This window comes from Garra rufa, chromosome 17 (genome assembly GCF_049309525.1).
Source record: "Garra rufa chromosome 17, GarRuf1.0, whole genome shotgun sequence".
Classification (NCBI taxonomy): domain Eukaryota; kingdom Metazoa; phylum Chordata; class Actinopteri; order Cypriniformes; family Cyprinidae; genus Garra; species Garra rufa.
The window spans coordinates 35,932,836-36,004,924 of record NC_133377.1 but is presented as its reverse complement, the minus strand read 5'-3'; the positions used below and the strand labels follow the sequence as shown (position 1 = coordinate 36,004,924).

General features: G+C 36.7%; 1 protein-coding gene across 1 annotated transcript; it reads right to left on the bottom strand.

The window, feature by feature from the left end:
• Positions 1–19,775: 19,775 nt before the first annotated feature.
• On the bottom strand, positions 19,776–64,928 carry LOC141289393 (potassium channel subfamily K member 9-like). The gene is made up of 2 exons (XM_073821495.1): positions 64,799–64,928; positions 19,776–21,694 (listed from the first exon to the last, which is right to left on the bottom strand). Exons 1-2 carry the CDS (start codon positions 64,926–64,928, stop codon positions 20,775–20,777), a joined length of 1,050 nt encoding a protein of 349 aa, XP_073677596.1. The 3' UTR covers positions 19,776–20,774.
• Positions 64,929–72,089: the final 7,161 nt, after the last annotated feature.

Below are 72,089 nucleotides of genomic sequence, written 5' to 3'. Positions count from 1 at the left end.
AGCTGCCAAGGTGTTGCTAAGTGATTTCTATGGTGTTCTGGGGGCCTGCAAGATCACTAAGGTGATCTCAGGGATTGCCATAGTGTTATGTGCTTGCTAGGGTGATCTGGATGGTCACTAAGGTGTTCTGGGTGGTTGCCAGGTTGTTGCTAAGGTGATCATCAGGTCACCAGCGTGTCCTCTGTGGCTGCAAATGTTGCCCAGGTATTCTGGGTGGGTGACCGTATTTTGCTAAATGGTTGCTATGGTGTTCTGGTTGTCACTATAGTGATCTGGCGAGGTTTCCAGTGTTGCTATGTGGTTATCAGGGTGTTCTAGGTGAATGCAAGAGTGTTGCTATGTGGTTGCTAGGGTGTTCTACGTGGATGCCAGGGTGTTCTGTGCGGTTGCCAAGGGGCTGTTCAGTAGTTTCTAGGATATTGTAGGTGACTGTGTTAGTGCTGCTAAGTAATGATCTGGGTGGCTGAAAGGTTTTGCTAAGTGGTTGCTAATGTGTTCTGGGTGGTTAGTTGGGTGTTGCTAAGTGGTCACTAGGGTGATTGCCAGAGTACTGCTATAAGGTTGCTAGGGTGACCTAGAACATTCTGGGTGGTTGCCAAGGCATTGCTAAAGTGTTCTGAGAGGCTGCGGCGGTATTGGTCAATGTTCTTGGTGGCTGCCCAGGTCGCTATGTGGTTGCCAGGGTTGTGAAGCTGTTCTGGATGGCTGACAGGGTACTGCTAAATGGTTGCAAGGGTGTTCTGGGTGTCACTAAGGTGATCTGGGAGATTGCCAAAGTGTTGCTATTTTGTCACCAGGGTGTTCTGGGTTCACTCCCCAGGTGTTGCTATGCCGTTGCCAGGGTGCTGTACAGTAGTTGCTAAGGTGTTGTTGGTGATTGCCGGGGTGTTGCTAAGGTGTTCTGAATGACTTCCAGGGTGTTGCTAAGGTGTTCTGGGTTTCTGCAGGTGGTCACTAAAGTGATTTGAGTGATTGCCAGAGTGTTGCTATGTGGTTGCTAGGGTGGCCTGGGGGTCACTGGGGTGTTCTGGGTGGTTGCCAGGATGTTGCTAAAGTGTTCTTAGTGGCTGCAATAGTGCTGGTAAATGTTTGTCAGGGTGCTGTTCAGTAGTTGCTAGGATGTTCCTGATGGCTGTCCAGGGTGTTGCTAAGGTGTTCCATGTGTCTGCAAGTGGTCATTTGGTCGATTGCCAGAATGTTGCTATGTGGTTGCTAGGGTGTTTTAGGTGGATACCAGATTGCTTGTAAGTGGTTGTTAGTGTGTTCTGTGTGGTTTCCAAGGGGTTCTCCAGTAGTTCTAGGTGACTGCGTCTGTGTTGCTAAGTGATGATCTGGGTGGCTCCTAGGGTTTTGCTAAGTGGTTGCTGATGTTTTCTGGGTGGCTACTTGGGTGTTGCTAAGTGGTCGCTAGGGTGATCGTGGGATAAGTGATTTTCATTCCTCTGGCGCGGACAGGACGACAGCGCGTAAGTGACTACTTAAATTCTGTATTTTAAATAGGCGGTTGTTGCATTTGTTGCTGCTAGATAAACACGCCCTTGTTTTCTATTTATTGACTTATTCGTTTCTACTTGCATTTTGTTGCTGCTAGAGAGTATTTGTTCGTTTCTGTTTATTTGTTTCCTGGTGATTTCGTTCTAAATAGTAGTTTTGATTGCTCTTATTCAATTTGAAATACTGAGCCGACGGCCAAGGGAAGCTTTTGTTTGTGATATCGCTCCCTTCCTGAGCGCGCTTAAAAGTGCAAAGTGTGTGACTTTTTCGTTTCGGTTTGACCCGGTTGCATACGATCCATTTGGGACTGACTCAGCCGAGTGGGCGTCCCCAGCTGCTATCACTAAAGTATTGATTGGTGGTGTATTTAACTGTGTTGTATCAGCCTCCTCGCGTGACGACCGATGAGAGTAAAGACCTGCGACTTTTCCTGCGCGACTTATCCGAGCAACGAAACCGACAACGCACATACGTAATCCTTTCCTTTATTTCACTCTTCTTTCTGTCCTCCTCTATCATGTGTTTCCAATTCATTCCGGTGCTCTCCACACACCGCACTAACAGCACACACACACACACGTCGACGCAATATTTCTAACCTGCGTTCTATCGACACCTCTTCCACTGAACCTTTCTCTTTCACGGTTGGTCTTTGGAACTGTCAGTCAGCTGTCAACAAAGCTGACTTCATTTCGGCATTTTCTTTGCAATCTGGCCTGAGCATCCTAGGTTTGACTGAGACCTGGATACCTCCAGAAGACTCTGCAAACCCAGCCGCTCTATCTAATAAATTCTCCTTCTCTCACACCCCTCGTCAGACTGGAAGGGGTGGGGGTACGGGACTTCTTATTTCTGACAACTGGAAATACTCAACCCATTCTCCTCTATGCAACTATAACTCATTTGAATCACATACAATCACTATCATATCTCCTATCAAAATCCATGTTATGGTAATTTACCGCCCACCTAGTCAACTTGGCTTCTTCTTAGAAGAGCTGGATGGGCTGCTTTCCTAGCTTAATTTGATCTAAAACGCATCATCTCTACATACACTCATAAATTTGGCAATCAACTTGATCTCATTTACACACAAAATTGTATTTCAGATAACATTGTAGTCAAACCCCTACACATCTCTGACCACTTCTTCATTACCCTTAACCTACATCTTGCTACTTGTGCTCCCCCAACACCTCTACCTGTTACTTTTAGACGAAACCTACGCTCTCTCTCACCCTCCCACCTTTCTTCCTTTGTATCTTCCTCCCTTCCCTCTCCAACCCACTTCTCATCCCTGGATACTAATGCAGCAACCGACACCTTGTGCTCCACTCTAACCTCTTGTCTAGACGATATATGCCCTCTCTCCTCCAGGTCTCTGCTCTCATCCTTCTCTTCCCAAGTACATACTGCCAAATCTTCATACTTCCACAACAAGATCAACAATGCTCCGGATGCACGCAACCTTTTCAAAACTTTTAATTCACTGCTTTTCCCCCCTCCACCACCTCCCACCACTTCTATAACAGCTGATGATTTCGCCACATTCTTCACATACAAAACTACATCTATCAGTAATAAGTTCTCAGCTCCACACATACAGGAACTACAGTTGACCACACCCACGACTGGAACTCCCCTCTTCTCCTTCTGTCCTTACTCTGAGGCAGAAGTAGCCAAACTACTCCTCTCCAGCCATCCGACGACATGTCTTTTAGATCCTATCCCCTCACACCTTCTCCAAGAAATCTCTCCCACAATCCTAATGGCGCTCACACACATCATCAACACATCTCTTCTCACAGGCACTTTCCCCACTACGTTTAAGCAGGCCCGGGTAACCCCACTGCTCAAAAAACCTACACTGAACACTTCACTCATCGACAACTACAGACCTGTCTCTCTCCTTCCATTCATAGCAAAGACACTGGAAAGAGCCGTTTTCAACCAGCTTTCTTTATTTCTCTCACAGAACAATCTATTGGATGCTAACCAGTCAGGTTTCAGGAGTGGCCATTCAACTGAGACTGCGCTACTGTCTGTCACTGAAGCCTTGCGGACTGCTAAAGCTGATTCCAAATCATCAGTACTCATTTTGCTGGATCTATCTGCAGCTTTTGACACGGTGAATCATCAGATCCTCCTGTCCACCCTCTCAATGCTGGGCATCACAGGGACTTCACTTCGCTGGTTCGAATCCTACCTCTCTGGTAGGTCTTTCAGAGTGGCCTGGGGAGGGGAGGTATCCAAAACTCATCAACTGGTCACTGGGGTTCCTCAGGGATCAGTTCTTGGACCCCTCCTCTTCTCCATATACACTACATCTCTGGGCCCCATCATACAGGCACATGGCTTCTCCTACCATTGCTATGCTGATGACACACAGCTCTATCTTTCACTCAAACCAGATGATCCATTGGTAGCTGCGCGGATCTCAGGCTGCCTGGCGGATATCTCTGCATGGATGAAGGAACACCATCTACAGCTCAACCTAGCAAAGACTGAACTCCTCATCTTTCCTGCCACTCCATCTTCACAACATGACTTCTCCATCCAGTTAGGTTCATCAACAATTACCCCATCGACTTCAGCCAGAAATCTGGGTGTAATCTTTGACGACCAATTGACCTTTAAAGATCACATTGCTAAAACGACTAGATCTTGCAGGTTTGCATTGCACAACATCAGAAAGATCAGGCCCTTCCTAACAGAGTATGCTACACAACTCCTTGTCCAGGCCCTGATCATTTCCAGGCTGGACTACTGCAATGCTCTTTTAGCCGGTCTTCCAGCATGTACAATCAGACCTCTACAAATGATTCAGAATGCAGCAGCACGACTGGTCTTCAATGAGCCCAAAAAGGCCCATGTCACACCTCTCTTCATATCTCTGCACTGGCTACCGGTTACAGCACGCATCAAATTCAAGGCACTGATGCTGGCATATAGGACAGTCACCAGCTCATCACCTGCTTACCTCCATTCACTACTACGAATCTACACTCCCTCCAGATGTCTGAGATCCTCTAGTGAAAGACGCCTCATTGTACCACCACAGAGAGGTATGAAATCACTTTCCAGAACATTCTCGTTCAACGTTCCTGCCTGGTGGAATGATCTTCCCACCCCTATCCGGAATTCAGTCTCCTTACCAGCTTTCAAGCGACTGCTGAAAACCCATCTTTTTCGCCACTATGTGACTATATATAAAAAAAATAAAAAAAATTCTCCTCTCTTTCTTGATCTTCCCCTTCTAGCCTGCACTCTTCTAACAACGCCTGATATATGGTATTTTTGAGCACTTCCTATGTTGATCTGCCTCCTTAGGATGAATCACTTGTTGTATTCCCACTTGTTAGTCGCTTTGGATAAAAGCGTCTGCTAAATGAATAAATGTAAATGTAAATGTAAATGTGATTGCCAGAGGGTTGCCAGGGTTTTGCCAAGTTGTTCCTTACTTTCCCAAGTATATTGAGATTTGCCCGTTTTGTCATCCACCAGATAATAAATGAGCTTGATCTGAGAAGAGACGAGACAAAAATGTGAATGTTTAGTATAATTCTAAGCTGTCGTTCTATGCCTACATTGTGACAATTTGTGACAATTTGTCCAATTTTCTTTTATCACCAGGTGCAACGTGCAATTTTGTGTCTCAGATCTCACACAGGTTGTTCTCGCAGCTTTCTCAAGATGTTTCCAGCCATCCTAATAGAGAAAAATAAGATTTTCCTGTCAGCTGCCTGGTGGAGTTTATTGTACGTGTCTCTGCCTGAAGTTGTTTCTCCTGAAATGTCAAACACCTGTAGTGCAAAGAGAAAAAGAGGGTATTACTGCAAAAAACGAGAATCTCACCGGGTTCGTGACGGTTGGCTCTGCGGTTCTCCAGACAGACCCACGATGGACAAAAGTGCTCACATTTACTCGCAGTCTCCCATGGAGGGGTCACTGACCACCATTTATTTGAGGGAATTTAGACGCCCACTGTTTCACAGTGCTTTCACCTGCTTCAATCCTAAAGCACAACAACCATAAGGAGGAACAAATAATAACAGCATATTTACTTTGGGGTAAATTATTACTTTAATCCACCCCACATAAATAGTTTAGCACATCGATTTTGTTAGGAGAGAAAGTCGTAAACACAGATATAAATGACTGACCAAATATTAAAGTTGTTTGTTTTTTAGAGATTCAATCATCTTTGCTTTCACAGCAGCATATTTGCATGGTTTTTATGCAAATATAATTTATATAACATAATATAACATAATGGGAATCTGGTGCAAAAGGATATTCTGTGAAATGAAAGAACAGCCTGTACTCTTGGCTAGAATAAGACCCAAGTCAATTTTGATGGAGGTGGATTCATTTTGTCCCAGAATGCCCTAGTGCATTAGCTAAATTTTTTATTACTCCTGATTAAAACTTAAATAGCTTATGCAACTTATGAAAGTAATGTATGTATGTTGGTGTATATACATACACACACACACCTTATAACTTCTTGTGTTTTTTTTTCTTTTTGCACAATTTACTTTTAAATGATATTATAGTTTAAAAATTCATATAGATACATACCAAAAACGTTCTACTTTTTTTCCTTAAATCACAGCTTTTCAGTTTGATCTCTGACTTTCGACTCTTGCTCTATGTACGTATGCATTATGCAACACATGCATGTGTACATAAGCTTGCCTAATATCTCTCTCTCTCAGCACCTGCATATTAGACAGGCCGTTCATATCGGTGATATATAAAGAGAGAGGTTAGCTCTGCTCCTCGGGTGGCTTGGCTGGGTGCTGAAGCTCTTTTGAGCTGCGTTTAAATTACAGGCTGGATCCAGCGCCAGAGATCCAGCCTCCCTCCACCACTGCTCTTATGCTGTCGCTCTCCCCCGGCCTCAAACAGCAGCCTGACAGCTTAATTAGCGAGGAGCCGCGGGAGATGAATAGGGCCGCGGAACATTCGCTTCCACCTACTCGATAAAGGCCGGCATCCAGCTGTAGACCCACGAAACACAGGGGACGCTGATGTCATAGAGGCTGCTGAACTGCAACCTGACGGAGAACCAAGAACAAGAGTGAAAAGAATATCTATTTTCTAGAGCATTAGCTAATGTACTGTGTTACCAATGACAGCGCTGTGATTAGCATAAGAAATTAGCTCTGTGGAAAAACATACTGTGCTGAAGATTCTGGAGCATAAAGCTAAGTCAACATGCATCAAAACTGACTCTATATACTTTTTTTTAAGTTCACTTAAGTTTCTACGTTCTTAAGTCTGAACTGTGAGATGAGCAATATCACATGAGTATCTGTGAGATATGGCTATTTATACAACAGTTCTTTCTGGTCCTCGAATCTGATTGGCTAAGAGTGCGATATTAAAAATCCAAATTTACTGATTTTGTGTAACGGATTGTAGGTTTTCGGGTGAGAAAGTACTTGTTTATAGTTTAAATATGCAGTTTGTCAATAAAGATAACGTCTATTTGAAAATGTATTTTTGCTTTGGTGTTTTTGGACATGCAAGCTCTCGATGGTCAGTGGCCATTCAACACTCATGAATCTGCCCGACAGCACCTCACCTTGGCCAGATCTTCTGGAATTTACGGTGGCTCAGATGTCTCTGTATTGGTTAAACATGAGATGTAAATCATTTTGGGTAAATCTAATCTTTGGTCTCATTAAATATGTTGTTTTTGCAAACTCTCATGTTTATGTAAATTCAAAGTTGTATATGAGTAAACTGCCTTTGTACTTTTTAACAGAATTGCCTAGCAACTTTTTTGATAGCTGTTTTTGTTAATAAATAATATTTTATCTAAACAATATTTAATAATAGTGTTTAGTATTAGAAACAATGCGTGTTTGTGATGGTGACTTTAGTTAAATTGTTCCACCATTAGATGGCAACAAGAGACTTTTTATGAGTGAGTCAGCAGTAAAGAAGAAACTTTGGTAAAGACTTTTACACTAAAAATAACTTCTGCTTAAAGCCTTTATAACATTTCAGTTTCACCATTTGTAAATTTTATGGGAAAGTCTTCCAGGCTCATCCACGTCTATTTTTTGCTGTACAAAACAGCTCGTTTTGCTCCTTGATATTGCAAATTGTTGTGTCTCACTATATTATTTTTATTCTTAATTAGGAACACAGTGGTTTGTAGTGCAAACAGTTTTATAATTTACTGTTATTTTGCTTTTTTCCAGATTGACTAGGACTAGATTACAAGTAATTTTTTTTTACCTTTACTCAATCATTTAGCAATCGGTTTGATTGACAGCAGTGGTTTCGTTCCGATCGACCTCCGTTAACCTTGTCTAAAAGGTGCTCAAAGTTCATCGGTCTATGGCGGACATGTTTTTTGAGATACGCAAATGTCCTTATAAATACTTGTGGCACTTTGGACCAAGACCGTTCGTACCAATTTTCATGTAAATAGGACAAACGGTTGCGTAGTTGTGGCCATTTAAATAAAACCTCAGATTCAGCTTTTACTGTTGTTGTGAGTCTCATTACGTTCAAAAGTTATAGCCATTTTTGTAACAAATTTAACGTTTTGGCATCCTGGAGATTCAAAAGTTCAATCTTTTTTTGATAATTATTGATATTCACTCTCCAGAGAATCTTAATGCACTGCTTTGGTTCAGATCGGGCGAAAAACCTAGGACTAGTTCGCTAAAGTATGTATTTTACATTTGCTCAATCATTTAACACTTTGCCTGACAGCAGTGGTTCTAGAGGAAAATTTGTTCGCAATGAGGAGGTCTATCGTATAATATGAATGTCGTGCATATGCGTGAACAAAAACGTGCAATTCACAATAATTTATGCCTGTGAAAAATGCAATATTGCCCCCCAGTGGCTGATTTTTTTTCCCAATTTCTCACAGACCTTTAGAGCCGTGAGTCAAACAGGCCCACCGAGTTTTGTTCTGATCGACCTCTGGTAACCTTGTCTAACAGGTACTCAAAGTTCATCGGCCTATGGCAGCCATGTTTTTTTAGATAAGCATATGTCCTTATAACTACTTGTGGCACTTTGGACCAAGACCATGCGTACTGATTTTCATGTAAATAGGACAAACGGTTGCGTAGTTGCGTTTTTAAATGTTTTCCCTCTCATAGCTCCGTGACTTTTCATGTAACCTCAGATTCAGCTTTTACATATGTGTTGTGAGTTTAGCGAAGATATCTTATTACATTGAGGTCTATGATATGATATAAATACCGTGCATATATGTGACCCTGGACCACAAAACCAGTCATAAGGTTAAATTTGACAAAACCGAGATATATACATCAATAAATAAGCTTTCTATTGATGTATGGTTTGTTATGATAGGACAATATTTGGCCGAGATACATCTATTTGAAAATCTGGAATCTGAGTGTGCAAGAAAATCTAAATACTGAGAAAATCACCTTTAAAGTTCTCCAAATTAAGTTCTTAACAATGCATATTACTAATCAAAAATTACATTTTGATATATTTATAGTAGGAATTTTACAAAAAATCTTCATGAAACATGATCTTTACTTAATTTCCTAATGATTTTTGGCATAAAAGAAAAATCAATAATTTTGACCCATACAAATATACCCCAGCGACTTAAGACTGGTTTTGTGGTCCAGGGTCACATATATGAAAAAAACATGCAATATACAATAATTTACGCCCAGTGAAAAATGTGATAATGTCGCTGACATTAATGTTCGCTGATGTGAGTTTAGCGAAGATATTGCATTATTCAAAAGTTATAGCCGTTTTAGTAAACATTTTTGAACACTTTGGCATCCTGTAGAGTCGACAAATTCAACCTTTTTTTTGATAATTATTGATATTCACTCTCCAGAGAATCTTTCTGCACTGCTTTGGTTCCGATCGGCCAAAAACCTAGGACAAGTTCGCAAAACTATGTATTGTACGTTTTCTCAATCATTTAACAAACAGTTTGACTGACAGCAGTGGTTCCAGAGGCAAAGTTGTATGGAATGAGGAGGTCTATCGTATGAAACGAATATCGTGCATACGTATGAAAAAATGTGCAATACACAAAAATTTACGCCAGTGAAAAAATGCAAAATACCAAAAAATTTTGCTTGGGTGCCTGACGAATCAGAGACGTGTGTTTTGTCTGGCGTGAGACAAGGATTCCAACGACATGAGACGAGATGAATGGTTTAGGAGTTATGAGTGATTTCTTACTTTTGATCGCTGTAGCCTTGGCGATCTTGTAGACGGTGTGAGTACTAACATCCCTCCAAGTTTCAGGTCTGTACGACTTACGATTTGTTCTACCTAATCAGTTTTACATGGAGATTGCTGATCCTTGGCCAAGGTTACGCGCTTGAACACCTAATAACGCATACGTAAGGTAAAATGACTGTAGAGAGCATGTCAAGTAGGCACACAACGGCAAAAAAATTGGACATATCCCTGGTCACCCAGATCTATTTTATTAAAGTTTCACTGCACTGAAATATGCATGATGAAATATACATGTGCTAAGAAAAACTCAGAGCTTGTACTTACTGCCACAGCTGTAGTAGCTCCCATACGCACTGCCTGTCTGGAACAAACGCAGTCTGTTCTCACTCACTAAAACACAGGCAAACACTTTTTATTGGCAGAAAATTACAGATTCATATTCTTCCACTCAAGATGCGAGTGTGGTTTCCACAAATAGGCTTGCGGTGAAATTCACAGGCACATTCAGCTCCTTCTCTTTCTCTCTCTTAAAGTCTTGCTCCCTCACTAGTCTTCATTTAGTTTTCACACATTGAGAAGGTGATGTTGCCTCTGTTAGCTCAACTGTGTATAAGCCAGGTTTGCTCTCACTTACATCACACTACAGTAGATCTATTCTACACTAAGTAACTTTCATCTCTGCACAGCCTACTGTATGTATTTAAGGCCCGTTCACACCAAGAGCGATAATTATATTAGCATCCACACAAATGCACAATAACGTGTTTATTATACATCCTGCCGCTTTAAATGCCCGCACTCGTTACAGCAGGATGGATTCTGATTGGCTGTCAATGTTTTTATCCTTCATGGTTTGGAAAATGTTGAAAAAAGTGATTCCAACGATATCGTTCTTCTGTCGCGATTTTTATATATTTTTAAAATAATATATTTAGCATTCGTTTTTATCCTTGGTGTGAACGTGCCTTGCTCGGAGTAAGTAAAAAAAATCATTAATGCAAAGCAGATTCTGTGCAAAGGTAATTTAAGGTCCGTGTTTTCACAGATTATTTATCAAAGCACCCTAGCCAGGTTTTTTAGCAGGATATACAGTGTTAATGATAAACATTCACTTTTGAGCAAATAAAATGCATCAATGTGTCAAGGTTCGTACGTGGTAATAAGAAACAGGTGTATAAATTACCTTCTCTGCTGATAATCGTACACCTGCAGAACTTCTAGCATTGCGAAAAGTCATTTATCCTCTGCAATTTGGTTTCAAGAAGTCTTCTGTGATGACAAATGAACACCTGCAAGCAAACATTAGCATGTTTCTTTGTACTGTACGTCATCTGAGCATCAGAAAGCCTAATGGAAGAGGTTTATGGTTGGAAGTCGGAGATGCAGGTCGGACTATCCCACATTTGATTTTGAGTTTGTGGCATTAGGCAACTTTATACCATGGGTTAAACGTTGTTTTACATTTACATAATAATTAAAGTGTTTTAGCATTAAGTATAAGCCTACTGTTGGGATAGCTTTAGCATTTTGACCACAGATTATGAGGACTTCTTTAGAGTTTTTGTGACAGTTACCTCAGATTTTGGTGTCACGGTTTGGTCAATTACCCGGATATGTGGTAAATATTGGCAATACTCCAATGCAAACAACAGCATGGATTTTAAGTTTAATGTACTACTGAAAACGTTGTTCTGCTGATTTATGCTGTCTAACCCACAGAAAAAAAAATGTGTGGAAGCTGCTAAATCATATAGAAAAGAACTTAGTAAGCAGGAAAGGGCGCAATATTAAGACAAACTAAAGTTAATCGGTGGTAAAGATACATACGAGCAGTATTAATTAAGTTATTAGCCTAATATTTCACATACCTGACCGAAAATAACGAGAACAAACACGAATGTTGTCAAGATTCTTGCCCTGGAAATCCTGGTTCAGTTTGGCTAACCACAAATGCCTTTTGTTTTGCACTTTAAATGACTATAAGTTAACAATTTCAGGTGTGAAACTGATGTATTAGTCGTAATAAAAAGACAAACCTACTAACGGCAAAAAAAGTCTTAAAATAACCTAGGTTTTGCTCATTTTAGTTGGTTTAAGATGGTTTAGCTCAGGTTCAGCCTGGTTAAGATGGTCTGGTCTAGCCGGTTTCCCAGTTTTATACGTCACATTTCTAGTAAATGTGCAGTTAATTCTCATATTGTATTTTCAGGAAGTTTTGGAATATTTGTCTTCTCCCCAAATATGAACTAGGCTACTGAAAAACTACTGAAACAAAGTAATTTAATTAGATCAATAACAGTTTTAGCAATTTTCTTTGTAAAAGGAAAAAAGTTGATCATATTGATTTCAAAGTTAAGGATTCAGTAGTTTGAATACACATTGAACCAAAAACTATCTTAGTTGATAATTCAGTATACTTTATTTTTGACGAAACATCCCATGTTTTGGTTGTGACAGTAATGCTTTGGTAGCGACCACATCACATTACAAATGTTAAACTCGCATACTAAAACACTACTAATACATACTAAAATACTAAAAATAATTGCATAACTGTACTAAACTTTTGTTTATTCCCCCCAAATAAAGAATTATGTGTTCTCTTTTGTCACTACTGAAACAATAACGTTTCAATCATGGCTGTCTCAGTAACACCCAAAAAAAAAACAAAGATGTCACTACTGAAACTTGACCAAATGTTTTGGTAGAGACAATTTGTTCTGAACAGTTACATATACATATAAAAGCTAAATGTTATGGAGTAACTACCAAAAAGTGTGCTTAATTACAGAAAAAAAAAGGTGTTCGGTAGTGGCGTTCCCTAAAGTTACACTAATTTTCCAGACTTTTGAAAAGAAAATCTAAAAAAAATACTTTGAACTTCACTTAAAAAAAAAAAAAAAACTTTTAAAAACAAAAATGGAAAAAAAATTATTTGAATATTTTCTTAAGTTGAAATTTAGGTGTTAGAGTTGGGGACAGCCACATTCCTATTGAAAGTACCCACTAAATGGTGATTTTATATATATATTAAGCTTACTAATATTTTAAATACTATTGTGGGTTTCAAAGCGTTCTATTACCTAAATGCTTTTTAAATGTGTTTTTTGATTGAGCAGTTTGCACCAATTCTGTAGAATACCCCATATAGGCCTAAACTAAGATTTGTCTCATAAAATGTAATACTTTAGCAATTAAATATAATTATCTTTTCTGCCATGACTTGACTTTACACAAAGTCGTGTGATCTGTAGATATGCCGTTTTGGTCAGTTGATCGAAATGTTCTGTTTACTCTGAGGGTACATAACCACAGCAGAACGACTGTATACAGCAATAAACGTCGCAGCGTTTGATTTATTCGCCATAGTTAAAGTTTAAAAGGCATCTTGAGGAATTCTACTGATTTTTCTGTACGGCACACAAAGGACTCGTACACTGCTTTCGACAGCTGCCGGAGAGATCCTGATGTGAGAGATAAGGTGGGAGGAATTGTGTGGTGTGATAGCGCTTTGATTTACCAGCGATTATAGCAGCACCTCTCACCTCCCATCATGCACTGAGAAAGCGTCTAATTTTGGGCCCAGAGAGAACGCACGCTCCGCACACTTACTGGCAGCACATATGGGAAATACAAGAAACTGGAAAAAGAAAAAAAGACTTCGGCAACATGGTTATTTGCAAACAGTAGCTGTTAAAAAGTCATGCACACAGATGTGAATACTGAGTGTGTTAGTGCAAGTGTAAAGAGGTTATTACAGCAAATAAAACCATAAAAATACATTTTTGTTACTTGAAATAAACACTACCTGAAAATAGGATTTAAAAAAAAAATCATTACCATCTTTCCATTTTCATTGTTTAACGTAACTAAAACTGTTCTACTCGATGTACCAAAACGACAACCTAAAATTGAAATAAAAATGAATAAAAACTGTATAGAAATTAAAAAGCCAAACACAATAAAATTAAACCTTAAAAATGTCAAACTAATTAAAAAAAAAAAAAAAAGGAAAACTTTTTCAAATGATACTAAAATATCACTATTTTCAGTATATAAAACAAGTGTGCAAATATACTTTGTCACCATCACCAATAAAACCAATGGATGTGTTGAAAATCATCATGTGATACAGAAACTCGGCAAGAAAGGATGGAAGTTGACATTTTTTAATTCAATTTTTTAATTCACCCCAGTCATGTGACGAGGTCAGCCGGCCACACTATGTCATGCACACACAACAAATAAGACAAACAAACGAATTTAAATGCTCATTGCAAGCTTTCCCAATAAAGGCAAAAACATTAAACAAGTATGTTGTTCTGACAGTCCAGAGTTTGAATCCGTATCCTGATGGATCCCCTTCTTAAATCGGACAGGGTCACACAGATTGTTTGATGCAGCGGGATCCTAAAAGATCCCTTGATAACGCATTCTATTGCAGAAAGAGATTATTGTAGAAATGAATACAGAGCAACATGTGGTGATTATTGTGAATAATCATATTTAAGCGGCAGCGTGATTCACACTGCTGTGGGTGGACAGACAGATTTAATAGTGCAATATTCCTGTAGCATTAAGATAAAAATATAGTAGCTGAGAGTAAACAAATGAGAAAGAGATGGTCAAAACAACCATGCTTTTCTGCTGAGAGATGACATAAAAATACAAATGCAAAACTGCGATAGACAATCCAAAATGAAAATTTGCTTAAAATGTACTCACCCTCAGGCCATTCAAGATCTAGGTGAGTTTGCTTCTTCATCAAAACAGATTTGGAGATATTAAGCATTACATCACTTGCTCACCAATGGATCTTCTGCAGTGAATGGGTGCCGTCAGAATGAGAGTGCGAACAGCTGATAAAAACATCACAATAATTCACACAACTTCAGTACATCAATTAACATATTGTTAAGTGAAAATCTACATTTTGTAATAACTTCATTAAGAACCAAACCACAAGTTCTCTATTCTTATGGAAGCCTGTTTAATTGCGTAATTGCGACATTTTATTTAACAGTTCTGACTTTTTTCTCAGAATTGCGTGATACAAACTGGTAATTCTGACTTTCTCAGCACTGAGATAAACTTGCAATTCTGACTTTTTCTCAGAACTGAGAGATATGCAGTTCTGACTTTTTTCTCAGAATTGAGTCATACAAACTCATAATTCTGACTTTTTCTCAGAACTTAGAGATATAAACTCACAATTCTGACTTTTTCTCAGAATTGAGTCATACAAACTCATAATTCTGACCTTTTCTCAGAACTTAGAGATATAAACTAGAAATTCTGACTTTTTCTCAGAACTGTGAGATATAAACTCACAATTCTGACTTTTTCTCAGAACTTAGAGATATAAACTAGAAATTCTGACTTTTTCTCAGAACTGTGAGATATAAACTCACAATTCTGACTTTTTCTCAGAACTTAGAGATATAAACTAGAAATTCTGACTTTTTCTCAGAACTGTGAGATATAAACTCACAATTCTGACTTTTTCTCAGAACTTAGAGATATAAACTAGAAATTCTGACTTTTTCACAGAACTGTGAGATATAAACTCACAATTCTGACTTTTTCCTCAGAACTTTAAAATATAAACTCACAATTCTGACTTTTTTTTCAGAATTGCATGACAAACTTGCAATTCAGACTTTTTCTCAGAACTGTGAAATATAAACTTCAATTCTGACCATTTGTTTTCTCAGAACTTTAATATAAACTTACAATTCTGACTTTTTTTTCTCAGAATTGCGTGATACCTGACTTTTTCTCAGGACTGTGAGATATAAACTTGCAATTCTGACTTTTTCTAAGAACTGTGAAATCTAAACTTCAATTGACTTTTTTTTCTCAGAACTGAGATATCAACTTAAAATCTGACTTTTTCTCAGAACTTTGAGATAAACTTAAAGTTCTGAGGAAAAAGTCAGAATTGTAAGATATAAACTCGCAATTCTGACTTTTTTCCTCAGAACTTTGAAATATAAATTCACAATTCTGACTTTTTCTCAGAACTTTAAGATAAACTTGCAATTCTGACTTTCTCAGATTGTGATATAAACTCGCAATTCTGACTTTTTTTTCCCCAAACTGAGATATAAACTGGCAATTCATACTTTTTTCTCAGAGTTGTGAGACATAAATTTGCAATTACGAGTTCAGTTATGAGGAGAAAAAAGACTGATGTTCTTAGAATTTGAGTGAGTTTATATCTCACATTTCCAACTTAACACGCTATTTTGAGTTTATATCACACAATTATGAGAAAAAGTCAGAATTACGAGACACAATTTGCAATTGCAAGTCTTGACTTCATTTCTCAGAATTGCAAGTTTACATCTTGCAATTCTGACTGTATAACTTGCAATTGCGATCACACGATTCTGAGAAAAAAAAGAAAGACAGTTTATATTTCACAATTCTGACTTAATTTCTCAAAATTGGGAGTTTATGTGACAATACTGAGAAAAAAGTCCGAATTGCGAAATGCAAATGCACAATTGTGAGAAAAAAAAGTCTGAATTATGAGATAAAAAGCTGCAATTAACTTTTTAATTTTTTATTCCGTGTCGGAAATGGGCTTACATTTTTATTATTGTTTCCTCCAGTGAGAGAACAACAGGGGATGAACTTTTCCACTGTAGGAAGTGCTTTTATGAAATATGGACTCAAATTTTAGCCAAAAGTGATGGTTTAAAGTTAAAACATCTTGATGGATTCGTTTCTAACGAACACAGCTTTTTGCTACACAAGACATTAATTGATGGACTGGAGTCGTGTGAATTACTTGTAGATTATTGTGATGTTTTTATCAGCGCTCATTCTGACGGCACCCATTCACTCCAGAGGATCTATTGGTGAGCAAGTGATATAATGCAAAATTTCTCCAAATCTGTTCAAATTTTCCATTTTTGGGTCAACTATTCCTTTAGTTCCTGTTTAATATAACTGTTGTTAAATGATATCTCTCTTGTAAATTATTTAAAGTGAACTGATATGCATTTTGATACACATGATTTGTCAGTGTCCCTCCACAGCAGTGGAACTAATGCCAGTCATAAGCTTATTACATTTCATCTAGTCCATACATACAAGCTCATCTGTCTGAGTAATTATCATCAGGCTATTACATATAGAATGCAAGTACAGTTTATGGACGTAAAATACATGTTATTCTGTCCTGACCCCAGGAGCCATCATGTACATACATGGGTTAAAGTGAAAACCAATAGAAACGGGCAAATAAAGCTATAATTGTTGTGCTAGTGAAACAACGGACGCATTTCAGACAGTGTTCACGCTAAAATATATGCTTGTGCATCGTTTGGGCGGCGGCGGCGGCATTCGTGAGGATTAGTTGCTTTGGTTTTATTTGATGTAATGTTTTCCATGTGTTGCTTTGATAACAAAGTCTTTTAATTTGTTTGCTTCTATATCTGAATATGAATTTGAGTATGTGCCTTAATGAAATACAAACTCCACATTTGAAAGATACCCCTTCAAGGCACATACAGTATGCTGAATGCTGTAAAAATGGGAATACATCTGAGTTTAAAATATGCCTTTGTAATTTGTCAAGGATATAACTACTTACAATATATTCACTGTACAATATTAGAAAATGGTAGCGATTTACATAAATTTACATGAGCGCTGCAACATATGCTGTGAAATCCACAATGTCAGACGTCAAGTTGATTGGTATTAGAAGGGTGAGCTGTTTGAGCCTGAAACCGCTTCCCGCTGCCAGACTCGGAAATTGACTAAAAGAGTGCATGGGAGCGCTGGAGTCCCTCGGGAATGTCTCTCATTAATTAGTCTTGTCTGAAACTGAATTACTTTAGCGGGCACTTTGGGCTTTGCATACCTCAGTGATCCACATCAAGACAATTATTCAAGATTATTTTTTAAGAAAACACCGGCAAGGGTCTGGTCTGAACGTCACTTACCACCTAAAATGTTTGGGTAATTTAAGCAACTGATTCATTGTGTCTCATCTGGTCAACTGCATATGAATCTTTGATTTTAGATGAAAACTTCACCACTCTAAATTCTTCTGATTTGATCAACAGAACTGAAATGTGACCCTGGACCACAAAACCAGTCATAAGCAGCACGGGTATACCTGTAGCAATAGCCAAAAATACATTGGATGGGTCAAATTATCGATTTTTCTTTGATGCCCAAAATCATTAGGATATTAAGTAAAGATCATGTTCCATGAAGATATTTTGTAAACTTTCACCATAAATATCAAAACTTAATTTTTGATTAGTAATATGCATTGCTAAGAACTTCACTTGGACAACTTTAAAGCCGATTTTCTCAATATTAAGATTTTTTTTGCACCCTCAGACTCCCAAATTTCAAATAGTTGTATTCCAGCCAAATATTGTCCTATCTTAACAAACCATACATCAACAGAAAGCTTATTCAGCTTTCAGATGATGTATAAATCATCCAAAAATTGACCCTTATGACTGGTTTTGTGGTTCAGGATCATAAATTAGAGACCAACTCTCAATTAAAACTGGTGAATTGAAAAGGACGTTGAATCTTATCACACAGCCTTCTACATTCATTTAAAAAAAATAAAAAATCCCTTTGCGATGTTATTTTATTGGTTAGTTATCGTCAGAGTTGGAGACTTGAAGACCCATCAAGACCACTTAAACGTTGCATTGCTCCATCTAGGTCCTTAAAGGAGAAGTTCACTTCCAGAATGAGAGTTTCCTGATAAATTTCCTTTAAAAAAAGAGCTTTTTAAGGAAAACATTCCAGGAATTTTCTCCATACAGTGGACTTCAATAGTGGCCAATGGGTTAAAGGTCCAAATTGCGGTTTTATACAGCTTCAAAGTGCTCTACATAATCCCAGCTGTGGAATAAGGGTCATTTTCTTAAAAAAAAAAAAAAAAAAAAAAAAAAAAAAAAACATAAAATTATATACTTTTTAACCACAAATGCTCATCTTGCACTAGCTCTGCTATTTCAAATTGGAAAAGTCACACCTGGTTTGATCGTCAGTGTACTTCGGTCAAAAAAAAAAAAAAAAAAAGTAGGGTATGGCGAAAAACTCCTCTCATTCTCTCCTCCAACTTCAAAATTGCCCTACATCATTGTTTTATCTTTGTTTGTAAAGTGCGTTTGAACTTTCTTGGCACGTTTGCTTTGTAAACATTGGTTCTGTACTTTCACCTACGTAATGCGTGAGGTGGAGCATTTGTGGTTAAAAAGTATATAAATTTGTATTTTTTGTTAGAAAATGACTGTTCGTTTCGCTAGATAAGACCCTTATTCCAAGAATGGGATTGTGTAGAGCCCTTTGAAGCTGCATTGAAACTCCAACTTGGCCCTTCAGCCCTTTGGCCACCATTGAGGTCCACTATATGGAGGGAAATCCTGGAATGTCTTTCAAAAACCTTAATTTCTTTTCTACTGAAGAAAGAAAGACATGAACATCTTGGATGAAATGGGGGTGAGTAAATTATCAGGAAATTTTTATTCTGGAAGTGAAGTACTTCTTTTAGATCTTTAAGAATTCTTAATCTCAAGAAAATTCAACAAGGTGTCTTCATGATTACAGAAAATTAGCAAAATGTCTACGTCTATGTACGTAAAATGGACAAACTCATACTTGGACAGGTATTGGTCTGGATCTGGGCCTTAAAGCATCAAGTCTTGGTGTGGGTCTTGTAGTGTCTGGTCTTGACTCCAACTCTGGTTTATTGGATGATCCTAACTGTAACACAGATACTTGGATATTATATCCAGTTTAGCTTTAGTTTAAAAATCGAAAAGTGAAATGATTGCTTTTATATCAGAAATGCAATTTGTTTAGTGAACATAAACACTCCCTACAAAAGCAGAGAATAAGAACTGTTGAATACGTCCAGACCATTCCTAAAAGAGATGCACTATGTTTTTCAATCAACATCCGAGCAATTTTTAGGCCTGTGAGATACTCATTTGCAGGGCATCCTCTGAAGACATCAAAGTGTAAAATACATAAATAACTGTCTTTATTGATGCATTTAAATAAGTCTCATTCAAATAAATGCCATGGTTATGGTAGAGAGAAAAGCAATCATTGCTAGGGTTAGCATACATTATACATTGATTGTTCACAATGGAATAATAGTCGTGCTGTCGTTTATATAAATAACGATGAATGACAATCATCCGCGATGCCGTTACGTTCCCATTCATGAGGCCCTGTTTAAGTGGATGTTTCATTTCAAAAACTACTTTTAAAGGAATATTTGCTTTTAATATCGGATCCAGTGCTATCGCTTCGCCTCAGTATACGCATATCAGTTTGAACAAAGCACATGCAATTATTCTCCTCACACAACCGACTTCTGCTGGCTCTCATCTGTCACCTCTAAATTCGCACTTGGAAAGTCTCTACATACATGTATAATTTACAGAAAACCTTCGGTCGAAATTAAACAAACAAACGGGAAACAAAAAGGCTAACGGAAATGATGACGCACATCAAACGACAACTAATGCACATGCTATGGTTGGCAACAATATTTTGGCATGATGTGAATCGAATGTCTTATTTCTCTTAAATAGAATTGCTTATAGAAAACAATACCTGATACTGTGTAGTCCTTTTCAAATCAGTTTTATCGTTACTTCTCCTTCATGGTGTGGCACTTGAATCTTAAGAAAGAACCAGAGGTTGCTCACCGTTTGATAAAACGCACATTTTCACACGTCCCTTAAAAAATTATATATATATATTTATCTCCCTCTGTATTATTCAAAACACAAGTGCGCATCGTCTGATAAGATATCAGGATGGTGTATTATTATATCCAAATCCACTTGGGTGCTGCTCAAAAGGTCGAAGGCGGCCCAGACGATGTTTTCTGCAAAAATAGATATCCATGCTTCATGCTTTTTAACCAAGTTCCAATATATCCACCGAGCGATCAAATGTCCTGCCGGTCCAACGTCAGCCAGAAAATGACGGAAAAAGTGCCGGAATGAGGTTTGGTAGAGCAGCAGCATTGGATATGTGTGTTCAGCGATTGCCGTCGGGTCTCAGATGGACTTGCGTCGTCTCATGAGCCGGAGGTTTTCTGTGAAGCTGTGCAGCCCAGGCGAAACGGAGCTGATGGGGGAGGGAAGGAAGCTGTTTTTCAGCGTGCTCGGCGAGATCTCCTCTATGCGGTAGGACACCGTTGAGTGGTAGTGATGGTACTGATGAGGGCTCAACTGGGAGCCGAATGAGTTCTGGTGTGGAAACGCGCTGCCGGCGTTTCCTCCTCCCATTCCCAACCCGAGGCCAACTGAGCTCCCGAACTCGTGCGAGTGGTAGTGCATGCAGGAGCAAACGGACTGGAGATCGGTGACCTCGGATCTGTAGCGCTGCTGTTGCTGTTCTCGCCTCCGTCGACTCCTCTGCAGCGTGTCCTCCTGAATGTGGATGATCATGCTACTGCGGTTCCCCGCCAGGGAAGCCCTCTCCTCAGCGTCCCGCCGCTCATCCTCGCTGTTCATGGTCAAGAAGCGTAGTACCACAAGGTTAAGAAAGGCCCCGATGACGGTCAGCCCCACTAGGATGTACATGAAGCTGAACGCCACATAAAGGGGCTTTCTCTGCAAAGCTTTGTTCTTCTGCAGGGCCACAAAGTCCCCAAACCCAATGGTGGTGAGAGTTATGAAACAATAGTAATACGACTGAAAGAAACTCCAGTCCTCGTAATGGGAGAAAGCCGCCGCGCCGATGCAGAGCGTTCCCATGCAGGAGAAGAAGCCCACGGTCACCATGTTCTCCATGGAGACTTCCGTGATGCGCATCCCGCAGCACTTCTTAATGCGCTTCAGCATGTACTTCACGAAGGTGTTCATCCTCTCGCCAAGGCTTTGGAACATCACCAGCGTCAGAGGGATCCCAAGCACCGCGTAAAACATGCAGAAGGCCTTTCCAGCATCTGTGCCTGGAGCCGCGTGGCCATAACCTGAGGAGACCAAAGAGACCAGTGATTAGATCAAAGATGACAGCAAACAACAAAAAACTGAGTGTGCTGAGAATACTGCTGGTTAAAGATCTGGGCTGGTCACCAAATGTTGCAGGTGTGAAACAACACCTGGGTTTTTAACTTGTTTTACAGGAAAAAAAATAATTATGCATTATGCATTTTTCACAAATTAATGCCACTGGAGAGCATTTTTGAACTTTAGTAAAGAACGTTTATTATAGTTCTTGAAAACCATCTGCTTACAGGTGCTTTAATGATCCCAGACACCAAATGCACTGAAAAAAAAAAAAAAAAAAAAAAAAAATCAATTTTTCAACTCCAAAGAATTATATATATAGGGCCCTAAAAAAATCTGTTTTATTTTTTCCCAAATTCAGTTTCATTTTTTTTTTCCAAATTCTGTTTTTTTCAGGATTCCTTGTTTTAATGGTTGAAAAATATCAAATCAAAAAGTATGTATAATTAACTGAAATCATGAAACTTACACAATTTAACAGCAGTTTATTAAAAGTTTAACAAAAAATTTACTTTTTAAAGGCCCTATGAAATACATTTTAATTTTTTAAAATGTTTACTTTTTCCCCCCAAATTATTATTATTATTTTTTTTTTCGTTTTTTCAGGATTCCTTTTTTAGACTTTGCTTTTAATGGTTAAAGTTTGTAAAAAAAAAAAAAAAAAGTCAATCAAAAAGCATGTATAATTAATTCAAATCAAGATACTTTGAATTTGGGAAAAAAAAAAAAAAAAAAATCAGTCAAATTCAGTTTAATTTCTTTTTGTCCGGATGCCTTTTTTCCATTTAAATTGTTCTAGAATCCGTTTTAGTGGTTAAATGAATAAATATCAATCAAAAAGCATGTCTAATTATTTGAAATCATGAAACTTATACAATTTAACAGCAATTTATTAAAACTTGAACCAAAGTTACATTTTTCAGTTTTATTTGTACTAAATTCTGTGTGTTCCATTAATTTCCTGGATTTCACTTTAATGGTTTTTATACAATTTTAATAATCAAAAGCATCTCTAAGTTGATTTCATGAAATTAAAATGATCATTTTATTATTATTATTATTTTTTTTCCAGAAATACCGTATTGTGTATTTTCTTTTTCTGGTGAATAAATGATAAATAATGTTTTGGTAAATAAATTAAAAATAATATTGTAATAATTATATTATTAGTAGTAGTCGTAGTTGTAGTAATATATTTTATATTTATATTTATAATTTAAGTAATACATTAAGTAATATAATTGTCACAGTTTCTTAAACTTAAAGATGTAGAACATATAGGATTCATATTTATATAGTATTTTTGCAGCTTAATATTCACAGCCACTAGCCCATATGGCGTTTTGATTTAAGTGTACTGACCTACTTTCGATTTATTCATCCAAAGTTTGGCAAATTCTGTAACATACCTGTGTTGTACAGTAAATCACATTTTTATGACTGGATTTCACATTTCTGTCTGCACCCTACATATACTGTAGAGACCAAATATGGTAGATTGCTGAACCTAAGGTGCTACAAAAACCATTAAAGAACCTTCATTTTTTTGGGCAAGGCACTCTTCTTAAGTTGTCTAGACTGATTGCCCATGGGATAACTGCTGCGTGCCAACTTGGATAGAAGTGCCAGCTAAATTACAAAGTAGCAAAATACAAGAAATGCTTTCAACAGCACCAGAAATCAAAAACGCATCCCATATCAGCAAGCAGAATTTAGCAACGTTGTGTGCTTTCACACTCTAATCTTATTGTACTCTGGTAACCGGCCAGTTTCTATAACTTCTATCATCTTCCCCAAATTCCAAGAAGCCAGTCAGTCAATTTCCAAGCAGTGAAAGTTCCCCAGATTTTGGCTTCGCCTGCAAACACACTCAGGCAGAAAATATGAGCTGAGTCACGCACTCTAATAGCCAAAACACTGAGTATAGGTCACGCAAACCAGGTGCCTCTTTGATCTTATTCTAGGCACAGAGATTAGAGGGGGTGTCCAATTAGTGCCAGGCTTCCTCTCTTGCCCCCTTGGCCCGCTTCTTAGGGGGGCGAGACGGGAAGGTAGGCGTTACAGGTTTCCAAAAGAAAGGAAGAAGAAAGGCTGGTGGAGCCAGTAAAGCTTTTAGCTTAATTAGACTTTATCTGGAAGTAAAAATGCTAAATTTGCTGACTCACATCGAAGCCAGCGAGCCTTTCTAATACAATCTTTGCTGATGAGCAAGAAAATAAGTGACAAGACTATAGTAAAAATGTATTACATCCTACCTCACTATGCCAAGGCAAGTATTCATCCTCTCTCTTTCATTAGCACTAAGAAGGTATTCATTCAAAGAGCTTTGGCTACACTAGCATACGTGTTTGTGTGATACTAGCTCAAAACATAAGGGCTTAAAGTGGTTTTTAACAGGCTTGCTTAAGCGATTTAAGACGTTTCGTTGGCTCTCCCATGGGAAACGCTTATATTTATATCATATGATAAGGGATATCACATGAGCAGTGAGAGCAATAGGCGTATTACACGAGTGCTGTTTTTGTCACAAATATGTGACCCTGGACCACAAAACCAGTCATAAGGTTAAATTTTACAAAACTGAGATGTATACATCATATGAATACTCAATAAATAAGCTTTCTATTGATGTATGGTTTGTTATGATAGGACAATATTTGGTCGAGATACATCTATTTGAAAATCAGGAATCTGAGGGTGCAAAAAAAATCAAAATACTGAGAAAATCACCTTTAAAGTTGTCCAAATTAGGTTCTTAATGCATATTACTAATCAAAAATTACATTTTGATATATTTATAGTAGGAATTTTACAAAGAATCATCATGGAACATGATCTTTACTTAATTTCCTAATGATTTTTGGCATAAAAGAAAAATCAAAAATTTTGACCCATGCAATGTATTTTTGGCTATTGCTACAAACATACCCCAGCGACTTAAGACTGGTTTTGTGGTCCAGGGTCACATATGAGTTTAAATGTGATTTTATACAACAGTTTAGTAAAAAAAAAAAAAAGAAGTCAATATTGTGTTATATTTTAACTGTCTATCTGTTCTGCTCAATGTTGCAGAGAAAATATTACCATTAAATCCACCACAGAGCTGATATGCATCCGTGAGCAACACATCCTTGTTTAGTTTCTAAATGAATCCGTGTTTTGAACGAATCCATTTATTCAATAGCCTATTCATAAACTGAGACATTTACTTAATTTCTGAATGAATCAGCAGTTCAACATCACCTGCTGGCAGTTTTAGTTTCTTATTTAGAGTATCATTTCATTTAAAAAAAAAAAAACAACTAAAAAAGAGGATTGTTGGTAACTAAACTGTTTTGGACTTTTCTATGAACAAAATAATACTGAAATGTTTCTCAAATTCTATTCTTTTATGTTCCATAGTTTATGTTACACATTTGTAGCATAAATGTCTGTGTGTAATAAATTTTACGTTAAATCAAATCAAATATTTATCTCTAAAGCTACTATTTGTAATGTCTACTTGATACTTTCTCATTTAACACAATAATTGCTTTATTTCTCATTTCTCATTTTATTCCTTTCATGAAAATGCATTATTTGTACAAGGCACATACAATTCATTTAAATTATGATCAGAAAAGAGCAGATGGAAGAATAATTTTCTTATATTTATCTGCCCCCTTTAGAAACATAAATAGTAGATGACATTAGCATTGTTCCCTCCAACATCACCCAAACTCCAACATATCTTATATTTGTTTAAACATTTTACATTGATCACATACAAACAAAATCAAAATTCAGTTTGATATAATTCAAGTTGTTTCTTTTTATAATTCCTTTTAAATACCAAACTTTTTAAATCTTTCCTTAGAGAATTCCATGCTTTTACTCCAGCAACAGACAAACACATTTGTTTCAGGTTTGTTCGTACTATTGGATGTTTAAAGTCATACGGCCGTCTGTGATTTCCATCTTCAGAAGTAAAAACAAATAACTTTTGTAAGTCATGTGGAAGAGCTTTGCTTCTAGCTTTGAACATCACTAATAAAGTTTGTAATTCTACAATGTCTTTAAGTTTTAATAATCCTGACCTAATAAAGAGTGGATTTGTGTGGTCTCTATATCCTGCTTTGAAAATAATGCGAATGGCTCTTTTCTGTAAAATAAATAAAGGCATAGTGTTGCTATGATATGTATTTCCCCATATTTCTACACAATAGTTTAAATAAGGTAAAATCATTGAACAATATAACATTTTCATTGTATTATGCGGTAAGGTGTATTTAACCTTATTCAAAATAAACAGGCTTTTTGCCATCTTATTTTTTACATGCAATATATGACTTTTCCATGTCAATTTCTCATCTAAGGTGACTCCTAGAAATCTGATTTCAGACACCTTCTCAATATTTACATTGTTTATGGATAAACTGACTTCCTCCTTTCTTTTATTACTGAATATCATAAACTTTGATGTCTTATTCAAATTGAAAGACAATTTATTTACATCAAACCACAATTTTAGTTTAACCATTTCAACTTTAATATTATTAGCTAAGGTTTTCAAGTCATTTCCTGAACTGTATAAATTTGTATCATCTGCAAATAATAATACATAATGTAACATTTTTGAAACCTCACAAATATCATTTATATATGAAATAAAAAGTTTGGGTCCTAAAATTGAGCCTAGTGGAAGTCCACATTCAATATTCATACATTCTGACCTATAACCGTCAAACTCAACATATTGTTGTCTTTGTTGTAAATAGCTGGTTAACCAGTCCAGTGCAACTCCTCTAATTCCATAATTTAGAAATGAGAATTTGATGATCTATAGTGTCAAATGCCTTCTTTAAATCAATGAACCCTCCTATTGTGTATTTATTTCCATCTATTGCGTTATGTAATGTCTTCAATAATTTTCATGATAGCCAAGCTTGTAGACCTATTTGACCTAAATCCGTACTGATTTTCATTTAATAATTCATGTTTTTCAATAAAGTTGTCTAATTTATTAACAGAGTTTTTCAAACACTTTAGAAAATTGAGGTAGGAGAGATACTGGTCTATAGTTATTAAAAATATGTTTCTCCAGTTTTAAAAAAGGTATTACCTTAGCAATTTTCATACTATCTGGGAAAACTCCTTCTGTAAAAGAATAATTAATTATATAATATAATGGTTTAATAATGCAATCAATTGTGTTTTATTATTTTCATGCCAATACCATCACTATCCGTTGAGGTCTTGTTTTCTAACTTATAAACCACAGATAATATTTCATTTTCAGTCACCTCACCTAGATACATTGACTGCGTAATCCTATTTTCCCTTTTCCAGACTCCCCCTGAATGATCACTAGGTATTGGTATTTCGTTTGCTAAACTAGGTTCTACATTTACAAAGAATTGATTTAGTTCATGGACCATTTCATCTTTATTTTCAATCACCCTATTGTCCTTTTCAAAATATTTAGGTAGTTCCGTTCGTCCGGTCTTATTCCCAATTGCATTGTTCGGAATATTCCATGCAGCCTTTATATTATTTTTATTTTCATGCAACATTCTATTATAATAGTTCTTTTTTGCTTGTCTCAATATATCACTCAACTTATTTTTATATTTCTTATAGCATTTTTCTGCATTCTCTGTTCTTGATTTGATAAACTCCTTATAAAGTCTGTTTTTCTTTTTAGAGGCATTTAATCCATTTGTTATCCAAGGTTTACTATTTTGCCTTTGTTTGAATCTGCATAGGATCTCAGGACAATGCTTATTATACAAAGTAAGATAACATTTAAGAAAATACTTATAAGCATTGTTTACATCATCTGTGTACACCTCTTTCCACTCTTGTTTTAATAAATCATTCCTAAACCTATTAATATGATCAGCACTCTTTTTTCTTTTGTATATTTGATGGTATACTATTTTTTAGGCAACTTATAGTCAAATATTGCAAATATAGGCAGATGGTCACTTATATCATTTATTACCAACCCACTAGTAATGTGATTCTCTAAAACATTTGTAAAGATATTGTCTATTAAAGTTGCACTAGTTGTGGTTATTCTACTAGGCTTCGTTATTAATGGATACAGCCCATTTTTATATAATATCTCAAAAAAAAAATCTGAATTTTGTATATGTGAATCTACCTTTAGAAGATCAATATTATTATCTCCACAAATTGCGAGATTTCTTGTTATTTAGACCATGAATCATTTCTTCTAATTTATCCATGAAGGTTTCCACTTTTGATCCTGGTTTTCTATATACACATGCAACAACAATATTCCTAGTTTGTTCTAATTCTATTTCTACAGCTACACTTTCTATTAAATCATTAATGGCTGTTGTCATGCATTTAACTGGTCTACAATTCAATTCATTATTGATATAGAGGGCCACTCCCCCTCTAGTCCTATTGGATTTCATACCATTTTACAGATTTCATATTCACTTTTCCCTCAGAGACACTATTCCCATCAGCGTTGACCACAAAATGTTAAACGAATTTAGTATTTTGACAAGACGAATAAAAACAACAAATAGGTTACAATTTTTGTACAACCTACATTTTGTTCCTATTGTACTGACAGCAAAATGTTAAAATAATTGTATCTTGACAAGAAGCACAAAATAAGAAATATATTTTTGCACAATCTAGGCTATATTTTTATTTTCTCTGTGACACTTTTTTTCCTACTGTGTCGACAGCAAAATGCTAAATTAATTTTGTATCTTGACAAGACGAATAAAATGAAATTCTCTTACCTCTACTTCACACTGTCCCTTTAATCAAAACAAAAACCTTAAAAAAATAAACATTTGATGAGGGCAAAATGCCATGAAAATGAACAAAAATTCGAGACAAAGGGGCAAAAAATGCCCGGCTTGCACAATTGGAGTTTTTGTATAACCTGTGCTAGACTTGGCTAATGTCTTGGACTGACATGTTTGTCTATGAAGCCAGAATGTGATGGCCCAAAATGAAACAAATGTTTTATGTTGTTTTCTATATTGATATTCATTAGCATTATTACAATATAAAGAGCAATAATCTACAATAATGATTTTTGTCATAATATTGCAGCCCTATGAGCTTTACATGTATAATTTAGATACAATTTTGAAACAGTCTAGTTATTGACAAAAGTTTACAATGTTGATTAAAGTCATCGGGTAAATTCAAGTATTCGACAATAAAGACAACATATGGATTTTACAATAAGGTGATTATAAAAATTGCCCTCACAAATGTAAAAAAATCCCCCTGGAAATCAATTGCAGGGGGCAAATATTGCCTTTAATGGAAAAGTTCATTTTCGACCTTGTCCACCACAGATCTGTCAACAAACCTGATTACTGACAGGCAAAGAATATTTACTGATGGGCTAAATAAGTATGAGCTGCTTGTATTTCTCATATGGAGCTTACAGCAGGTGCTCATTGTTTGGCTGGTTAGCTTCAGCAGTTAGCAGATTTGAAGGCAAAAAAGCTTATTTTTTCATTAATGGTCAAACGTAGCTCAAAGCAACACATAAATCAAACCAAGTTAATTACAGAAGATTTAAGATTTACACATGTTTTTGGCGTACAACTAATAGGGTATAATACATCACACAGTCTGCTGCAAGTAGGGCTGCACGATATTGGGAAAAAATTACATTGCAATATATTTTTTTCTTGCGATATACATTGCGATGTGTACAAATTCATTTATGTTCATCGGCTTGTTTTGAACTGCTTAAAAATCAAATAATAATTCAAGAAAAATTGGGGTAATGTAAGCATTTTCAAAGAATAAAAAAATTTAAAAGTACAGTATAATCAAAACCCTGAAATAAAATACTTTTTAAAGCTTATTTTGGGTAGTTTCATAAACAGTTTGACTCACCGTATTCACTGTCAATTCAGGCAAATCAAGGCTCTACTATGCAATTAATAATGAATGTTGCTTTTACCCTGATGAAAGGGAAATCAGCTTCTTCCTTTCACGAAAAACATTAAAAGCTTAGCCAAGATGGAGGAACAGCTGATCATAGCTGTTACAGGGATAACATTTTTTAGCAGCAGAGCTACTGCAAGCGATTTTTAGTTTTGGAAATCCATTTATCTTTGTTTATTTATCTTTGCAGAAACTTCCGCGTCTTTAGGAGAGCGCGGGTCATGGTTGCTTAGCAACGGCAGACGCCACTCTGCCACTCAAGTTACAGAGCGCTTTGGAAAGAAGGAGAAAGCGGCGCGCCTAGTGTTTTCCACGCGTTTTTAGGCGCGACGTGTGAACGATCCCTTAAATTCGTAGTGTTTCCGCGAGTTGTGGCAACAAAGCACCTGTTTTTGGTCTGCAGCATCCTTTTTGTATCCAAAATACTTCCATATGACCGACGTTGCGTTTCTTTTTGCGACCAAATCTTCCATTTCGGCGCTTTTCTCCCGTCCCGCGCTCATTTCGACTGCATGACTGCATGCATGAAGTAGGTGAAGCAACGTGTGCATTGTAGTTTTTAAAGAACCTTTAAACATGAGTTAATTACTTTATTTTAGACAAATATAGATCCGTGAATAGAAAGTTTAGAAATATAGAAAGCACATGTTTAAATCAGACACACATAAAAATTTTGCCCTGCATCGTGACTGCCACGATGTGACTATCGCGCATGCGTACATCGCGATGACGATGCTGAAACGATCTATCGTGCAGCCCTAGCTGCAAGGACTTCTAATAATGAGTGAAACTAAATGTATGGACAACATACACACACACACACACACACACACACACTTCACTAGCCAGGTCTAATGTAGACAATCTCACATTTCAAATTATGACCATTTTTGGAAATCCAAACAATAAATGCTGTTTTGACACCATTTATTGTGTCATGACAGACTGCTGTATAGACACCTTACAATACTAAACAGAATACTACTAGTTATAGCATGGAATAAACATCTCATGTCTCATGTAATCCCTCAATCAATCAGGGTTCCCACACCTTGGTTAACTTCAAATTCAAGGACCTTTCAAAGACTTTCCAGGTCCAATACCCTCAAATTCAAGGACTTTATGTGGGGACACATTTCAAGTGAGAGCAAGGTTATATCGTGTTACTTTGTAAGATACATTGTTACAGTTTTTATGCATCAAACACAACTATGCAAAAAAGCATGTTATTCAAACTTCACAGCCTATTTTTTTCAACGTTTCACGGTGTCTGCGAGTTACCATCATAGTAGTTTTGTGTGCATGTGAATGTCATCGCAACATACAACACAAACTACCTCATGCGGGAAACGCTTAATATAGCACGTAAATGTAACTAATGTATATCAATCAAGCTAGTATGCATAGGCCACAAAGTGTTGGCGAAATAAATTAGTGGACTGGATGGAATATGGATTTTTTTTCAGAAAACTTCTTAATATAAATGTAAGCACTTTCAAGAACAGTATCTATGCATGTTTATTTTCAAAAACTTTCCAGGGCCTTGAATTTTTTTTTTTTTTTTTCAGATTCACAAACTTTCAAGTATTTCAAGGACCCGTGGGAACCCTGTGTTTTAACAGCAGAAAGACAGCTTGTAATGATGTAACTTTACAGTTACCTCAGGCAAGTCATTCAGTGTCCACAGCTAGGAGAGCATTTTGACTAAATATTATAGAAGGGTCACGATTTTCAAATAATCGATTAGTTCATTAATTTCCAGAATATCAAATAGGTTGTGCAATTATTGTCAAAAAATTCCCCAATGTTTTAGCCACAAATTTGTTCAGTAAACAACGGTTTAATTTTTCCCCTTCTGAAAACCGTACCAAACCAGACATCAAAACCAAGGTATGTACACTTAAAAATAAACTTTCTTTATTGGCATCGATGGTTCCATTGAGAACCTTCAACATCCATGGAACCTTTCAAATGCAGAAAAGGTTCTTTATAGTCGAAAAAGATTCTTTTGATTTTTTAAATGTTCTTCAAAATAGTTATTTTAAGAACTGTTCACTGAAAATTCTTTGGGGAATTCGGTTTGTTTGGTTCATTGGGTCTGGACCAAAAAGGAAAATTATACATATGGTCCTGGTCAGCTTAGAATTCACACTGGCATTATTGACAGCGAACCTAAAGATAGCGAACCTAAAGATACCGAACCTTGCGGCTCAATGATGTGTTCACAACTCGATTGGTCGGGTTGAATGTTGTATATTTCCTGACAGAACTCTGAACATCAAACTCAAACAAAACGGAAAAGGTGCATTTGACTTAAAGCGGCGCTGCAGGTGTACGACACCAAAGTCGACTACACCTAATGCCGTGTGTTAGACTAAGATCGCTCATCGTTGCATGTATATGATTTTATTTTTACCACCTGCAAACTCACAAAGAGCTCATAAAATGCACTTTACCACGTAGTTGCTCATTTTGTTTTGGTTACACCGATTGTTTCCTTTGTGAAATCATGTTGCATAGCATCACATCTTGTCATTCCTCTATTTTGGGTTTGTTTAGAAGCATTTGGTCCTTGGAAGCGCTTGGAAGCGGACCCATCTTTTTAGCAGTTTTGGTCCGCTTGTTTAGTGCGCAGCAGGGTTCAGATGGCACTTACTCAAATGAACCGCACTAACATAGCAATCGCACCAGAGTTTGTTTTAATCAAACCAAACATGACAAGTGTGAACACCCCCTAAAAGATAAGTTGCTCAACTTCTGGAACTGTAAGAAAGCAACTTGTTAGAACTATATGAAATACATCTAAATGTATCCATCCATCAAAAAAAGAGAATTAATTCATATCTCTACAGAAATAGCAGCAGGTTTAATGAGAACGCATCCCATTGACATCTAGCCTCTTGAAAACCTTCTGAACGCCCACTGGCCGGCCCACGCCGCAGTGCTCAACACCCACAAACACATGCATTCATTACCGCAACACGGCACGGCCACGCGGCTCAACTCCTGCCGAGCACTTGTGCGAACTTAACTGGCTTTTACTGATCTTTTAGACTTGTAAGGATTGATCTCCCAGTTCCCCTGAAGGCCGCCTGCCCACTCAAGTGTGCGGTTATGGATTCTATTTATAGAAGTCGAGCCTGATCGATTCGATTTGCAAGCGGCACCGGGGAGAGTTTTTCCTTTCTTGTTCACTGGGTACTTACTGTGTTGGAGTTGCTCTTTTGACCTCATGTGCAAACACACACACACACACACACACACACACACACACACACACACACACACACACACACACACACATATTGGAAATATGGGTGTGTAAATTTCATGTTATTACTCTCAGCTGTGCAGGAATATTGAAGAAAAATATTGCTGGGGTCAAGAGGTTGAAAGGTCAAAGTGCACTTGGATAGAATTGGCAGCGCATATGACTGATATCTGAAGGCAAAAATATATTCAATACAGTTGCATATTAAAGACGGAACATATCGTGGAGCTATCGATAATTCAATAACTCTGCATTTTTAACAGCATGCTTTTGGAAAGCTCAGTCCTTTGTTGGATGGAAAAGAACTGCAGAGAAAAATCTTATTTTCTCTCTCTATAATAGAGACTTTTTATATATTACTTGAATAAGTTAATACTTGAAGCAGGGATGTAGGCCCTATTTATTTGATAAAGACTAGTGGGTAACATGAAGAAATTCACCTTTTCACAAACATTTCCAGCATAGGCAAACACATTTGGAATTACACAGAAGTACAAATGAAGCAATACTAAAACACTTTGCATTCACAAAGCACCCTGCAGGAACGTTAGTGCTAAATAAAGCCAAAAAGTGATCAAATGTAACCCTGGACCACAAAACCAGTCATAAGGTTAAATTTTATATGTATACATCATATGAAAGCTCAATAAATAAGCTTTCTATTGATATATGGTTTGTTAGGATATGACAATATTTGGTCGAGATACATCTATTTGAAAATCTGGAATCTGAGTGTGCACAAAAATCAAAATACTGAGAAAATCATCTTTAAAGTTCTCCAAATTAAGTTCTTAATGCATATTACTAATCAAAAATTACATTTTGATATATTTATAGTAGGAATTTTACAAAAAAATCTTCATGGAACATGATCTTTACTTAATTTCCTAATGACTTTTGGCATAAAAGAAAAATCAATAATTTTGACCCATACGATGTATTTTTGGCTATTGCTACAAATATACCCCAGCGACTTAAGACTGGTTTTGTGGTCCAGGGTCACAAATCATCTTGACATAATCAAGTGCCACCCAAACATATACTACCATTCAAAAATACAGTAAAAACTAATATTATGAAATATTACAATTTTAAATAATAATCGGACCCTATGATTTCTGCAATGTGGAAAACATGAACGGAATCACAGAATCCAGTCATAAAAACAGGATTTACTGTATAACACAGAATGTCACGGAATTAAAAAAGATATTTGGATGAATAAAAAGTACTGGTATCTGTAAATATTAAGCCACAAAACAACTACATAAATATAAATCCTGCATGCTCTGTGTCCCTGTGTGTTTCGTTTACTACACACACACACACACACACACACACACACTCTGAAGCGCATGTCTCTCACCGTCTTTTCAGCCTCTGCTGCCTCAATATATCAGTACATGAACACAAACAATCTCTAAAATGCTCTGAAAGTCACTTTGTGACTATTTTACCATTTATTTTGAAAAAACCTATCATATCCTATACACACAGAAACTCAAAGGTCTTCACGGTAGGGATGGGCGATATCTTTCCGTGATAATAACAATAAAGTCCAATTGTTGACATATTTCTGTGTGAGACAGCGTGACGTGAAACTGAGGAGTAGTATATCGCTAAACTAGGAGCTCCTTCTACAATCCGGTTTAGTCGCTGTTACAGCGCGACACAAAACTATATAAAAATGGTCTGAGCCTTGAATAAATGTAGTGTTGTATGTTTACAAACCTGTTGTCCAATAAAGATATAATTTATTGACATGCTTTTTATCCAAATTAACTTCATAACATAGATGAGTGTTTAAAATAACCTTTTGTGATCAGACGTGGTTTCATATCACAGAATGAGGCAGATATTATACTATTTTATAGTATTATAAAAGCTATATCACTTAGCATTGCATTAAACTTTATCCTTATAAAAAAAAAGATTGTTTGAAGAACACAGACAAAACATAGTAGCAATCGTATGTTTATTGTCTTCAAGTTCCCTCAGTTAAAATTTCTTTCGCTACAGCAATAACTGGATTAGAGATTTCCTAGAGCATCGTCAGTGCAATTACTTTTTATAATGTTAATTATCTGTGGAGTTTCTGTGCAAGGGCGCCCTCTGGATTCCAGTATGAATTAAATGGTCATTAAGTTACGCGTGTACTCAGTAATGCTCAACACCCAATCCTGGGTAAAAACAAATAGAAAAGATGATACTTTTCTCTAAAGAAAAAGTATTTCCTGAATCGTTATCTCAATAAATATCACAACTTATTTTGATAAATTTTAAAGCCTATATCGCTACTTTACAGCAACCTGTCAAAATAATAGTTCGGTTTAACTTGAAGAAACTAGTACTACAACATTGTACTATAACTACTAATAATTATTAATATATATAGAATAATAATAAAATATAATTTTTTAATGGAACATTCATCAGAAAATCTATTTAGCGCAAAAAGAAAAATGTAAAACACAGTATTTCTGAATAAATAAATAAATCATAATAATGAAATAAGTTTTTTCCTTATAAAATCAATGAATTGGAGATGTTTGAGATTATTAAAATGTTATTAAATCATTAAAATGGAATACAGAAACTTAATAGAAAATAAAACTGTCAAAATAAAACCTTATAAATATAGGCCTAATAATTTGCTGTTTTGATTTAATTAGACATGCTTTTTATTAATACAATTTAATTTAACCATTAAAACAGACTCTAGAAAAATAAAACAAAAAAGTTCATTTAAAAACACCTAATTTGGGAAAATATAAAACTGAATTTGAGAACAAAATAAAACTGATTTCATAGGAACTTAATTACTCCAGTCTTTAGTGTCATGATCCTTAGGAAATATTCTAATATGCTGATTTGCTAATTAAGAAACACTCGTTATCATCAATGGTAGAAGTATGCATCTATGCATGTATTTATTTGGAAAGACACTACTTTCAAAAACATACAAACTCACGAAAAGAAAAATCCCAACTCTTCCAAACTTTTGACCGATACGTCAACTGTAAGCGAGTGCGGCATCATCGTTCATGACAACACAAGCTGGCAACAGGGATATGCAAGCTTTCATGTCTCACCTGCATCATCTAAGCAGTGCGGACACTCTCTCCTCCCACATGCTCACTGTCAGTGCAGCCAAAAACAGCAAAGACGACTGAAGCTGCATGCCTTGACTCATTTGCATAAGGTAAACGCTGACCTGCTAGCATATTGACCACTCTTCTGAATGACTAGCACGTAAACACAAAACAAAACAGAATGCCACTACGTATCAGTCAAGGTAGCTGCAATATGGACAACACCTTTCGCCAAGTCAAAAGTCTGGTTACGCAAGAATACGCAAGCCCTGATGTCAGTACATAAACTCTGTGTTTACAGTGTAGAGACTGTGAACCGTTCGCTGGTAATATTGATTTAGCAAGCGACAAACACATAGTATTCAATTCGCGTGATTCCCTGTTCACCTCGGTGGCGGTCCTCCTCCTCTTTCCGAGGATGAACGCTCGCTTTAGCGAGAGCTCTTGAGTGGGATGTGAGGAGATTAGAGCTGATGCACGTAGGTGGTTTATTTACTGTCAATGCAGAGCCTTGCAGAGCTTTGATACCGTGAGAATTTAAAAGCATTTTTATCGCTATCTGTGGCAGTGGGTTGATCTTTTACACGGTTGGGTTTTCGTTCCAGTCCTGCCTGTTGATGAGCTTAGTCATTCTGTGTGTGCGTGTGGTCTCTCACTACGACATAGCTTGAGCTAATGGGAGAAACGCATGGGAAACTGAAAATGATTCCGATTTAAAATAAACCACTTTGAAGCATCCGAACCTCAAAGGGCCGAATTTACGAACACTAACACTACAGCATGTGCACTGCACGTTTCAGGTGTTTCTAAAGTTTCACAACTCCTTCCAAGGTGCGTAGAGCACTAAAAATCACCTTCATAACTGTGCGTCACACATTTCAGCTGAGCATCTGTGATCTGTCGCCTTCTATTTCACATTACGCAAGTGCTAATTAATATCGAGCTCTGACACTTTTATAACCCGTGCTGTAATTACTTTAAATGAGTCATTATTGGCAGATTTGATTAACTGATGAAATAATATTCTCGATCACATCACAACAACAGTTGAGTCACTGCTGTTATTCACACCAAGTGAATGCACAGGTTAACCAGTTAGATGATCATCTGACTCGTCATGCTGCTTTGAAGATGGAAGGTTAAAGGAGCAGTTCACTTCCAGAACAAAAATGTACAGATAATGTACTAGGGGTGCTCCGATTGATCGGCTACCAATCACTATTGGCCGATAATCGATTTGGGATGTTTGACCGGCGGTCTCTAAAAAGCCGATCTCATAAACCAATTAGGGTTGGGTATTCAATATTTCCAATAACCGGGTAATCGATAAGACACGTGTGTTTCGATTCCGCTTAACAATTGCTGTGTTTGCATTTTAATGTGCATTTTAAAGTGCAGGAAGGAAAATAACTTGTGCACTGTTTACGCGCAGCGAGCACGGAGTGATGCAGGTTCCCGACCTGGGTCTGTTCTTGAAAATTCTCCATGCATTTCCACTAACAAAACCTCCTTCACATTTTCTGACCCTTATGCACAAAATACATCAGCATATCCTCAAACACAGCGTTTTTTGTCTTGAGTGAACGTAAACAGGTGAGAAAGAAAATGCATGTGTAACAGTATTTTTACATCTGTGTTACTATTTTATTACTTGTCTTTAACAATTTAATGTTCGAAATTTATATTAGTCTAGTTGTTTTTTTTTTGGTAAAACAAATATGTTTGACATTTAAATGTTTGACTCAAAACTTTTTAATGGATTTTTTCTTTTTAATCTTATTGGAATCGGAATCAGGAATCCATAAGAATCGGAATCATTAAGCAGAATCGGTAAACCATAAATGTCTACCGTGTTTCAGAATCAAGGCTATATGGTTTTTGAAAATGTCTAAAAAAAAATGCTCTGCTCCACCTCTTAAATTGAGACAAAAAAACTGATTAAATGCCTAAAATCCTGATTGGAGTTTCACTATAAATAATTCTACATGATAAAAAAAAAGGCTTTGAAAAGATCAGTATCGGCGATTGGGTCGACAGATACTGCTTGCTGTGATCGGCAATCGGCCTCAAAAATCCTAAAATGTACTCACTCCCTTGTCATTCAAGACATTCGTGTCTTTCTTTCTTCAGTCGTAAAGAAATCTCTCCATATAGTGGACTTCTATGGTGCCCCCGAGTTTGAACTTCCAAAATGCAGTTTAAAAGCCATTTCAAATGGCTCTAAACAATCCCAGCCTAAGGAAGAAGGGTCTTATCCAGCAAAATGATCGGTTATTTTCTAAAACTTTATATACTTTCAACCGCAAACATTCATCCTGGTCTAGTGCTACACAAACTCTGTGTATTCCTGTTCAAGTCAGTCAGTTATGTCGAAAAACTCTTATTTTGTCCTCCAACTTCAAAATCGGCTTACATCACCGTTTTAACTTTTTTTTATTTTGTAAAGGGCATTTGACCTTCTTTACATGTTCACTTTATAAACAAGTTTGTACTTCTGCAGCGATGTAGGGCAATTTTAAAGTTGGAGTCCCTAAAAAAAAAAAAGAAAAGCTTTTACATGCACCCAAGAAACCTTTTTGTGCCCTCGAGAAATTATTCACCTGCGCATGGGAATTTTTTTGCATGCTTATGCATTACAATTTCTAGTTTTATATTCCTTTGTGCATCACTATGAATAAAACAAGAGCATGGTTGACAATGAATTAACAGAGCTACATTCTCAAAGTGTGGCTTTTTTATTGTCTTACCTCTAGTTTCAAGGTATCATGTACAATTTAACACATCCTCTGTGGTGGCGCATAAACCATGACACAAAATGGGCTGATGACATACAATTTACCAAGTTCAAGGGTCTATAAAAACTGTAAAAAGGGTTTAAAATTTGGCTTTCATTAGGGCAATATGCAGTGTTTTTAGGCCTTAGGTTTCTTTAACGCATACTTTGTGGAGGCCAAGAAATGACACAGTGAAATTGGCTGATGGCACAATAGGTGGCTCAGTGTACATTGTCCTATATGCTAAGTTCAATGGTTTCTTGTGTACACATAAAAGTCTGTATATTTTTTAGTTTGCATTACAGTGCTACGAATATTGTGCAAAGAAACCCAAAATGCTTAAATTTTAATAAATTAAAAAATATATATTATATTATATGGGCAAATATTTTTCCATACTCTGCTTTCTTTTTTCCATACTTTTCCAAACCTGGAAAATACTTAAATCAAATTCCATACTTTTCCAAACCCTGTAGAAACCCTGATGATGTAGTTTAATACAATACAGTTTACTAACAAAAACTAGCCAACTACATTAGGTGGAAAGCAAACAACGTGTTTTTATTTTTCGAGATAAGGTCAACTTGGCTCTGCAGTGAGCACATTTATTTACTACACAGCATGGATTTGTCACAGCCTCTGTTTTTTATTCCTCAAAGCAAGCATCATTTTGATCATCGTTTTTCATCAGCTCTGGTTAGACGACATCATGCCTGTTCTGATATGATAATCTCATTATTCCATCACTGCCGCAACAGAGCCATGCGTTCAGCAGAAGACAGGCTGGGGTACACAGTCACAGATGTGTGTCTGTGTGTTAAAGAGTGACAGAAAGGTACACTTCCACCTTATTCTTTAACGCAGAAGTAAGTCTATAGGTGAGACTTCTGTCATGATCGGGGCTGTGGGTTTTCCCTCAGCCACCTGAGGTCGCTGTTTGCACTGCACTCTGATTCATCACGTCTGTTTTGTCATTAACACTGATTCACACACAGCTGTTCACTATCTGGACTCTGTATAAGAACACTCACTCTTCATTCCGTTTTCAGGTCTGCATTGTCTTGTGTTTTTGATGTTCTTTTGTGTTCCTGAATTCCTGGCTTTAGATTCTGTTCTTGATCTTGTTTATTTTGTGTTTCAGTTTATGTTTAGTTTTGTGCCGTGTTGGCCTTTTGCTTTGTTTGTTTATTTGTTTAATTAATAAAAATCCTTTCCCTGCACCTGGACCCAGACCCTTCCTTACTCACGTGACAGAATGCAGACCTCAGGTGGCTGAGGGAAACCCCACAGCCCAGATCATGACAACTTCTGGTTCATTAGCTGTAAAACTTTGTACTACAAACCAGTGTGCTCATTATTAAAACAAAACATCAAAATAATATGGTAAGACATACCAAATTACAGTATCAAGCAGCAAAACAAGCTGTTTGTGGATGACACCAGAAGCCAGACCCATAAAATTTACAAATGGCCATGCCCATTCTTACAGAAAGAAAAAGGTGGATGGTGAACAAGACACCAAAAAACTATAGTATTTATAACAATGTCACTGTTAAAAACTACAATAACTACTTGAAAGCTGAGATAAAATAATAAAATAAGTAAATATTTAATAAAAAAATGTTAAACTTATTTAATTTCTAATTTTTATATAAGAATTTTAAGTACTAAATTTACTAAAACTCAAATTAAAAGGTTAATTTTATTGTTCTGTGTTTTAACTTGTTTTGGAGCAAACTAGCTTATAATTAATCTTAAGGCTAACATATTCATACTAAAAGCCAAAAAACTTCATTTTGATTTCAATAATTTTTTTAAGCTGAAATAGAAACTAAACTAAAGACTAAAACTGGAACTAAAATATAGAAATAAAAGGCCACTTCAAACTATGAATAAATAGAAAAATATTAAAAAAAAATAAAATAAAACCATCATTTCAAAATATTGTACTTACATTAGACAAAAAAAGTTTTTGGACAGTAAGATTTTTAATGTTTTTTTTAAAGAAGCCTCTAATGCATTTATTTGATCTAAAGTATGGCAAAAACTGTAAAATTGTGTAATATTTGAATCAATTTTAAAATGTAATTTATTCCTGCGATCCTTCAGAAAACATTGTAATATTCTGATTTGCTGCTCAAAAAACATTGTTATTATTATTATTATTATTATTATTGAAAACAGCCGAGTAGGTTTTTTCAGGTTTCTTTGATGAACAGAAAATTCAGAGGAACAGCATTAATCTGAAATAGAAATCTTTTGTAAAATTAAATTGACCATTAATGATTATAAAGACATTTATAAAGCATCCTTACTGAATAAAAGTATTCATTTCTATAATTTCTTTCCCAAATAAATAAATAAATAAATGAATTAATGACTCCAAGCTTTAGAATGGTATAGTGTAATGTTACAAAAGCTTTTTATTTCAGATAATTGCTGATCTTTGGATCTTTTTATTCAAAGAATCCAGAAAAAAGTACCCAACTGTTTTAAATATTGACAATAATAATAAAAAAAAAAAATAATGAAGAGCAAATCAGCATATTAGAATCATTTCTGAAGGACTGACTGAAGTAATGATGCTGAAAATGTTGCTTAGTCACAGGAATAAATTCCATTCTAAAATATATTCAAATAGAAAACAGTAAAAATATTTCACAAGATTACTGCTTTTGCTGTATTTTGGATCAAATATGCCAAAGAGACTTCTTTAAAAGACATTAAATATCTGTCCAAAAACTTTGAACTGGTAGTGTATACCTCAAATTAAAAACAGAAACATCAAATTTAATTTCAAAAGGCTTTTGAGTCTTGACTCCAAGTCTCTGAACTTTAATAAAACCAACGTCAAAAATATTATCAAAAGTTGATCTCCAGTCCAGACTAAGGATAATAACAGTCACAATAACAACAACTGACTCACTGCGGTTATTTACAGTTTCACAGAGTGAATGTGCAATGGAGGGTTGATAATTCGTAAAAAACAATCTCACTACTAACATATACGAAACCTTTCCTATCCCTGCTATGAGCTTCAAATTAATCAATAGGTTAAAGGGCTAGTTCACCCAAAAATTAAAACTCTGTCATTAATTACTCAGCCTCATGTCTTTCCAAACCTGTAAGACCTTCATTCATCTTTGTAAGACAAATTAAGATATTTTTGATAAAATTCAAGAGCTTTCTGGCCCTGTCTAGACAGTGACACAACTGACATGTTTTATGGCTCAGAAAGGTAGTAAAACATTGCTGAAGAAATTGTTAAATAAAGCTTCATAACACTGAGGTTGAACCATGTCACATGGACTATTTTAACAATGTCCTTACTACCTTTCTGGGCCTTGAATGTGATCGTTGTTTTGCCGTCTATGCAAGGTCAGAAAGCTCTCGGATTTCATCAAAAATATCTTAATTTGTGTTCCAAAGATGAACAGAGGTCCATTGGGTTTGAACCAACATGAGGGTGAGTAATGAGAGAATTCTGAGGGTGAACTAACCCTTTAAGAGCATGTTCCAATGCCATGTTCCACGATGAAGGGTTACGCTGGTCAATCAGAGTTGAGCAGCATCAGTGACTATGTTTACATGGACACCAGTAATCCAATTAATGACCTTATTCTGAATAAGACAATAATATGATTAAGCTGTTTACATGAGTCGCTTTTAGAATATTCCTTTCATGTTCCCGTTTTACATGTTATAGTTCATAGATCGATTAACGACACACATCATTAGGGCCTACACGCGACACTATCAGTTCATCTTCGCTGCTCCAAAGCGTCTGCTCCATACAGCGAGCGTTTCTGAGCCAGTCAGTTTTTAGGGGAGAGGGAAAAAAAAAACACGCAAGCACGGTCACCGTGTTTGTTTTCATTTTGAAAACCCTGTTATCTTTGTCGTTTACCTAACATTACGCTTTGGAGGCTTTCTTTTATTTTTTATTAATTAATTTGATTGCTCAGTGTTTGCGCGCGCTGTAATAATTTGTTTAGTCGGCATATAACCCAGAAAAAATATCAATTCTCCGATTTTAATCGATCTTCAGTTTAACGCAAAGATATCGATTTGGGAAATCCCCGAATCGATTCTTAATGCATGTGCTTCACGTAAGAGGATATGAATATTCACCTCTCGTCCTGAAGGTGTCACTAGTGTTCCTGCTGAGAGAGTTTTCTCAACTGCTGGTGATCTAATCACAGCGCAAAGGAGCTGCCTTAGATCAGATCAGAACATGTTGATCAGCTGCTTTTTTTGCAGAAAAATCTGGTGATCAAAAATTATTAGGCTGTAGTTAGGAACTGTTAGTTTTATGGACAGTTAGAATGTTTTGTATACGCAGACAAGGGCTTTATGATGGGCCTGTTTTGAACGTTTTGAATTTAGAAAAATGTTTTATTTCTTAAACATGTTTGAAGTTCTTAATAGATTTCACTGTTGCACATTTACAGTCTTTTTATTTTTTTACAGTAATGTGCATTTTGCAGTTTGTTTACATGGTGTACAATGGATGCACATATTTATGACTTCTTGTTACAGTGTTCATTTAAAATAAAAGTTGTTTAAAATAAACAACTGTGTGCACCCTATTATTAATGTAGATGTGTATTTCAGTAATAAACTTAAGTAGGAGAGTTTCAGTTACCAGCATTTATATCAAAATATGGATCCCATGTCTGCAAAACTAACATTTTAAATGAAATATTGATAGCTAATCGATATAGAATTGAATCGAAATCGAATCGAAACCAATCCATAAAAATAAGAATCGAATCGAATTGCCAAATTGGTCACAATACCCAGCCCTATAGTCCATGCCTCGTCTTATTAGTTTTTGTTAATAAATGCTATATTTTATTGTTGTTGTGCTGTTTAATTAAAAATAACAAATCCATCTTTTAGGAATTTGTTTCAATCTTAAAATTGATAGGTGTAGCCTATATATGTAAGCAAAACCAAGATCATGAATTCGAAAGTAAAAGTGAAAAGCATTCTAAGACATTCCAAAAGCGGAAATCCCGTTCACAAAATTAAAATCACCAATAATACTAATGAAAAAGAACGGGTTTAACTATACCATAAAACTATAAATTATGATAACAGACAAACTATTTCTCAGCAATGAGCATTGATTAATCCCATGTTGTAGCAAAAAATAAATAAAAATTTAACCAAAGCATAAGCACGAGCGACCAACTGAGAGCGTTCGAGATATGCCAAAAAAACAATCGGCACTACCAACCTTTCCACAGATAAACAAACAGTGTTCCAACCAATCAGCCTCAGGGGTTTGGTGTTGTGGACTTTCCTACTGGTGCTGGGATGTGAGGGAGGCGGAGCGAAAGTCCACAACATGCAACCCGTTCCATGCAACCCGTTACCCGTGTTTTTCCAAACTTCTACCTGTGAAAGTGCACTGGAAAGGCAGTCAAACCCGTGAATTCCCACTCGTGAACTCCTACTAGATGGACGTACTTGAAGTTCCGAGTTCTGGCGTAATATAGCCCGAGAAACAACAATATCAGCCTCTATGGGTGCGGTGTTTATGCAAGTGGCACACGGTGGAAAAATAGAGTTTAGGACAATATAACTAGGGATGCACCGATACCAATCAGTCAATAAAGCTTGCGCGTTTTGTCAGTAAAGCCGGTTCTGTAATCAGCGGTAAATGCCATCAGGTGCGTGATTTCACGTTGAGCCGTATATACTACACACAGCCGTTGTTTACCGACGAGCTGCGCATAGCAATGTTCATTATCAGTGTGAATGTACGCAGCTCGTCAGTGAACAACGGCTGTGTGTAGTATATACAGCTCAACGTGAAATCACGCACCTGATGGCATTTACCGCTGATTACAGAACCGCCTTTACTGACAAAACGCGCAAGTTATCAACCGATACATATCGTGCATCCCTAAATATAACGTTGCAATCAAATTATTAATAATATAAAAATAATAAATGCGCTTAGGCCGTTTGGCGTGACTTGCCTGGAACGCTACAAAGTCGTGAGTCGTGGTTTGAAGTCGTGATTTACGAGCTCAAAAACCTGCCTGGAATGCAGCATTAATGTGTATCCTGTCGCAAAATGTGGCGAAAAGTCCTACACAAGGGGAATAGTGTGATTAAGGTGTGTACATGTCTTCCATAATGCAACTAAAATAGGAATACTCCACCTGTCTTAATTCAATTTGTGTTTACTCCGATTATGACTTTAGTTGGATTACATTAATCAAAAATATCAGTTTACATGGTTGCTTCTTAATCAGAGTATTGTCTTAATCGCATTAAAATCAGAATATTGTTGTCCATGTAAACGTACTCATTGATTGTTCCAGGGCTGATTAAGGTAATGACAGTCACAGATTGTCCTCGAAGAGAACAACATATTAAAGCCCCACCAAGACTAAATCTACATCTCACTCCATCATATTGAACAAACAGCAAAAAAACAAAAAAAACAAACATAGATTAGATCTTTTTAATAGCTCAATTGAATGAGCAATGAGATGGTGAAGAGCAAATTAAGTCTGCTGCTTCTGTTACATCAGAGGGAAGAAAAAAAAATTGCACGCATCTCCTCTAGAGCAGAGTTTTGCACACGAGCAGGTACCTGACGGGTGACCCACTAAAATTGACATTACGGGTGGAATAATATTAATGTATGGGGTGCTGTGTGGGTCAGACAGGTGACAGGCATGGATATTTGCTCTTTGGACTCAATCCGGTACACACTGACACGGCAAGCGGTGGAATCGCTGCGTGGCTGCCGCTTTCTCTCATAGTGAAAGCGTTTTGCAGTTGAGCCGGGTTTCGCGATGCGGCCTCATGGTGAACGTAGCTGCAAGAAGGTCACATCTTACTAAAAACCAAATAAAACATAAGACAGTAGGCACTGGCTAGCTAGACAATGACTAGTGTAGTTTTCATGTCAGACACAGTTCACTATTACATTTTACACATAATTGTATTTTTACCTGGTAAACCAACTCGTATACACGCATGCTTTGGATTTTTTTCTTTATTTATAGGCTTTCTACGTTTTTGATGGATTATACAACTCCATTATATTTGAAATGATCTCGATCATGTCCAGTAATTGGTTAAATGTGATGTGGCTGCTGCTTACAAAAATATTAAATATTTTTGTATCTATGGCGGTTCCTGCCGCAAAGAGCCGTAAAAGCTTTAATAAATGAGTTTATACCTCATGTAGGAGAATTAAAGCAACACCAAAGAACTTCGCTCCCTCTACAGGTTGGAAGCGGAATTGTCCATTACCACTGTCGTAAATAATTTAGCCTACGGTCGCGTCACATGCACGTTATTTGTTTGGAGGCTATCCAGGACCGGCTTTGGAAATAACGATGTCCAGTGACAAGGTAGAGTATGTTGCACGACTTTATGAAAGTATGAAAACAAAATAAAACATAATAATGACATTGTTTGCTATTTATTTTAGCCGTAAAGCAAGTCGCATTTGTAGTCTCATTTGAACAACAAAACCGCTACCCGACGACCCAAACTTGCATAGTGCTGTTATGGCGATAGAGGGCCGCAAAGCGAATGCAGAAGTGCCGTTTCACCCTGTTATGAGTTGATGAACCACTGACACGAGTTCGGAAACATTTTTTTAAGGTAAAAAAAACCTCTTTGGTGTTGCTTTAATGCAGGTGTGGTTCAGATCGTGGTTATGTCAAACAGGTCAGGTTGGTTGTGGAATTAAATTAGTGCTGCTGTCGGATATCGGGTCGGGTGTTGTCAATAACTGCGGGTGCGGGTTTATCAATATAAAACTGCAGTGTGCTTTGTGAACAAAACTGAACTGAACACCTAAATGACTTATTTACATGTGTATTAGAGTTTTGTCTCTTCTATATTCACTGTGCAAGACATCACAGTGAACCTGCTACAATTTGACTCATTAGTGCTGCCAGATTTAATAAAAAAAAATCCTATAACAAACTTAAATCCAAAAGCTTATCTTGCAAATAAGCCACATACCACAATATTACAAACTGTACCTGCCTACCATTAACTCCATAAACTAGATCGCTTTATGAGCCCAAAGATAATTATAATTAGTGCTTATAATAAGTGGACATGGCAACCTTTCAAGAGTGCACTCTGCAAAGCAACCTTCTAAACAAAAACGAAACACAATGGTTGCTGATAGTGGTTTTATTAAAAATCGCTGAACATAATGAGTTTCTGGTCATTGTAAAACTACTTTGGTAAAGAACCGAGACCTTAAAACAAAAAAACAAACAAAAAAAAAAGAGTGACATCTGAGGGCCTGTCCACACGGAGACGCGTTTCGCTGTATACGCATACATTTTTTATCGTATTGGCGTGTCATCCACACGGATCCGGCGTTTTAGGAGACTGAATCCGCTATTTTTTGAAACCGGGTCCCAAAGTGGATAAATCTGAAAACGACACCCTCGCGGTTTCGTGTGTACAGCCAATCCGTATATTTTCTGAAACGATGATGTCATCACATCACGTGTCGGCTTCGTCACACGTAACAGCAACAACAATATTGGGGGACTACATGATTGTGTTCGTGTTGCTACTAAGCCTGCTAGCTTTATTACAGCAAAATCTATTGCTTCTATGCAACTGTTATGAGCAACAAGCGATACTGTTCACATCTTCGTCTTCTTCTTCTTAGTACGAATACAGCGCGCAAGGTTATGCGCATGCAAAGTCTTCTTCTCCGTGTATAGTGTATATCTATGGCAGAATTACAGCACCCCATACTGGTCTGGCATATATACTACACCGTTTTCAGTGGTTTCGTGTGTACGGAACTTTTTTTTAGAACGAGAGAAAAAAAAAGATCGGATAGGGCACGCACCGGCTTCGTGTGGATGGAGCCTGAGTAGGGCTGTCGCGATTTGTCAATTCTAATTGACTATTCGATTTTTTTACAAATCCTCAATTTAATTTTGCCCATGTCGACTAACTGGCAAAATATCTGAGCAATAAAAGAATCCTCTGGGGTTGATGGAAATGTCTCCATCTACAGCATCTACACCAGGTCCACCATTTTGTTCATAAGTAGAACGATGCTGCATGAACAAACACACACACAAAACTATGCTTAGACACACTATTCCACACACACACACACACACACACACGGAAAGTCTCACACAAATGCATGAATGCATCTGGACACAAACACACTCTCGCACGCATGAATGAATGTGTGCATAAACACACACTCGCTTTCTCACACGTACACACACACACGCACGCACAAATGTCATCCTGCCATGTGATTTAATGAACTCAGTCACCCTTTTAGATGTAGTCTCTCAGAGGACTGAAGCATCTAATTTCTCATCAGATTCCCGCTGTTTGTATGCACCTGCTGCGCCTTTTAAAGAATCATATCTGATGTCCCACACACTGCTGTCAGTCCTATAGTGTCTGTGCATTGTAAACGCCTTCAAAAGCAATTAAAAGTTAGCAGGCTCTTGTTTGCGTATGTGTGTGCGATTGTTTTTGTGTTTGTTTGCAGCCTCGTAGAGTGATTCCCTCTTGAAAATAAACGTGCAGCGTAGATGTCTGAGTGTTTGCTGCCGAGCACTTGAAGCAAGCAAGAAAACACTTATAATCTGGAAAAACAACCAAATGTGGTTCCCAAACAAATGCAGTGCGATTCAGTTTCAATTCATTTATAATTAAAACAGTCAAATATTTCACTCAAACAATATAAACTTTTAGCACAATTTTAATTAAATTTCATTTGATTCTGTAGTTCAATTAATTCTAAATGAAGTTAATTCTAAATCAGTTCTAGGTCATTCCATTCAAACATTCTATTGATCACAAAAACAGCCAAATGTGGCACCAAAACAAATGCAGTGCAACTCAGTTTCAATTAATTTAAAATCAATTCTGTATCAATTCTATTTCCAACAGTTCAATTCCATTTCTATTCTAATCCATTGCAACATTTTTATAACCAATGCTGCCAAATGTGCCACTCTAAACATTTAAACTTCATTTAGCTCAAGTAATTTAGTTACATTCCATTTGATTCTGTATTTCAGTTAATTCTAAATGAAGTTAATTATAAATCAGTTCCAAGCCATTCTATTTGAACATTCTCATTAGGGCTGCACGATAGATCGTTTCAGCATCGTCATCGCGATGTACGCATGCGCGATAGTCACATCGTGGCAGTCACGATGCAGGGCAAAAAAAATTTACTTTCTATATTTCTAAACTTTCTATTCACGGATCTATATTTGTCTAAAATAAAGTAATTAACTCATGTTTAAAGGTTCTTTAAAAACTACAATGCACACGTTGCTTCACCTACTTCATGCATGCAGTCTCTGTGTGCGCATGGCGAAATGAGCGCGGGACGGGAGAAAAGCGCCGAAATGGAAGATTTGGTGCAAAAAGAAACGCATATGGAAGTATTTTGGATACAAAAAGGATGCTGCTGACCAAAAACAGGTGCTTTGTCGGGAGTGCCTGGCAGTTGTTGCCACAACTCGCGGAAACACTACGAATTTAAGGGACCGTTCACATGTCGCGCCTAAAAACGCGTGGAAAACGCTAGGCGCGCCGCTTTCTCCTTCTTTCCAAAGCGCTCTGTACTGTAACTTGAGTGGCAGAGTGGCGTCTGTCGTTGCTAAGCAACCATGACCCGCGCTCTTCTAAATACGCGGAAGTTTCAGCAAAGATAAATAAACAAAGATAAATTTCCTAAATTTCCAAAAAGCTGTTCCTCCATCTTGGCTAAGCTTTTAATATTTTTCGTGAAAGGAAGAAGCTGATTTCCCTTTCATCAGGGTAAAAGCAACATTCATTATTAATTTCATATTAGAGCCTTGATTTGCCTGAACTGACAGTGAATAAGGTGAGTCAAACTGTTTATGAAACTACCCAAAATAAGCTTTAAAAAGTAATTTATTTCAGGTTATACTGTACTTTTACATTTTTTATTCTTTAAAAAATGCTTACAAAATTACCCCAATTATTCTTGAATTATTATTTGATTTTTAAGCAGTTCAAAACAACCTGATGAACATAAATGAATTTGTACACATCGCAATATATATCGCAAGAATAAAATATATTGCAATGTAATTTCCCAATATCGTGCAGCCCTAATTCTCATAATCACAAAAACAGCCAAATGTGGCATCAAAACAGATTTTTCAATTCTATTTATGTTCTATTCCATTTCAACAGTCTTATAATCAAAGCAGCCAAATATGCCACTCAATATTAAATCAAATATTAAGTTCATTTAGCTCAACTTTTAATTAAATCCAATTTGATTCTGTAGTTGAATTAATTCTAAATGAAGTTCATTTAAATCAGTTCTATGCCATTATATTCCAATATTCTTATTAAAAAAACAAAAAAAAAAACACCCAAATGTGACACAAAAAGTAATGCAGTGCAATTCAGTTTCAATTCATTTAAAATCAATTCTGTCAATTTCTGACAGATCAATTCTATTTCTGTTCTAATCCATTCCAACAGTCTCTTAATCACAGTAGCCAAATATGCCACTCAAACAATATAAACTTTTAGCTCAATTTTAAATAAATTCCATTTGATTCTGCAGTTCAATTCATTCTAAATGAAGTCAATTCTAAATTAGTTCTATGCCAATCTATTTAAACATTCTCAATCACAAAAACAGCCAAATGTGGCACCAAAACAAATACAGTGCAATTCAGTTTCAGTTCATTTAAAATTAATTCTGTATCAATTGTTTCTAACAGCTCAATTCTATTTGTGTTCTATTTCATTCCAACATTCTTATAATCAATACTGCCAAATGTGCCACTCTAATACAAACTTCATTTAGCTCAATTTTAAATAAATTCCATTTGATTCTGTAGTTCAATTCATTCTAAATGAAAGTCAATTCTAAATCAGTTCTATGCCATTTTATTTAAACATTCTCATAAAATCACAAAAACACCCAAATATGGCCCAAAAGCGAACGCAGTGCAATTCAGTTTCAATTCATTTAAAACCAATTCTGTATCAATTCTACTTCTGTTCTATTCCATTACAAGTTTTATAATCAAAGCAGCCAAACTTCATTTAGTACCTCATTTGATTCTGTAGTTCAATTAATTCTAAATAAAGTCAATTCTAAATAACTTTTTTGCCATTCTATTTGAACATTCTCATAATCACAAAAACATCCAAATGTGGCACAAAAAACAAATGCAGTGCAATTCAGTTTCAATTCGCTTAAGATCAATTCTGGATCAATTCTACTTCTGTTCTATTCCATTACAAACTTCATTTAGTTCCTCATTTGATTCTGCAATTCACTTCATTTTAATTCATTTAAAGTTAATTCTAAATCTGTTCTATTCCACTTTATTCCTATTCTATTCTAACATTCTCAGCCAAATGTGGCACCAAAACACATTCTATTAAGTTGAACTAAAATTAATTACTTTTTTCCAAAATCTGTGAAATTCACCTTAATTGCCTTATTTTAATTTGACATTTTTTGCTTCAAGTCCATTTTATTGTGTGTGTACAGTTTAATTCATTTAAAAAAAAAATAGTTTAATTCCATTCTGACATTCTTATATTCACAAAAAAATTTATTCAATTCAAATGAATTTATATTTTCAAGTCATTCCAAAATGAACTTCAATAAGTGACCAAATGATTTCAGTTTCATAACAGTTCTGATTCAGTTCAGTCCAATTCAAATGAAATGGATTAAAATAACTTTTCCGTTACAACAATTGTTTTAGTTGCATTCAAATTTAACAAATTCACACTGCTCTCATACATGCATTTTCCATTCGACTGTACTCTATTCTGTACTTTAACCATTGCCAGTTCAAAAGTGCTGTTTAAAACACAAAATCATTGATATTTGTGAATATCCATCGTTCAGATAAAAATCTGGCCCTGAGTGGTTTAATGTTTGACTCACTCTTTCCAGATAAACAGATGGAGCGGCGACCAGCAGAAGCTAAGTGCAGATCGCACAGCACACAGACAGTAGTGGAGATGCTGGAAGCACTAGATTACAGAGTACACACAGCACAATGACTCATTACCTAAAGGTCAGCGTGTGGCACACAAGAGCGCTTTACTCTGACAGAACGTCAGCTAGAGGAGGGTGGCCATTACGGATCACTACAACCACACACGAGACACACCGAACCACAACACGCAATGTCGTGAGGGCACTAGTCTGATGCTCAAGTGCAGTGTTTCTCAGTGGAGCCTGGCAAACTTCAAATGGGTTATAAGACAAAACAAGCTAAAATATGTTTTCTTTGAAGAACCAGGGACTTAAAAAACCTGGATAATTTAAAGTGTATCAGAATATCAGTTATCACTTATGTATAAGTGTAAATGTTTTGAGTCAATGCACTGAAAACCTCAAAAAATAGAAAATAAATAAAATAGTCATAGGTCAATCTGGACCACAAATAAATATTGCAAAACTTAATTTTTGATTAGTAATATGCATTGGATAGAACTTCATTTGGACAACTTCAAAGGCGATTTTATCAATATTTCGAATTTTTTGCACCCTTAGATTCCAGATTTTCAAATAGTTGTATCTCAGCCAAATATTGGCCTATCATAACAAAGCTTATTTATTCAGCTTTCAGATGATGTATAATTCTCAGTTTCAAAAATTTTGTGGTCCAGGGTCACATATTTACTACATAATGAGCAATATGCACTAGCATGTCATCTTTTGTGAATTTATCCAAAGACTATAGAATACCAAAGACATGTCACTCGTGTAGTTTTGAATGGGGAAAAATGCAACGGTCATCATGGCCGCGAAGCTCCGCCTTCTTAGTGAAAGAGCCAATCGTTGATTAGTAAAGTCAGCGCGTCACTGCAGCTACTGTGAGAAGTTCCGGTTGCTATAGAAACAGTCGGCGCTCTAACGGTGCGTTCACACTGTCACGTAGCGAGCGGGGCGAAGCGAGCGTTTTCAATTCATTCACATGGAAGTTGCGCGTAAACGGTCGCGTGGTGCATTTTGGGATTGGAAGCGGCGCGGAGAAAGCGTTGAGAGCAGCTGACAGCGTCAAAAGGTTGGGCATTCCTCAACTTTATGCAAATCTCGAGCGCAAAACGCTGGGCGACAACCAATCGCTGTGAGAAGTAGGCAAGATAACTATGACGCGTATTACCGAAACTGGTGGATTACTGAGCTGAAATCACATAGTATTGAAAAGTAAATGTACTTTGCATGTTTTCATTATATGCTACAGTTTATTTTGTGAACCGCCATTAAAAAAGACAAATGAAGCGGAAACAGGGTGTAAACATTGTTTTTCAGAGGCGTGCTCTGCTCTAAATTTGACACTCCCCAAAGCAGTGGCGTTGTAGCGTTGCCAGCGGCACTGAGCGCGGATTTGACGCTGTAGTGTGAACGCACCGTAACGGTGCGTTCACACTGGCACGTAGCGAGCGGGGCGAAGCGAGCGTTTTCAATTCGTTCATGTGGAAGTTGAGCGTAAACGGTCGCGTGGTGCATTTTGGGATTGGAAGCGGCGCGGAGAAAGCGTTGAGAGCGGCTGAGAGCGTCAAAAGGTTGGGCATTCCTCAACTTTATGCAAATTTCGAGCGCAAAACGCCGGCGACAACCAATCGCTGTGAAGAGTAGGCAAGGCAAGATTATGACGCGTGTTTCTGAAACTGGTGGATTACTGAGCTGAAATCACATATTATTGAAAAAGTCAAGCAAAAGTAAATGTACTTTGCATGTTTTCATTATATGCTACAGTTTAGTTTTCGAACCGCCGTTAAAAGAAGACAATGGAACATAAATAGGGTTGTGAACATTGTTTTTCAGAGGCGTGCTCTGCCCTAAATTTGACACACCCCAAAGCAGTGGCGTTGTAGCGTTGCCAGCGGCACTGAGCGCATATTTAACGCTGTAGTGTGAACGCACCGTAAAGGTGCGTTCACACCGGACGCCAATGAAGCGGCAAGCGCGAGTGATTTACATGTTAAGTCAATGCAAAGCCGCGAATAGCCATCCTGCGGCGCGAAACGCGCGAATGAGGCGACGCGAAACGCGCGAATAGCGCGAATGGCGCGGCGCGCATTGAGCGTTTCAAGCGATTGCCGCGCGAAACGCGCGAGTTCAAAAATCTGAACTTTGGCGAAAATCCGCACCGCGTTAACCAATCTGGAGCTTGCTCTAGTAGTGACGGAGGCACAAAATCCGAAACAACAATGACGGACAAAATCACCGTTGCTACATCTTTGGACTTTTGTAGAAACAGGAATAAAAGGGATCTTGCTAGGAATAAAGTGAGTGAAGAGGTCGGACAATCTGGTTAGTTTTAAAAAACGCTCTTTACTCAATTTGACCTACATATACATACATATTGAGACTACAAGCAAGCTAAAGCTGGCAAATTGAGCTCATTCACCTATTTTACAACTACTTTCCCGCTGACGAGTGGCAGAAGCCCCTCCCTTGACGCGAATTCGCGTCTGTTGTGAAGAAAATGTCACGCGCGAATGACGCGAATTTTACCGTGCGAATAAACTCAAATGTTCAAGCGTTCAACTACGCGCGAATAGCGCGTTTTTTCCGCGCAAGTCGCGTCCGGTGTGAACGCACCAAGACGTGCGTTCAGTACTGCGCATGCGCACTGGCTCATCTAGCCTGAAAAATAAGCGTTTTTTAATGCTATTAAAGCACAAGGCACTATATTTATGAGGCAGTTCTTGTTGGATTTCTTTGGAGATTTCAAATATGAAATTTAATCGTAAGTTTGGCAAACAGTTTTGGAGAATTTGATGTTTCCCCATTCAAAGAGATAGGAGCTGCACTTGTATGCCCGAGAGGTGTTTCAAAGATGGCCGCCGAGTGACATGACTTGTCTTAAAAGGACTTTGATTTATCTCCATTTGCTCTCTATTTAATCGTATTGCTGTCAAGGAGACAAGACTGAGAGATTATTGTAACACTATAATGTAAAGAGTTAAGAGCTAAAATAACAGCAATAATTAGACAGAGAACAAGAAGCCAAGATGCACCAAATTTAGTGAGGAACTGCACACACAGCTGACCTTTTCTAGCTGCTATTATTCCAGCAGTGGTTTGCAGTTGAGATGGTATTGACACCAGATGTCGATAGCTCAAAGGTCAGTCATTAGGACTGCTAAAGGAACCTTATTTATTATTAGTTTGCTTTCCTCAAGACTATTAGTATTAGGATTTGGCCTGAAGAGGAATGGACATTCCACCTCCCAGGAGACATTTCAGAATGTGTCCTCTGAGATTCCAGTTCTGAGAACTAAATAGAACAGAACAAATGTTCACTTACAAACACCAAGAATATCAGTAACACTCCCTATGAACCCTGTATGTAACCCAGTATAAAAGTAAGCCTATTCTCAATATATTCTAATTAAGGTTGATGTAAGGAGATAACAATAATACAAAAATCTCATGATTTGTGGTTAGTGCTAAAAGTTCCATTTTAAGGAAGGAAAACAAACCACAATGTAAATATTAATATATTCTACATTTCGGAATCTGTTCTGTCTAGGTCACCAATCAAGCAAGTCATAATATGATAGTGATCATGTGATTCTCACTTCAGTCTTGCTTCCACCTTAAAACATTGAAAATAATATGAACTGGTATTAATATTGAGCACTAATAACAACTTTTAATATCTGAGCATTAATCATGTGACACTGAAGACTGGAGTAATGATGCTGAAAATTCGGCTTTCCATCACAGGAATAAATTACATTTCAAAATACATTTAAATCAATGTTTTACTGTATTTTTAATAAAATAAATGCAACCTTGAAGAGCACAAGAGACTTACATTTTAAAAATCTTTATTATAATAAATTTATGGATGGGCCATCCTACAAAATGTGTGCGAACTGCTGTCCCACAACCAAAAAACACATTTTAAAGGCAACCAAATCATAGATGTTTACTAAGATCCTTTTCTATTATTTATTAAAACCCGCAATAATATTTAAAATTTCAATGTGTTTATTATGCTGTATATAAAATCCTCATTTAGTGGCTACTTTCGAATGAGAGATGGCTGTCCCAAACCCTAACCCCTACATTTCATACTTTTCGCATTTTATTAGATCATTGTTTTTTATATATATATATATATATATTTTTTTTTTTTAAGTGAAATTGAAAAACATATTCATGTGTCATGGTGATTAGAATAGTACCATCATTTTGAGGTAAATGTGTTCAAAAGTCTGAAAATCTGTGTAACATTTAGTTTTTATATGTATACAACTGTTCAGAACTGTGCTAGCTAATCATGTACTGATTAGCATCTTTGAGCTATCTTAAAAAAATATTTTAAAATTGTCACAATCATAACAGTCACGACCGAAACAGCTGGTGAACTTTCAGTAGTGACTTTTTTTTTTATCCCATAAAATTGTCAGTACTGTAACACTACTGTAAACATGACATTTTGTCAATTTGTTCGGTAGTTACAAATTTATTTTAGTATGTTTTAGTAGTGTTTTGGTATGTAGGATAAAATTATGTGATACAGTAGGATATAATTATGCGAAACATGGGATGTTTTGTCAAAAATGAAGTACACTGAATATTACGATAGTGTTTGGTTCAGTGTATATTCAAGCTAATGAATCCTTAACTTTAAAATGATCATCTTTTTGCCTTTTACAAAGAAAATTTTAATTCAAAATCAAACATCTCATAAATCACACTTGAAATATTGTTAAAATTGTAATTGTTACTGATTTATCTCTGAAAACTTTTTATTAAAATAGAAAAAATATATATATTTACAAGAAACATACTTAAATCTTAACAGGCCAGTTTAACCCTGCTTAATAAATTATATATTATGTGTTTCGATAGTGACAAATTTGGGGAGAAGGCAAATATTCCAAAACTTTCTGAAAACACAATATGAGAATTAACTGCACAATTACTAGAAATGTGTCCCTTGGATAGTATACAATTTGAATACATACAAAATTTGTGGAAAAATACAAGACATTTCCAACTCTCACTTCGAACCAATTCTGTAGAATGGCCCATATATAGTAAACAACCTATGTGTGGTTTTAAAATAGCTGATATTTTATAAGCCTCTCACACACACATACACCCAGTGAGCTCATAAATGGGTGTAAATGATCGAAGGTTTGGTGGCCATGTAATTGCCACTGACAAAATGACACTAAACTTTTATTGAGCCTTTGGAATGAGTGATAGAGACACACACACACACACACACACACACACACACACACACACAATGTAATAGGATGACACATCCAGTCTAGAAATAACAGTATTGTGCTGTCAGACTGCATTCAGTGTGTGCTAATCTGAATGAGGCCAGAGGGTAAATCATCAAGCGCAGGAGGAGATGAGAACGCCAGGCCTCGCCGCGTTACTCGGTGCACCGTGAGACCCTCCAAAACACTCCAGTGTGATTGGAAGTGAGTGCAGTATAACTGAATTGAACGGAAATTAATGATTCAGAAATGAAATTATGCTCAACTGAATGGAGGAAAAGTAATGTGAAATCTGAAGAAAGGAACAAAGCTGTCTACATGCTCTGATTGAATTATTCAACAACGAAAACGGCCAACTGGAAATGACATCGCAATTCAATAGCCACATTTTCCCATGAGGTACCATTGGTGAGCTGGGATTTGCCGATGACTTGCACTTGTCTAAAGTGAATACGCCTTTAAGGTTTCATTTGAACCTGCAAAAGCGTTAATGTTCAGATAGAGCAGAGAACTCAGGAGTCACCCTAACTCTGTGTTTCAGAGCAAAACTAGAGGCCACTGAATGATCTGTATTCATACAGACAAACATCATGCACAGAAAATCCATTCAAACAATATTACAGACCAAAAAACTGCTAGATGAAATGCATCAAGTCATTTTTCTGTCTAAAACACCAAACAAAAAGCCAAAGCAACAAATTTTACCATTCATTTTTCTTATTTGTCAAAATATTTAATACATTTCTAAGCCACAAACCAAACCAACCAGCTCAGAGATTAATCACAAACATTATAAAACTAATTTGAAGCCAAAGAGATAAAAAATTGTGTGTGTATATATATATATATATATATATATATATATACACATACACACATATATACACATACATACATACACATATACACATATACACATATACACATATACACATATATATATATATATTAGGGCCGGGACTTTAACGCGTTAATTTAGATTAATTAATTACACAAAAATAACGCGTTAAATTTTTTTAACGCATTTTAATCGCACTTAGTTTTGCACCGCGAAACGTTTCTTACTGGATGAGATTCGGCAGAACGATTATACTGGAGCACCAACTAGCGTTCAGACCAGAGCCATGGCTTGTCTACTATTCTGCTACATACTCAAAAGTATGTACTTTTCTTCACAAAAAGAGTACATACTTATAGGGTATAGTATAAGTAGGCGAATTGGGACGCAGCAAAACAAACCACAGTGAACATGGACAAAAAAGCTGATGGGACCGCTTTGGTTGGCCCTGTGGATGGGAAATTTTGTTATAAAAAACGAATGGATGGAAGCGTCGATAAGAGCATGGTTGTGTGCAAGCTATGCAACAAGGAATTCACATCTCACTGTAGCACATCGAGCCTATTGCTACACTTAATGGCAATATTGCACTGGTCTGTTGGACTTGGTTGAACAAAAATAAACAATATTTTGTTGCTTAAGCTTATGTAGTCAGTCATTATTCAATGGTATAATAAAAATCCATATAAAAAAAACTTACTTCTCACTGTTCTCAGGTCAAATATTTATATGCGATTAAAATGCGATTAATTTCGATTAATTAATTACAAAGCCTCTAATTAATTAGATTAAATTTTTTAATCGAGTCCCGGCCCTATATATATATATATATATATATATATATATATATATATATATATATATATATATATATATATATAAATAATTCAACAGCTTTGATGAGTGACAGCTTTTAATATTTTTAAGGGAGTTTGTAAATGAGATATTGATTTAGTACAACAGATAAATAAGAGGTTAATATTAAGTTACTTACATTGTCTGACTTTAACACAATTGCCTCCATTTTGTCGTCAAAAATAGTCTGAAACCAATTACAACTGAGCCGCTGCTCATCTCCATTCAAACACAGTGGTGTTTCTTTTCTAAATTAATGTGCGTTTTTAAACAAATGTAGTGAAATTATTCAATTTCCCATTCATAAAGACAGTCACTCGCTTCAATCCTGAATGAATCAGCTGTTCGAACAAATCAAATGAATGATATGATTCAGTAATTAAATCAGTTACTGCAGCCACCTACTGGCAGATTTAGTTTAGTTTTTAAAGTAACTTTTCAGTTTTTTTAAATCAAATAATATTTCTGTATTCAAAATGTTATATTTAAAACATCAATCTCAACATGAGATTGAGATTAAACATCATTAAACGTGAAAATACACCCACTTCTGTGTTCTTTTGTAACAAAATAAATTTTGTTAATACTGTTTTTATTTGACTGGTTCTTATTCTGTTGTTTTAATTAGAATTTTTAAGAAGCTTAAAAAATATATACAATTTGTTAATTTGACATAAGATGATATACTTTTAATAAAGTTAAAATGCCATTACAAAGGTAAAAACAAAATTCCCCTGTAAATCACTTTAAGGAGTCAAATATCACCTCATAATAGGAAGGCAATTTTTTTAATCAGATTTTTGGATTATTGGTTAGAATGTGCTCCTGAAATTTTGACTGTGCTCCTAAATTTTTTAAGTTAAGAGCACAAGTGCTCTTTGCACATTGTTTCGCTGATAAGACCCTTCTTCCTTGGCTAGGATCGATTAGAGCCCTTTTAAGCTGCATTTAAACTGCATTTTGGACATTCAAACTCATGGGCACCACAGAAGTCCACTATATGGAGAGAAATTCTGAAAAAAAAAAAACACAACAACATCTATACGACTGAAGAAACAAAGACATGAACATCTTGGATGACAAGGGGGTGTGTGAATTAGCTGTACATTTTTGTACTGGAAGTTAAAAGTTAAGTCAAAAATCTCATTAACATGAATGTGATTTGTCACTTAACACTGTCTGAAAGATGTTTGTATGAATGATGTATCTCTGTATGAATCACTTCAGCCAGTCTCAGTGGTGTTTATCTGAATGGAGTAACCTTTAACATGCTGTCTTAGCTTGTTTTACTGGCGTTTGGCCTCTCCATTACTCTCTCCCTCTCCAATGACATCTGACAGGCTAAAACACAAGGTTAAAAAACGTAACGTTCATGCAGCGAGTCAAAGAAACATGCTATTTGATGTGCTACACACCCTCTTACCACAGACCTAACTTGCACTTGTAACTCCTAGGGCTGGACCAGAATATTCGACTATTTGAATATTCGTTAGGTGGGTTGGCATTCGATTTTAAATTTTGAAATTCGAATTTTTTTTTTTTTTTCAACCACCTGGTATCCCCCGCGAAACGGTTCTCATTCGCGCTTGAATATGAATGGAAAAGAGGAGACTGCTGCGCCACAGAGCAACCGAAAATTGTCTGTAATTGGCGTTTATTTTTTTTTTAATCAATGACGGAAAAATCTAAAAGCTGTCTGTCACTTTGACAGATTACACTGAGGGTGATCTACTGTAATTCCCACCCCTGTCCAATTGGTGGCGAGTGCGCTCCAGTGTAGCAGCACAGCACTGGGTCCAGAACAAAAAAAAAAAAATACTGTCACGAAATCTCTTGTTATGGGTTTGATTAGCCACAGGTGAATACCCAGAGGATACACCGATCTATCACGCCACATTAAAGAGCGCCAAAACGGTATTTATTGCTTGAATTTCCTAATGAAATGGACAGAATTTCAAATCTGAGACTTTATTTCAAATCAAAAGTAGCACAAAGCTTATCTATTGCAATTTATGTTTAACATGACAAGTTAGGCAGTCTCGTCTGTTCATTTGGGGTGTGTCCATATTGCACCACAATGCTACACTGCACTCCCTTGGGTCCGCAGCAACACACCCGTCATGCGTGAAGTCGATTGGATGAACTGTTATCGACATAATAAAAATGCAAACAGACAGACACACAGTGATTCCTGCCTTTAGTAGAGAGAAGAATATGTTTAGCTCCTTCCTCCGAAGCTTCAAATATTTGGTGTTGATTACTACCGAAGCTTTGACGCTCAAAAAATGGTATTCGGACTAGCCCTAGTAACTTCCAGCACCATACTTTTCCTTTTGTCCAGTGCATGATGGGATGCAAGTGACTCTTCTGGTAGACTAAAATATGTACCTGGATCTTTTATACGAGGCTCTGAAGGCTTCATAACAGTGAGTAAAACATAAGGACAATACATCAATATGGTCTCTAAATGTAAATGTCAATGAAATTAATGTAAAAGTGCACAATGAGTTGTATTAGCCATTAGGCTTGGGCGGTATCCAAATTTTGATACCGTCAAACCTCCTCCCTATTTTACCCCGGTATACGGTATTACCGTGAATAAAAAAATAAAAAAAAATGACGTAAGGCTCAGACAGCGTCACCAAACTGTTGGCTTGTGCTTATACCGTTAAGAAACTGAATACCAAACACTACAACAGTTGACAACTTTTATTAACAACAAATAGCAGTAAAAAAAAAAAGGGCAAATACAACAGTCAAACAGAATAAAATTAACATAAACATCCTGGGGCGCGTTTCCCGTAGAACGACATAACTCGCTAGTTAACCTCCATAGTACGATGCATTGTTGTGGAAACGAACTAGCTCACGAGTGTTTCCCGAACACAGTCGCATCTCCATCGTTTGAACCACATTAGTTCAACAATGTAGGGCAGTTGTCAATGACGTAACCGAGTGATAACGTCGGCTATTTAACTGATTAGGGATCTCAAAAAAGCAGCTATATTGAATATGGCACCTAATGACTCATTTCTTTCACCCCGGCTATTACGCTTTATTTGATGTTTGATTCATCACGGGTTCCCTCTTACGTCATACACCGGGGTTCCCTCAGGCAAAATGCACACGCACTACTCCTAAACGGTGCTTATAGAGGACGCACAAAAATACATAGCATTTATATTTAGTTTAAATAGAAGAAATAGATTGTGATGCTGTTTGCGAAGGTTGGTTTGAACTGGTGTCGTGAAACACCGAATATTTGAACTATGTTGGTAACGACGGAACTTGCCACCATAGTTGGCTAACGATGCTTTTGGGAAACGCGCGCCAGGTCACTTGGTGCGTGACTCGCCATCTCTCTCTTTCTCCTCCACGCTGTCACTTGATAACTTCAAATAAATTATCCACCCGCTCCTATATTTTTCTCTGATTTAGATATCTGCACCTGATCTGCATATTACACTGTAATCCTGATAAAACAGATGGTTCATTTTTAACAGCAGATTGATTCAGCTGATCTGCACATCGCTGCACATTTATATTTATCACTCGTGATTTTAAGCCAAATCCAAGCAGAAAAGAATAACTTACATCTGGACGCGGTCGGGTTTTCTATGTATTAGAGCCGTTCTGAACTTAATATTCAAACGCATGCTTGGACTGAAGTTTACAGGGGTTCACCAGTTTAAGAAATGTCTGATGGTAAAAATCTGCTGCTTTTCATTTTTAAGGTATTGTTTTCGTTATAATCTACTGATTCAAATAATCAATAATAATTATTATTATACCACTGCGTGCCTAGCCTGACATGCTCTCGCGTATGAATGAACAGTCAGCATCTGTGGACACATCAGGCGCATTAGGCACATCGTCAAATATATTTCAAAAGAAGCCGCCGCGGCGCCACGGTCCTGACCACATCGCTGTCTTTACTGGGTGTTTTTAGAGAATATTTCAATTTATTAATGCGATTGAATTAGCTATTCATGCGGTGGAAAGATGCGCATCAGAGAAGTGCGTAAACGCGCAGCCGAGCACTGCATTGCCGTGCTCAATAGCATTAGCACAGGCATAAATCCCTTCAAACTTTATAAGGAATGTCACCGTTTCTACAAAATCTACACAAATGAAATCGTCTGCCTGATGAAAAAAGTACATAAAACACGTTCATGTTTTAGAAAATGTAGTTAATATTAGCATCATTATTAATTTATCTCATCCACTCGCAAATAATCAGAATGCATTTTTTTATTACCCGAGTCGACCCACCCGACCCGCGGATATAACCACCATCCGCGCATCACTACACATTTTTAGGCATTAAATAAATTATATTTAATCCTTGTCTCAAGTGCATTCTTTTATGACGGTATAACGGTATTGAAACTGAAACCGTTGCTATTTTTAGATCCCGCGGTATACCATATTACCGTAATACCGCCCAAGCCTATTAGCCATGCTTATGAACTGAATATCAGTACCATCCAATCACACAACCAAAAAACTGTTCAGTGCAAATGCTGGGTGTGACAGGGAAACTTTGAAAAGATCTGGGCTCAAGCAGATCCCTCTCTTCTTCTAAGGTCTCTTGCCTCTTAAACTTTCGCTCCTGAACCTTCTGGACCTTCTTCAAGACTCATCACTGAGTCTAACTTTCGGTAGTTTTATCTTCAAATAACTTTGTAGACTCGTTGTGGATTTTCTTATCTTCAGAAGAACTACAGAAACTCCCAGCTCACTCTCCTAAAGGAATCCATCAAGAACCTCCGTTGTTTACCGCATCACGACTCTTGTTCAGCAACAAAGCCAATGCAAGTAACTATTTACAGCTATTTTAGATGCGTTTAAGTTGAGCCCCTTTTTAAGGTGAATTGATTCTTTGATGATTCTCATTAGGTTGTGGTTATTTGATACTAAATACTACCATTCTTCTCTCTCTCTCTCTCTCTCTCTCTCTCTCTCTCCTTATGCATATGTGTTTTAATTAGTTTAGTTGTTTGTTCACTGCAGATCCATTTATTAAATACCCTGTATTTTCACTATTGATTGTCTCTGTGTGCTGCTCAACATTTGAAGTCCCTGAATGTCTGATTTTGCTACATGCTACATGTGGAACTTACTAAGTTACTGCTAGTACTGACTAAAGTAGGAAGGTTACTCTTTCTTGGCCAGAAACATAATCTTTCCTAGAATTGATAAATGATTATACTGTCTATTCGGCGGACAAACAGATCAAATAATTGTAATATTAATTCTGCTACAATTAATTCTGAGTTCTAATCTAAATATTCATAATTAATTGTAACCAGTTATAATTAATCATAAATATTTTACCTTTTGAGCTATAAATTGCTACAAATAGCACGGGTATATTTGTAGCAATAGCCAACAATACATTGTATAGGTCAAAATTATTGATTTTTTTCTGCCAAAAATCATTAGGATTTTAAAAAAGATCATGTTTCATTAGGATATCATTTCTCCATATTTAGATTTTTTTGCACCCTCAGATTTCAGATTTTCAAATAGTTGCATCTCGGTCAAATATTGTCATATCTTAAACCATACAAATTGCTGATGTATACATTTAAATATAACTTGAATATCTACAAAAACATTTTTATTAGAAAGGAATTATAAAAATATCCATTTACTGCATCAGATGTGGTTTTAATTTACACCACCAATTTCCAAGCAACATGCAGAATTTCTTAGGTTTTAGAAACAGCCATTATTCACAAAAATCAGAGAAGGTCGATAAGGATACAATCAGAATAACATTTCAGGACCAACAAGGCATTTGACCAAGGAACACGTCCTACTTGACGAAATCGCTGTAAGCATGGGATGAAATGGCCTGTCTGAGAATAAATTGCCTGTCTTATTTTAAAGAAGGTGTCCTAAAAATGGTTCTAGTGAAGATCGAGCGCTCGGGCCTCTCTCACACGCACACAGATACATAATCTTTCCCACTCAGAACGTACAAAGGTTATTTACACACATCAATGAAATTGCTCAGCTGTCACCTGCCATTACATCACCGCGCCGTACAGACACACAAAAGCCATCTGTATCAGCCCCAATTCCTGCATCCCTGCTGATTGCTACAAGTGCCGCTCTTCCTCCGGGCAGCTTATATCCATGGTTACGGGCCATGAAAGGATGCACAGGCCGTCAGGACTCTCAGAAATGGAGCTGAGCTATGCTGGAGGAAAAAAAGAGATCCATCAAACCATGAAGGAGTTTCTGCTTAAGGAGCAATTACATGCTCCGGCTCTGCTCAGCCCCTTTTCTCCTGTGGGGATGTACAGCAGGGGAATAAGATCTGACGGGGACGGTAAGGTCAAGTCTGCGGAGACATCCGCACTCTTAAAACATAAACGCAGTTCCCATGTCCCATATTATCGTTTAAATTAAAAAGGATAATCTTCATCTTCATGCATCCTGGTTTACTAAAATTCACACTATTATGTTTACACGTGTATATATTTTGCCAATGCTGATTTCAAGACTGAAGAGTTCCAAACTTCCTCTGGCATTAATAACAGCACAAATACTGCATGCAAACCTCATATCACCAAACATAATGCCAAGCGTCAGATGGAGTGGTGTAATGAATTCCACTAGTGGACTCTAGAGTAGTGGAAACCTCTGTTGTAAAACGACAAATCACACTTCTTTTTGGCTCCCTGATGGGTAAGTTTGGGCTTGGTGCATGCCAGGATGTACATTACCTGCCTGGCTGTATTGTGCCAACTGTAAAGTTTGGTGGAGGATGGATAATGGTATGGGGCTGTTTTTAAAGGCTTGGCTCCTTACTTCCAATGAAGGGAAATCTTAACGCTTCAGCACAACAATTCATTTTGGACAATGCTATGCTTCCAACTTTTCTATCCAAGCATGACTGTTGGTCTTACACAAGAAATTACTTCTTTTGTTTAGCATGGATTCACTTAAATTCTCAAAAGTTACAATAAAGGCTTTTATAATGCTGCAAATGTTTAATTGCTGTTCTTTTCCACTTTCCATTCATCAAAGAATCCAACAAAATTTGTTTCCATAAAAATATTAAAGGCACTTTTTGGAATTGCTCTGACTGTAAAGCATAAAAAAATATATACAATATGTTTGAATACATTTAGGAAATATATCAACGTTTGTTTCTCCAAAAAAACTGCGTTACAGCCTGTAATTCAGCTTTGAAATGTGTGTTGTGTGTCAAAATGTCTGTTTTTGTTTTGGTCTGCTTGATTCCACCCAACAGAATTTAAACACTCCAGGTTGCCAGTTGGCGGAAATAATGGCGTATTCCAGCCAATGAAACCAGAAAATGAAAAATGAGTCACAGATTGTGGATTCTACACGACCTAAAGTTTCAACAGCCATCTAAAAAGCTATGACTAAGTACAGATAAAATAAATTACCTCCTTAACACTTTAATGTTCGTTAGCTAATAATGTGTGTTGCGCTCATTTCTTGCTGCATCTGGCAACCCGCGTGAGCATCGAGTCTGAGGAGCAGAAGAAACAACGCTCTTCAATGAATTTTTAACATTGATACTTTTTTAGTTGAACTTTTTTGATATTAAAATGAAAAACCACTATTTCAATTCAAATTCAATTTTTTGTATTACTAATAGTTTTGTTTTATTTTTTAACTCTACGCAACCTTATTACAAAATGACTAATGACTTCAATATAGTAATAATTCTCAATTTAACTTAGTGTTTATCAAATAAATGCAGCCTTGGTAAGGGGATAGTTCTTTAAAAAAAATAAAAAATAAAACTTTACAGTAAATAACAGTTAAAGTACAACATTTACAAACACCATGCAGAATTAGCAAAATGATCATTTTACCAAAATAAGAGGGATCTTACAAAATGCATGTTATTATATTTTATTTAGCACAGACTTTAATAGGGTTTTCATTTACATATAGTCCACAAGAGAGAGTAATAGCTGAATTTATAAAAATGACCCTGTTAAAAAGTTTACATACACTTGCTTTCTTTTTAATGACAGTTGTTCATGAGTTCCTTGTTTGTCCTGAACAGTTAAACTGCCCACTTTTCTTCAGGAAAATCCTTCAGGTCCCACAAATTCTGTGGTTTTTCAGCATATTTGTGTATTTGAACCCTTTCCAGCATCAGTGAGCATTTGAACGTTCTGTAATAGTTGCATTTAAGTCCCTCAGTTGCCTTCAGTGTGAAAAGATTTGTTGGAAAGGGTTCATGATGAACAACTCATGAACAACTAAAGAAAATGGCTGTGGATCATTCAGGTAACAACCCAGTATTAAGAATCAAGTATGTGTGAACTTTTGAATAGGGTCATTTTTATAATTTGAACTATTATTTTCTCTTGTGGACTACATGTAAACGTCTTTTATGTGAAATATCTTATTTATAATCTTATCACAATATTATTTGATGTTAGTTTTTAAGACTATTATGAACAACTTTTATTATTCAATTCAATTCAAGTTTATTTGTATAGCGCTTTTCACGATACAAATCGTTGCAAAGCAGCTGTACAAAAATGTAGGCTACTACAATATATTTAGTAGCTTATTAGTGGTGACTACTGTATATTATGAATTTCATGTGAGAGTAACTGCAATAGATGACCAAAAACATAAAAAAACGCCATTAAACTGCAAGCACAATGCGTCTACACTGGGATTAATTCATGACCTAAAGGAAAAATGAATGAATAAAAGAAACAGTTTCTAAAAGGACTGCTGTGAGGAAGATGAGCTGAGCGGACGAGGGCTCACAGCCCTAATGATCACACACTGATATCTTGTCAAATTTAACACAGACATTCGTTAAATGGCACCGAGCTCAAGCAGATATCACAGTTATGCACATCAAACGCTGTGTATTTATAGTCTGCGTTGATGTGTACCTGCAGCTCACTCTGTGTGTGTGTAAGGCTGTGCGTGAGTCACACATTGCTGCTCAAGTGACAGAAAAACAGTGACGTGGCAGGAGCTACTTATGACCCCCTTACCCTTTAACACACACAAACACCCGCGCATCTCCTTCGAGAGCTGCTGTCAGATAAAATGTCCATGTTTACACACATGTAAGTGTAAGAAAGCAACAATTGAGATCATATTATAGACTTCTGATGCTTTAATAAAGATAACTATATTTACACACTAATAGAACACTTCATCTAAAACCCTAGAATGTAGTTATGATTTGTTTTTCCAAATGAAGACATCCCTAAGTATTCCCAACAGCAGAATGCAACATATTTAGTTACAGTAATAAGAATGCACATTGGAATCATTTTTGTACATAAAGCTAATAATACTTACTACAGACTTAACGTACACCCTAAAGGAAACAGTTATGCATTTTTAGAAGAAAAAAAAATAATAAAAGCAAATGTTTTTATTAATAAACAAGACTTTTTAAACGCTGAGGAGGATTTTGCAAAACACGCTTGAGAGATGGAGGAGCGAGCGCTCTTTCAGATGGGCTGTGCTTTCACATTATTGCATCTAGCAGCAAAAGCAGTCTATTTTAAACAGGGCCGCCCTGCCAAAAAGTATTTAACCACAGATGTCACACACACTCCCACACATGCACAAACGCATACACACACTTGCAGCCTCTAAACTGTAGACGGAGCTGTTTAGTCAGCGCTAAACTAAAATTATGCATGAATGATTGTGGCAATTAGGTTAGAAGCAGCTCAATTACTGTATCCTTACCAAACAGCCCACATCTCGCACATACTTGCTCTCTATTTTACTGTATATGCACAAACGCACACACCTCATTCCTGAGGCTTTAAGTGGTCACTTTTAAAGGAAAAGTTCTCTCAAAAATAAATTCTGTCACTAATTTCTTGTCCTCACGTTGTTCCAAACCAGTAAGACCTTCATCTTCAGAACACAAATTAAAGGTTGTATCAGCGATTTCTAGCTTGAAACATAAAGTGTCAAATTCAGCTGACCTTTCATCACGATCCGCTCGCTGCCTGCCCCATAAATTGTCTGTGAAAAAAAACGCGTCTCTCTGGTCAGCCTAGGGTCCGAGATATGCCAAAAAAACAATCGGCACTACCAACCTTTCCACAGATAAACAAACAGTGTTCCAACCAATCAGCGTCAGGGGTTTGGTGTTGTGGACTTTCGCTCCGCCTCCCTCACATCCCTGCACCAGTAGGAAAGTCCACAACACCAAAGCCCTGACGCTGATTGGTTGGAACACTGTTTGTTTATCTGTGGAATAGTTGATAGCGCCGATTGTTTTTTGGCATATCTCGGACCCTAGGCTGACCAGAGAGACGCGGTTTTTTCACAGACAATTTATGGGGCAGGCAGCGATCGGATCGTGATGAAAGGTCAGCTGAAATTGACACTTTATGTTTTAGGCTAGAAATCGCTGATACAACCTTTAAGATATTGTTAAAGGAACACTCCACTTTTTTTGGAAATAGGCTCATTCTCCAACTCCCCCCAAGTTAATAAGTTGATTTTTACCGTTTTGAAATCCATTCAGCCGTTCTCCTGTTCTGGCGATATCACTTTTAGCATAGCTTAGCATAGATCATTGAATCCTATTAGACCAATAGCATCACGTTCAAAAATGACCAACGAGTTTCGATATTTGTCCTATTTAAAACTTGACTCTTCTGCAGTTATATCGTGTACTAAGACCGGTGGAAATGCAAAGCTTCAATTTTCTAGGCCGATAAGATTAGGAACTGCACTTCCATTCCGGCGTAATAGTCAAGGAAGTTTGCTGCCGTAATAAGGCCGGAGCAGGCGCAGTAATACCACGCAGCACATGTGCAAAGGCTAAACTAGCTGGGAACTCATTTCTGATAATACTCCGCCTGCTTCGGCCATATTACGGCAGCAGACTTCCTTGACTATTACGCCGGAATGGAAGTGTAGTTCCTAATCTTATCAGCCTAGAAACTCACAGCTTTGCATTTTCACCGGTCTTAGTACACGATATAACTACAGAAGAGTCAAGTTTTAAATAGGACAAATATGGAAACTCGTTGATCATTTTTGAACGCGATGCTATTGGTCTAATAGGATTCAATGATCTATGCTAAGCTATGCTAAAAGTGATATCGCCAGAACAGGAGAACGGCTGAATGGATTTCAAAACGGTAAAAATCAACTTATTAACTCGGGGGGGAGTTGGAGAATGAGCCTATTTCCAAAAAAAGTGGAGTGTTCCTTTAACAAAATCCGAGAGCTTTCTGACCCTGCATAGACAGACAGCAACACAACTGAAAAGGTCAAAGCTCAGAAATGTAGGACATTGTTAAAACAAGTCTTACGGGTATGGAACAACATGAGGGTGAGTAATTAATAACAGAATTTTCAGCTTTGAGTGAACTGTCCCTTTAAAATCTCAATCGTCTCTCATTTGAGAGACTTTCTGACAATGTGAAAGAAGCGGTGCTTCAAAAGCAGTGATTCCTTTCACATACTTGTTAGCCCTTCCTCTAAGGAAAACCCAAGCCCTCTAAACTGTTATATTTCCTCTGTGAATTGCTCCCGGAAGTTACTGAGACCTGTTCCTGAGATGTCAAGCGAGTCAGAGAAAATAAGAGCATGAAAAAGACAGAAATATCCACAGGAGAGACAAAACATCAGCCCTTGCTTTCCCGACACCGCTGCTGCTCAAGTGCGAGCCAGTCCACCGGGTCTTATTGGAGAAGAAGCGTATAATATCAACAATCTCCTGAGTGATACGATACCAAAACCACATCTATCAAGACCTGAAAGAACTGTGTTGTACACTCGTGTAGTACTGTAGCTTTTAAATGCACAGTTCACAATTAATACATGCTCTGTCATCATTTAGTTTCTTCTGGAGAATTTATGAAAATGATCCTAGCCCAGCTTTTCAATATAATGAAAGTGAAAGAGACTACCAAAATGACAAACAATGGCATAAAAGCAGTCCATATGACTTATATTTGCAACATAAATGTTCTTAAGTTGTCAGATTAGTTGATGAACAGACCAAAATTTCCAAAATGAAAACTTTTACATTTACATTCAGGTCTTTCTTTCTTTAGCCACAAAGAAATTAAGTTTTTTGAGAAGAACATTCCATGATTTTTCTCCATATAGTGGACTTCCATGGTGCTCAATGGATTGAATTCTAAAAATGCAGTTCAGCTTCAAAGGGCTCCACATGATCCTAGCTGAAGAATAAGGCCCTTACCTAGCGAAACGATTGTTTATTTTCTAAAAAAAAAAAAAAAAAATTTATATACTTTTTAACCTCAAATGCCTTCTTGTCTAGCTCTGGGATGCATATGCGTACTCTGTGCACTCCGGTTTAATACAGTTAGTGTATGTCGGAAAAACTCCCATCTCATTTTCTAATTCATCCTACATCGCTGCAGAAGTACCGACCCAGCGTTTACAAAGTAAATTTGCAAAGATGATGAAACGGCCTTTACAAAAAAAAAAAAAAAAAAAAAGAAAGAAAAAAAAGTAAACAGTGATGTAGGATGAGTTTGAAATTGGAGGAGAAAAAGGGATGGGAGTTTTTCAACATATCCTAACTGTCTTGGTTAAAAACGTATAAATATAATTTTTTTAAGAAAATGAAAGATCGTTTTAAACCGGCTGTGTCAGCGCCGACACATCAAACCAAGCTGTATTCATGTTATCATAACTCTTCAACCATTTGCCCTATCAAAATAATTCAAATTGGGGAGCGTGGAGTTTTGGATTGCATAAAATAAACGAAACAAAGAAAAACATGGCAAAGGAAGAGTAAACTACACAACAGGCGAAGCAGACTTTTTCACATGTGGTGTGTGCATCGCTATAATGAGTCAGTGAGTGTAAATGTACGGGTGTATGCATGTCTTTTGTGTAAATGTGTGCATGTATGAACAAAAAATTGTCCTGAATGAAAACTTTGCAACCCAGTGTCACAAAAATATGTGTGTATTTGTAATATAGTTGAATTATGAAGTAAGCAGTGTTGGATTATATTTTTGATCAAGATTTTTCTTTTTTTTTCCTAAATAAAAATCAGAAAATGAATTTTTTTTGTTCTGTCTAATTAAATTCTGTTTACAAACTCGCCACACAACATTAATGGCCAATAACTGTACTTTTTTGCACATTCTGTTAGAATTTTAGTCAAATAAACAAAATATGTGAAAATGAAGGGTTAGGACCCTTATTCCTCAACTGAGATTGTTTAGAGCCTTTTGAAGCTGCTTTGAAACTGCATTTTTAACCTTCAAGCCATTGAGCACCATTGAAGCTGAAACAAATTCCTTGTATGCGCAAGCATACTTGGCAAAAAAG

Bases quoted from the DNA above. Each gene is read 5' to 3' on its own strand.
- LOC141289393 (XM_073821495.1), bottom strand. From the start codon at position 64,928: ATGGCCCGTAACCATGGATATAAGCTGCCCGGAGGAAGAGCGGCACTT. The intron at 21,695-64,798 runs GTGACAGCTGAG...TGGTCTCCTCAG, and splicing joins GCGCGGTGATGTAATGGCAG to GTTATGGCCACGCGGCTCCA.